At 41.7% G+C, this 72,089-nt stretch overlaps 1 long non-coding RNA gene across 1 annotated transcript; it reads left to right on the top strand.

Annotated features, from left to right (window-relative positions):
• Window positions 1-52,181: 52,181 nt before the first annotated feature.
• Window positions 52,182-55,969, top strand: LOC129641685 (uncharacterized). The gene is made up of 3 exons (XR_008709403.1): window positions 52,182-52,580; window positions 53,984-54,042; window positions 54,387-55,969. It is a non-coding gene; the product is annotated as an uncharacterized LOC129641685 (long non-coding RNA).
• Window positions 55,970-72,089: the final 16,120 nt, after the last annotated feature.

Genomic DNA, 72,089 nt, shown 5'->3' with positions numbered 1-72,089 from the left:
TGACTGTGTGGATCACAATAAACTGTGGAAAATTCTGAAAGAGATGGGAATACCAGACCACCTGATCTGCCTCTTGAGAAATTTGTATGCAGGTCAGGAAGCAACAGTTAGAACTGGACATGGAACAACAGACTGGTTCCAAATAGGAAAAGGAGTACGTCAAGGCTGTATATTGTCACCCTGTTTATTTAACTTATATGCAGAGTACATCATGAGAAATGCTGGACTGGAAGAAACACAAGCTGGAATCAAGATTGCTGGGAGAAATATCAATAACCTAAGATATGCAGATGACACCACCCTTATGGCAGAAAGTGAAGAGGAACTAAAACGGCTCTTGATGAAAGTGAAAGTGGAGAGTGAAAAAGTTGGCTTCATGCTCAACATTCAGAAAACGAAGATCATGGCATCTGGTCCCATCACTTCATGGAAAATAGAAGATGGGGAAACAGTGTCAGACTTTATTTTTCTGGGCTCCAAAATCACTGCAGATGGTGACTGCAGCCATGAAATTAAAAGACGCTTACTCCTTGGAAGGAAAGTTATGACAACCTAGATAGCATATTCAAAAGCAGAGACATTACTTTGCCAACAAAGGTTTGTCTAGTCAAGGCTATGGTTTTTCCTGTGGTCATGTATGGATGTGAGAGTTGGACTGTGAAGAAGGCTGAGCGCCAAAGAATTAATGCTTTTGAACTGTGGTGTTGGAGAAGACTCTTGAGAGTCCCTTGGACTGCAAGGAGATCCAACCAGTCCATTCTGAAGGAGATCAGCCCTGGGATTTCTTTGGAAGGACTGATGCTAAAGCTGAAACTCCAGTACTTTGGCCACCTCATGTGAAGAGTTGACTCATTGGAAAAGACTCTGATGCTGGGAAGGATTGGGGGCAGGAGGAGAAGGGGACGACAGAGGATGAGGTGGCTGGATGGCATCACTGACTCGATGGTCTTGAGTCTGAGTGAACTCCGGGAGTTGGTGATGGACAGGGAGGCCTGGCATGCTGCGATTCATGAGGTCGCAAAGAGTCGGACACAACTGAGCGACTGATCTGATCTGATAAAACGGAAATAGACCCATAGACATAGACAACATGCACATAGAAAAGAAACTTGTGGTTATCAAGGGAAAAGTGGGGGTAGGGATAAATTAGGACATTGGGGTTAATATACACACACTACTATGTATACAATAGATAACCAGCAAGGACCTACTGTACAGCATAGGGAACTGTACTCAATGTTTTGTAATAACCTAGCAGGGAAAAGACTCTGAAAAAGAGTGTTTATGTATACATAAAACTGAATCACTTTTCTGTACACCTGTAACTAATACAACAATGTAAATCAACTAGATTTCAATTAAAAAAAGAAAAAATAAAATAAAAATAAAGGCTAAGTGCCCATCTTCCAGGGATGCAATCTGGTCTTCCTTTGATGAAAGGACTCCTTCCCAGCTGCCATGGCCACATTGATCCACTGTTTATGTGCTGGTCTGATTTTTTGAAACCTTAAAGTAAAGTATCCCTGATTTGTTCGATATTCTTTGTTCTGACAAGATATGAAACCATGCTGATAACTGTGCTTCTCTGGAGCAATTCCTCAGCGTTATCTGAGAGGCTGCCTTCCGGGCTGTAGTCCTCAGTTTGACCCAGATAAAACCCTTTTCTATTTCTACTATAGACTGTTTATTGATTATTTTCACCGACAGCCTGTTGTATAAAAAAGCTATTTGGCTCTGTCCTCAAGTTGAATGCTGCTTTCATTAATTTCCTTCTAGGCCCTCATTTGAATGCAGGATGTGTGCCCAAAGACTAGAGGGGGCTCAGGCTGCTCTGAGGATGCTCCTCTAGCCCACATGTCTTCTTTGTCCACTGACTTAAAGTTCTGTCACCAGCCATGATCCCCAGAAGGGCACTGGTGTAATATTACATGGGCGGTATTGTGTTCCAGGGACTTAATCCCTTCCTTGGAGAGAGTGGCCCTGGCTGCAGGCTCCTCAGACTCCTTCCTACCAGGCTCCCAGGCTCCACCCCTGTGGCCTTAGGGTTCTCCTTTGACCACATATCCTTATTTCTCCTCCCTCCCCCTCACTCCCTGCTCAGGTATATTTCCTCCACAGATCTTTTACTGTTGAGTCTGCTGACCTTATAGCTCTCTGAGAAAAATACATATGTTTTTCTCTTTGTAAAATATATTTTATATATTAATTTCTTCCTCTTGCCTTGTAAAATTCCGTGGCACATGAAATTTGTGGAAAAGTACAAGATTTTTGATCTCCTTCTGTCCCAGGGAATTAAGGTTCCACAAGATTGCAGGCTTCTTTCCCAAGCTGTCTTTGCTTTGGCAAAAACATGCGAGCAAACAAAACATAAAAAGAACTCTTCTCAACTACTTGTGTGATATATTAGCAATTCTCCCTGAACATGAGACACAAAATTTTTTCCCCTTTCTTGCAAATATGATAAGGTCCCTTTGAAACTATTGTTCTCTTCTCTTTCTTCAGGTAAAATTAGAATAAGTGTCTTAAAATATATTTGTACTTTTCCGATTATTGATATATAAGGAGTTTATGTATATACCCATAAGACCCAGTACGTGTATATCTAATACATTTAATTTGTCCCTTTGTCCTTTCCCTGGGGATTCCTGTTATTCATTCATCCACTCAATCATTCTCTCATTCATTCATTCAATTATTTGAATGCCTCCTTTATATCAGACATATGCAAAGCCTACTATGGGGATGGTATAGAATACATATGGCCATAGGCTAAAATACTACATTTTTTAGCCATCTGAGTAGCTGAATATTACAGGCTGAGTTGTCTAGAAGTAGACTCTGTAGTTTGGTGTATATAGAGGTTTTAAGGTACAGATTCCCCTTCCTGGCTGAGGTCCAGGGTTTCCTGCACTTCTCTGAGCTTCAGGAGACTGAATTCTAATATTAGCTCTGCCCCTAACAAGCTGTGTGATCTTGAATAGGTTGCTTCACCTCTCTGGATTTAATTTTCTAATAGCAAAACCTAAGAGAGAGGTTATATGTTCTATAAGCTTCTGTCTCATCTTACAGTTTTAAGTGTGTGTGTGTGCTAAGTCGCTTCAGTCATGTCCAACTCTTTGGGATCCTATGGACTGGAGCCCTCCAGGCTCCTCTGTCCATGGGATTCTCCAGGCAAAAATACTGGAGTAGCTTGCCATGCCCTCCTCAGAGTTTTAAGTAGTACCTGCCATTTCATTGGAGGGTATAGTAATAATGATGTTACTGTTTACACTTGTATGAATACTTCATTACTTGCAGAAATAGAAAAATCTGTCTTCATGACATCCTTATGCAGTAGGTTGGCAAGGAGATGTTATTCCAGTTTTAAAAATAATAAAATAGATTTAGAGAGCATCTTAAGAAACTCACAAAGATGGTCAATTTTGCCTCAGTAAAATCAGCAGACCAGGAATGTCAAATAGCTCCTGAGTTCATGCTGATATCCAGTGGTTTTAGAGATATAATTTTTACTTGGAAGGAAGGAGATAAATATTTATTGAGTATTTTCTCTGAAGCATAAGTGGTAGGTTGCTTTACCTGTATTCTTTCATTGTGTGTGACTATGTTTCTGTGTTGTTATGTATTATCCCATTTTACAGATAAGAGAATTGAGGTTTACTTATGTGGCTTGCCCTAGTAAGAAATGGAGATCGATTTAATCTTTGTCTTCTCTTACTCCAAAGCATAGAATTGCCAGAGAGCATGGAGTACAACCCTCAACTAGACTTTTCCAGTGGGGCCAACAAAACGGCTTCCCTGAAGCAAGGGTAGTCTTGACTGGAGTGGTTGTGCTGTTCCAGCCTGATTGTCCCAGTATCCAGCAACCTTCCTTCACGGACTGTCTTTATGCAGATTCAAGGAGACTCTGTGCTAATGTTACTGTTGAAGATTTACCATCTCTTCTCCAAGCTATATTTCTTAAAGTGGTAGTCAAGTCATTTAATTAAAGGTGTTTAAGGGGGTTTGTTTATTATTTATGCTCCATCTGACTGATAAACACAACCTATTAGGCTGGCTTGATCTAAAATTTATTTATTACAGAAATAGTACTGAAATTTAATTAATTTTCTGGTTTCTTGGGTTTACATGAAGTCTCATGGTGTTGATGTATTATCCACTTAAATATTTAAATGTTTGCTGCTGCTGCTAAGTCACTTCAGTTGTGTCCGACTCTGTGAGACCCCATAGACGGCAGCCCACCAGGCTCCCCCGTCCCTGGGATTCTCCAGGCAAGAACACTGGAGTGGGTTGCCATTTCCTTCTCCAATTCATGAAAGTGAAAAGTGAAAGTGAAGTCGCTCAGTCGTGTCCAACCCTCAGCAACCCCATGGACTGCAGCCTTCTAGGCTCCTCCGTCTATGGGATTTTCCAGGCAAGAGTACTGGAGTGGGTTGCCATTGCCTTCTCCGATTTAAATGTTTAATTAGGTTCAAAATAAATCATTTTGTCCCCCTTCCTAACTCTTACTTTGTCATTAAGTTTGTTTGGCTTACTGGCTGCTTAGGTCTCCCCAACAGCGAATCCTTTTGTAACTCCATGCTTTTCCCCAAAGTTATAGTTATGCATGGACCAGGAGGCTGTGGGGAAAGCAATTTACAGTTCTTTGTAATTTTGGGCAAACCACAAACAGCATCAGAGAACTGAGAAAAGTGCAATCTCATGGGCAATAAGCATAGTTGTTTATTGAAAAATCAACATTGAATGTAACAGTCCAATAGATTTTTTTCTTCAATACTCACTGAATTCTTTTTCTTCAAAATTTTGAAGTGTTTGATTCACCAAAGAAATATCATATTTGGGAAGTTGCAGCTGAATCAGGTTTTCAAATGAACACTTAGAAGGACTCTATTTCCTCTTTAGAAATGTTGAGCTTAGGAAGAAGTTACGAGGAAATTTGATTCCATCCTCTTGGTCCAAAAGATGAAGTAACTTGCCTAAGGGAACACAGGTGGCTGGGGCACAGGAGGAATAAGACAGGGGCTCTTGACTTTCTGACAGGGCTGTTCTTGCTCCAAATGCTGCAAGCTCCCCTGTGTGAGAAACAGGATATTCACATGTTGGTTAACAGAAAGTTATCGTGCACTGGTGGTAGCCTACACATGGGTGACCAGTTATTTTTATAGTGCCCCATGCTTATAAAAAATTCAAACCCCAATATGAAGTGTATAAAAGGACATAAAAGTGAAAGCCTACTTCCGGGCCTCCTTCAACATTCCCCAGAGCTCACCACCAATGGCTTGGTCTATAGCCATCTGGATTTTTCTAGGCATATTTGAAACTCCTCTCTCCCCACAAACACACACAATTTACTTAAAAAAAAAAAAAAATATATATATATATATATATATAAAATTCTGTAATTTGCTTTTATAGCAAAAAATAGGTCATGGGCTTCTTCCCATGTCAGTGTATATAAGAGTACCTCCTCCCTTGTGTGGTGCTCCAATGGGTAGAACAGAATACCTTTAATCAGTTTCCTACTGATATAAAACTTGGCCAGTTTTTAAGAACTACAAATCATGACCATGGACATTAGTGGGTCACAGCACCATCCAGTCTGCCCTTCTTCTCCCCTAGCAGTTATAGGAGTCCCTTCTACCTATGTCTGATCGTCATTCAATCTTTGATCCAATAGTTCCAGGGGATATCATAGTCAGTACCAGCATATGCCAGGGACAATGCAGTGGGCAGCTCTAAAATCCCAGTGAACATAATTTGTGCTTCTGTAGTGATTCAGAACTTTGCAGAGCTGCAGGCTCATTGTTAAATGACCATTATTTTGTAGAAATCAGGTAGTGCTGGTTATTACAAGTGTGGACTGAGAGCACATCAAAATCAATCATCGGCATCAGTACACCTGAAAAACACTGCTGCTGTTTCACTCTTCCTTCCTTCCTTCCTTTCTTTCTCTTTTTCTCTCTTTCCCTCCCATTCTTTCCTTTATTTGTTCTATCTTTTTTAAATTAGGGTAAAGGAACTTAGTATCGGAGATGAATAAACTTTAAAAAATCCTGCATATTATCCCTTGTGTCATTCATAACTCAACAGTCTTGGGTGCCTGCTTCACACTGGGTTCTGATCAGACCCCAGGCTTCCATGCACATCACCACTGGCTTCTACCCTAGGTGCCCGCAGCGCGGCACAGACACCCACACTTGAAGACAGTGTGTTCTTTGGTGAGTATTGAATGCTTTGCTAACATTGAAAAAAGGAAGGGAAAAACAAAGATGGATTTGGAGAAAGAGGAGGAGAAAGAAGAGGAAGAGGAGGGGGAGGAGGAGAGCTCCCTTCTGCACCTGTATTAAAAAGGACTCAAGAAGAAAATGTAGATGCAACAAGCTTTATTTAACAGGCTTTATGCAGCTGGTGGTCTCTATTTCCAAGGGTCTAGAGAACTAGGAAATGGGGTGGAAGTCAGGAAACTTTTATAGGATAAAGAATAAGGAAGAGAAAAAGAGTAAGGAACAAGGAAATAATATAGAGTCCAGAGCTGGCTTGTTGTGTGGGGACTGGCTGACTAGACAGACAGTGCTTCTGGCCAAGTGGAGCCTTTACAAGGACATGCCAGCTGAGTTGTGGTTTGCTGACATGGCACCAGGGCAGGAACTGTTCCATCCCGTATCCCCAGAGCAGTGGTTTCAGGCTGTAATGGCGATCAGAAAGGCGGGGGTCCTTGTACGCGAGCTTCAGTACCTCTTGCCTGATATATTAGGAAGGAAGAAAGGAAGGAAGGAAGAAAAGGTCTCGAACAATCAGTCATAGCAATCTCCTCTGTCCCCTTTTCCCCACCCCTAGCCCCCCCACCCTGTCACTCCCCATGTCTCTCAAGGGCTCCACAGCTGGGTCTGGAACACCCCCTTCCCCCTGCCCCAGTGAGGGGCCACATCTGCAGAAATGTAGTCTCCCTTCTTCTTCTAGTCCGTTTATGGACTTCACATGTAACATTTCATTTTATCAGGAGTCCCACTGCCCAAGAGCAGAGCAACGCAGACGGCGTCTGGCAGTCACTGGCCTGGAAGCTGGAGTCGGGCCCCTAGCCTGGCTTCTGTGATGGGGGCCCTCTGTTATCAAACCTCCTGCCCCCATCCTGCTTTTTCTGTGATGAGCGCGTCTGGTCCCTGAGCCCTTCACTCAAGTCCTCACCCGCAGTCCACTTGCACCCACGGTGGGAGGCCTGAGGAGGGCAGGGCTGGAGCCTGCCTTCTGAGGATGCAGTGGGTCCCTCCTGGGGGCGTCGAAACAAAAACAAAACCAGGCCGTGTGGCCTGAGGACCAGGGGCCTGGACTCTGAATTCAAAGCACCTGGGCCCACCTTGTGGTTTGTGACCTTGAGTAAAGTCAGGGGCTTTGTGAGCCTGTGTTTCCTCACCTGTAATTACCCCCATTTCAGAGGGTTACTGTGAGGATTAAAAGGGACAGTGTTTGCCGAGCGTTTAGAACCGCGCTTCGTGCACTGTAAGCACTCACTGAATGTCAGTTGGCATGATGATTTTCATTATAAAGTTCTTAGGATACCATCTCCTCTCATGTCTTTAAGGACGTCATTCTAGCAGTTCTACCCCCACAACCTTCCTCATCAATCTGACCCTGTATGATCTATATGATCACTTCCTCTTGTAAACACGTTGTTGCTACTCCCTTCTTAAAATACAAATCAAATAAATTAAAAGGTGCCACCTCCTTCTCCCATTCGCAGCAGGGCTCCCCAAGGTGTTCTCTGTACTCCCTGTTCAATTCTCCTCCTTTACTTCTTTCCTGAACTTGCTTGGATCTGGCTTTTGCTCTCCCTGCTTCACTGAACCTGCTGTCGCTGCCAAGACCACCACGCCCTCCACACTGTCAATGCGGTAGCCACTGAGAAGTGTCGCCTGGCTGAGGCACACACAGCTCTCCCCTCCTCTGTGAACCACTTTCTAGCTTGGATTCTGGGCACCACACTCGCCCTATTTTGCTCTTTCCTCATTTCAGTCTCCTTTGCCGGCTTCTTTGTCTCTGGCCCCCAGGCAGTGGGATGCCCTGGGACTCAGCCTTGGCCCTTCAGTTGCCGTTTCGATCTTCACTGACTTGTGATCTCATTTGTCTTGTGGCTTTGGGATCAGTGACCTGCCAACACTCCTAAATTTACATCTCCAGCCCGCAGATTCATATATTATCTGCCCAGCTGGCACCTCCCCTTGGATTCCAGCAGGCATCGTAAACTTAACCTGTCCAGAACTGAACTCCTGATCCTGCCCCAGCTTCCAGCCTGCTCTCCCCACCATCTTCCCCATTAGGTAAGGACAACTCCATCCTTCCAGGTCAAGCTAAAAAACTTTGGGGTCATGCTTGACTGTTCTTTCATCATGAACCTGATTATTTGTTATTAAAAAACAAACAAACATGCAGAACCTGACCACATCTCACTTCAACCACTGATCTCATTCTGGTCCAAGTCACCATCATCTTTCCTACAGGAACCAGATTAGCCTTTTCCTAACGGGTGCTGAAGCTGAAGCACCAATATTTTGACCACCTGATGCAAAGACCTGACTCATTGGAAAAGACTTTGAGGCTGGGAAAGATTGAAGGCAAAGGAGAAGGGGGTGGAAGAGGATGACAATGGTTAGATAGCATCACTGACTCAATAGATATGAATTTGAGCAAACTCCGAAGGATAGTGAAGGACAGAGGGGCCTGGCATGATGCAGTCTATGTCGGACATGACTGACTGAACAACAACAACAAATGGGGGCCATGGCTCTGGATCCTCCAAGTTCATGTGTGTGTGCTAAGTCGCTTCAGTTGTGTCTGACTCTGGGATCACAGGAACTATAGCCTGCCAGCCTCCTCTGTCCATGGGATTCTCCAGGCAAGAATACTGGAGTGGGTTGCCATGCCCTCCTCTACAGGATCTTCCAGGCCCAGGGATCAAGCCGGTACCTCTTATGTCTCCTGCATTAGCAGGCAGGTTCTTTACCACTAGCACCACCTGGGAAGCCCAGATGCTCCATAGTTCAGTTCAGTTCAGTTGCTAAGTCATGTCTGACTCTGTGACCACATGAATCGCAGCACGCCAGGCCTCCCTGTCCATCACCAACTTCCAGAGTTTACCCAAACTCATGTCCATCGAGTCGGTGATGCCATCCAGCCATCTCATCCTCTGTCGTCCGCTTTTCCTCCTGCCCCCAATCCCTCCCAGCATCAGAATCTTTTCCAATGAGTCAACTCTTCACATAAAGTGGCCAAAGTACTGGAGTTTCTGCCTCAGCATCAGTCCTTCCAATGAACACCAAGGACTGATCTCCTTTAGGATGGACTGGTTGGATCTCCTTGCAGTCCAAGGGACTCTAGAGTCTTCTCCAACACCACAGTTCAAAAGCATCAATTCTTTGGTGCTCAACCTTCTTCACAGTCCAACTCTCACATCCATACATGACCACGGGAAAAACCATAGCCTTCACTAGATACACCTTTGTTGGCAAAGTCTCTCCTTTTTAATATGCTGTCTAGGCTGGTCATAACTTTCCTTCCAAGGAGTAAGCATCTTTTAATTTCATGGCTGCAGTCACCATCTGCAGTGCTTTTGGAGCCCCCCAAAATAAAGTCTGACACTGTTTCCACTGTTCCCCCATCTATTTGCCATGAAGTGATGGGACAAGACGCCATGATCTTAGTTTTCTGAATGTTGAGCTTTAAGCCAACTTTTCCACTCTCCTCTTTCACTTTCATCAAGAGGCTTTTTAGTTCCTCTTCACTTTCTGCCATAAGGGTGGTGTCATCTGCATATCTGAGGTTATTGATATTTCTCCTGGCAATCTTGATTCCAGTTTGTGCTTCTTCCAGCCCAGCATCTCTCATGATGTACTCTGCATATAAGTTAAATAAGCAGGGTGACAATATACAGCCTTTTCCTATTTGGAACCAGTCTGTTGTTCCATGTCCAGCTCTAACTGTTGTTTCCTGACCAGCATATAGGTTTCTCGAGAGGCAGGTCAGGTGATCTGGTATTCCCATCTCTTTCAGAATTTTCCACAGTTTATTGTGATCCACACAGTCAAAGCCTTTGGCATAGTCAATAAAGCAGAAATAGATGTTTTTTCTGGAACTCTCTTGCTTTTTCGATGATCCAGCAGATGCTGGCAATTTGATCTCTGGTTCCTCTACCTTTTCTAAAACCAGCTTGAACATCTGCAAGTTCACGGTTCACATATTGCTGAATCCTGGATTGGAGAATTTTGAGCATTACTTTACTAGCACGTGAGATGAGTGCAATTGTGTGGTAGTTTGAGCATTCTTTGGCATTGCCTTTCTTTGGGATTGGAATGACCTTTTCCAGTCCTGTGGCCACTGCTGAGTTTTCCAAATTTGCTTGCATATTGACTGCAGCACTTTCACAGCATCATCTTTCAGAATTTGAAATAGCTCAACTGGAATTCCATCACCTCCACTAGCTTTGTTCGCAGAGATCCTTCCTAAGGCCCACTTGACTTCATATTCCAGGATGTCTGACTCTAGGTCAGTGATCACACCATCGTGATTATCTTGGTCATGAAGATCTTCTTTGCACAGTTCTTCTGTGTATTCTTGCCATTTCTTCATAATATCTTCTGCTTCTGTGAGGTCCATACCATTTCTGTCCTTTATCAAGCCCATCTTTGTATGAAATGTTCCCTTGGTATCTCTAATTTTCTTGAAGAGATCTCTAGTCGTTCCCATTCTGTTGTTTTCCTCTATTTCTTTGCATTGATCGCTGAAGAAGGCTTTCTTATCTCTTCTTGCTATTCTTTGGAACTCTGCATTCAGATGCTTATATCTTTCCTTTTCTCCTTTGCTTTTTGCTTCTCTTCTTTTCACAGCTATTTGTAAGGCCTTATCATTTTGCTTTTTTGCATTTCTTTTCCATGGGGATGGTCTTGATCCCTGTCTCTTGTACAATGTCATGAACCTCCGTCCATAGTTCATCAGGCACTGTATCAGATCTAGTCCCTTAAATCTATTTCTCAGTTCCACTGTATAATCATAAGAGATTTGATTTAGGTCATACTTGAATGGTCTAGTGGTTTTCCCTACTTTCTTCAATTTAAGTCTGAATTTGGCAATAAGGAGTTCATGACCTGAGCCACAGTCAGCTCCCAGTCTTATTTTTGCTGACTGTATAGAGCTTCTCCATCTTTGGCTACAAAGAATATAATCAATCTGATTTCGGTGTTGTCCATCTGGTGATGTTCATGTGTAGTCTTCTCTTGTGTTATTGGAAGAGGGTGTTTGTTATGACCAGTGCGTTTTCTTGCCAAAACTTTATTAACCTTTGCCCTGCTTCATTCTGTACTCCAAGGCCAAATTTGCCTTTTACTCCAGGTGTTTTTCCTACTTTTGCATTTCAGTCCCCTATGATGAAAAGCACATCTTTTTTGGGTGGTAGTTCTAAAAGGTCTTGTAGGTCTTCATAGAACCGTTCAGCTTCTTCAGGGTTACTGGTTGGGGCATAGGCTTGGATTACCGTGATATTGAATCGTTTGCCTTGGAAACAAACAGAGATCATTCTGTCGTTTTTGAGATTGCATCCAAGTACTGCATTTTGGACTCTTTTGTTGACCATGATGGCTAGTCCATTTCTTCTAAGGGATTCCTGCCCACAGTAGTAGATATAATGGTCATCTGAGTTAAACTCACCCATTCCAGTCCATTTCAGTTCGCTGATTCCTAGAATGTCGACGTTCACTCTTGCCATCTCTTGTTTGACCACTTCCAATTTGCCTTGATTCATGGACCTAACGTTCCAGGTTCCTATGCTATATTGCTCTTTACAGCATCGGACCTTACTTCTATCACCAGTCACATCCACAGCTGGGTATTCTTTTTGCTTTGGCTCCATCCCTTCATTCTTTCTGGAGTTATTTCTCTACTGATCTCCAGCAGCATATTGGGCACCTACCAACCTGGGAAGTTCCTCTTTCAGTATCCTATCAGTTTGCCTTTTCATACTGTTCATGGGTTCTCAAGGTAAGAATACTGAAGTGGTTTGCCATTCCGTTCTCCAGTGGACCACATTCTGTCAGACCTCTCCACCATGACCCTCCCGTCTTGGGTGGCCCCACACAGCATGGGTTAGTTTCATTTAGTTAGACAAGGCTGTGGTCCATGTGATCAGATTGGCTAGTTTTCTGTGAGTATGGTTTCAGTGTGTTTGCCCTCTGATGCCCTCTTGCAACACCTACAGTCTTACTTGGGTTTCTCTTACCTTGGACATGGAGTATCTCTTCACGGCTGCTACAGCAAAGCACAGCTGCTGCTCCTTACCTTGGACAGGTCGCCCCTCCTAACCTTGAACTTGGAGTAGCTACTCTCGGCTCTCCTGCACCTGGGCAGCCACCGCTCCTTGGACATGGGGTTGCTCTTCTTGGCTGCTCCCCCTGACCTCAGATGTGGGGTATACAATGTGGTCTCCTCTAAACAGACTTCACATATGTACCACCTGGCCCTTTTTTAACTGTGGATGCTCCACAGTTACATGTAAAATGTTAATTCAGATTGCATCACTCCTTTGTTTTAATCCCTTTAGAAGCTTCCCATCTCATCCTGAGTAAAAGCTGAAATAGATAAGAGAGGCCCTGCACAACCTGCCCCTCCTCCACCCCATTCCCTTTGGAGTTCCCGGCCTGATTCCTTGTGAGCGCTTCCTTAATCATGTCACGTATGCTCCCACCTCAGGGCTTTACCCTGGCCATGCCCTTCCCCTGGAATTCTCTCTGCTCAAATATCACCTTGCTCTTTCACACCTTCCTCAAGAATTTGCTCACATGTGTGATCCTCAGTGAGGCCTTCCTAAGCCACTTTATGCGAAATGCTGCCCCTCCCCCAACTGACACTCTCTTTCCCTGCTGTACGTTCCCCTCCTCCATCGCGCTTACAGTACATATCACCTTCTAACTCTGTATCTACCTATTGTAGTTTTTGTCAGTGTCTGAATTGTCATCTCTTTTGTTCTCTCTGGTGCCCAGAACACTGCCTGGCACACAGTGGCACTCAGTAGAATGACAAGTGAATGAACAAACAAGAGAGAAAGTGGGGAAAGTGGGCAGATTATTTTGAGGGATGTGATCTTTTGATAATTCGAGCCTCAGTTTGCTGGTGAAGAAGCTTTGTACACAGGAGAAAGATCAGATTTGGAGGAACGAGCCACAAGAACTAAACTAACAGGGAGCAAGTCTGTCCGAGTCATTTGTTTACAATGAGCCATATCTACCTGGGATCCAGCTTCAGTCTGTGGAGGAAGGAGCCCCCTTACTGCCACTTACATCTGTTCAGGAGCCCAAAGACTCCTAAGGATACTTCTGGATGTATAAAGAACTAGAGCAAACAGAGCTGGTTATTCTCAAAAGATACTTCTCTCTGGTGATCATCTGTACTTACAGTTGTTGCTGTTCAGTCACTCAGTCATGTCCAACTTTTTGTGACCCCTTGGACTGCAGCATGCCAGTCTTCCCTGTCCTTCAACATCTCCTGGAGCTTGATCAAACTCATGTCCATTGAGGCAGTGATGCCATCCAACTGTTTCATCCTCCGTTGTCCCCCTCTCCTCCTACCTTCAATCTTTCCCAGCATCAGGTTCTTCTCTAATGAGCCTGCTCTTCTCATCAGGTGGCCAGAGTATTGGAGCTCCAGTTTCAGCATAATTTAGACCAAAGTACTTATGGGTACTTTGGTCTAAAGAATAAGAAAATATAAGAAACGCTTTTATTTGGGTGATTCTGAAAAACTACCACAATCTCTTACTTTCTGACTCTGCACATTTTGTGTTTGTGGAGGGTGGGGAGTGGTGGGCATCGCCTCTGCTTGCATTTGCCGTGAGAGCTCCCTTCCTTTCAAGTTACACGCCTTAAAGGTTACAGACTATCATTCACTGGTTCTATTTCAGTTGGTCTTCCCTAAGAGACTTATCTCTCAAAGTCCTGGAGAAAGTGTTTCAAATGTAATAGACAGTCAGGAACTTTTCAGCTGAGATCTGGTAACATCACTCTTGTTCAAATTCAACAATGGCAGATGAATACCTTTTGCCTTTGGAAATAGTCTCAGATTTTTCATATTGGTAAGCACTAATCCTTATCTACCTGAAAGCTTTAATGACTAGATGTCTTATTCCTTTCAGGCTGCTATGACAAAAATCCCATAGACTATGTGGCTTATAATCAACATAAATGTATTTTTTACAGATATGGAGGCTGGGAAGTCCAAGAACAAGGTGCTCGCATGGCTGTGCTCTGGGGAGGACCCTCTTCCTGCTTCATAACCAGCTCTTTCTCCCTGTATCCTCATATGATGGAATGAGTGAGGGATGAGATGGGGATCCCATCTGGGTAGACCCAGAGAACATCTTAAAAAATGAGAACCATTTCATGGACCACAGGCCTTTCACCTCAATGTTACAGCTCACTTCTCTCTATCCTGCAGTTCTGTGTTTCCAGGCCCAACATTTTATACGAGGAGCCAGTGAACTTCATTTTGGCCTGTTCATTCATGGCCACTGTGCACTCTCCAATTTGCTTGAGCTTTTACTGACCTTTCCTCAAAATGTGGCACTATGACAGAGGCCAGCTTTGGGTCAGGCTGAATGAGTTCCATATGGATTCACAGTTTTTGATATCCACGATTGTTATTTTAGCGAGGTAGCACCTCTATCGGACTTCTCTGGTGGCTCAGATGGTAAAGAGTCTGCCTACGATGCGGGACACCTGGGTTTAATGCCTGGGTCAGAAAGATCTCCTGGAGAAGGAAATGGCAACCCACTCCAGTATTCTTGTCTGGAAAATCCCATGGACAGAGGAGCCTGGTAGGCTACAGTCCATGGGGTCGCAAAGAGTCGGACCTTTGTGACCTCTATCAGGGGCTTCCCTCGCAGCTCAGATGGTAAAGAACCTGCCTGAAATGTAAGAGACCTGGGTTTTATCCCTGGGTCTGGAAGATCATGGCATCTGGTCCCATCACTTCATGGGAAATAGATGGGGAAACAGTAGAAACAGTGTCAGACTTTATTTTTTTGGGCTCCAAAATCACTGGAGATGGTGACTGCAGCCATGAAATTAAAAGACGCTTACTCCTTGGAAGGAAAGTTATGACCAACCTAGATAGCATATTCAAAAGCAGAGACATTACTTTGCCAACAAAGGTTTGTCTAGTCAAGGCTATGGTTTTTCCTGTGGTCATGTATGGATGTGAGAGTTGGACTGTGAAGAAGGCTGAGCACCGAAGAATTGATGCTTTTGAACTGTGGTGTTGGAGAAGACTCTTGAGAGTCCCTTGGACTGCAAAGAGATCCAACCAGTCCATTCTGAAGGAGATCAGCCCTGGGATTTCTTTGGAAGGAATGATGCTAAAGCTGAAACTCCAGTACTTTGGCCACCTCATGCGAAGAGTTGAATCATTGGAGAAGACTCTGATGCTGGGAGGGATTGGGGGCAGGAGGAGAAGGGGACGACAGAGGATGAGATGGCTGGATGGCATCACTGACTCGATGGACGTGAGTTTGAATGAAGTCCGGGAGTTGGTAATGAACAGGGAGGCCTGGCGTGCTGCAATTCATGGGGTCACAAAGAGTTGGACACGACTGAGTGAGTGATCTGACCTGGAAGATCCCCTGGAGAAGGGAATGGCTGCCCACTCCAGTATTTTTGCCTGGAGAATTCCATGAACAGAAAAGCCTGGCAGGCTATCACATATTTATCATTGTTTTTTTTTGTGTGTGTGGTGGGAATAATTAAGATCTAGTCTGTTAGCAAGTTTGATGCTTTTGTGTCAGCGTTTTTGTCTATAATCACTACACTGTGCACTAGATCTCTGGGACCTATTCATTCACTAGTTACACATTTGTACTATTAAACACCTTTTCTCCTATTCCCCCATCCCCCAATCCCTAATAACCACCATGCTACTCTCTGTTTATGTGAGTTCTAATTTTTTAAAGATTCTGCATATAAGTGATATTGTGTGCTATTTGTCTTTCTCTGTCTGACTTATCTTACTTAGCATGATGCCTTTAAGCTCTTTCCACGTTGTCGCAAACGGCAGGATTTCCTTCTTTCTCATGGCTAAATATTATTATATGTATTATATAACATTTTCTTTACCATTCATCTATTGATGGATGCTTAGGTTGTTTCTGGCTTAAGTTTTGATGATTAACTAACAATGTCCAATGGTATAAAGTAGGATTGTGTTCTGCAACTCTCTTTTGTATGAGTTAAATAAAAATGACTTGAAGCTGACTTTGGTTAATTTAGATGCTCATCCATTGACCATAGGAAATAGTTGAAGGAGCTTCTCCCTCTGCACTGACATCAGCGTCACAGCCTGGAAGTGGCCTCTGGGTGACATATCTTGCAATCAGACCACGAACAGAAAGACTGGTCTTCCACCAACCATTTTACAATTAAAATAATTATTACGTGGGCATTCTCCAAAAGGAGTGCTTTTAAGTTTAATAATTCCATTCAGGTAATTTTTTAAAGCTATTTTAAGTAGTGGTATCCTGTTTTAATTACATACCTCATTAGTGAAAATATGTGTCAGCGTGCTCTCCCAATGTGTGTGATTTATTTATAAGTTCCATACACATGCTATTATATTACTATGGTATCTGTGTTATAAAGCATACAGAAAATAACAATTTAAAAGGATGGGATGAAGATGAAATGTGATTTTTTAAATTTTATTTACTAACAGAACAATATCTCTCAATTATAATGATGAATGTTCTGGCTGCTTCCTTTTAAAGATGTCTTGCTAATCCTGATGGTTTCATATTTCCATTAGATAATATCAAAGGCACAATAAAAACTCAAGGCAAGATGCCTCATTAACAAGAGTGCAGGTAAACCTGTACTTTAAGTGGTCTTTTTATTAATTTTAAATTTGGAGATTGACTTTTTGTCAGATGTGATCAGATCCTTATTTTGACCCATAGGCAGCTCATAAAAAGCTTGTCTATTCTAAGAATCAGAGAATTGCAGGCTCTGCCATTTCATTTTTATTGCTGTGTTTATTACTGACATTTCTTTAATCCTCTCCATTTTATGAAAGGTAGTTTAGTTGAAACTAGATTCTACATTCCATACAGCTGCTTAATTAGTCACATCTGAACTCCAACATGTGGCCATTTGGTGACACTGAACAAAAATGTGTCAACTCTCTACCTAGGGAACTTCCTTTATCCCAAAGACACCCTGAGAACCACAGGGGGCAACCGAGCAGGTGGTAGCTAGCAAGCTGACCAAGCAGGTGACATGCTTGTCTCAGTTGGAATCTTTAAGTGCTATTAAAGCTTGATTCCTTTCATATTATTACATCTAAATGCATTTCTAATATTTTCTTCCTGCATGCCAGTCTTACACAGCCCCTATAGTGTGCAGACTCTTCCAAGAGATATTTGCTACTAATCCATCCTGGGAACTTCACTGGGAACCGGTGTGTTAGTCTCTCAGTTGTGTCCAACTCTTTGCGACACCACGGATGGTAGCCCGGCCAGGCTTCTTTTCCATGGAATTCTCCAGGCAAGAATACTGGAGTGAATTGCCATTACCTTCTGCAGAGGAACTTCCCAATCCAGGGATGGAACCATGGTCTCCTGCTTCACAGGCATATTCTTTACCATTTGAGCTACAGGGAAGTCTGGCTGGGAATCAGGGCTGCTCATAAATGGATTTTTGAGAGCTGCTTCCCAAACACCAGCTGGTGATCACATCAGACCCTCACCAGTTTGCCTGACCGCTACATCATCTGTATTGTTAGTTAGTTAACATTGATGCCTCTGTTAACTTACTTTTCTTTTTTAACTATTTACTTTTTAATTGGAGTATAGTTACTTTACAATGTTGTGTTAGTTTCTGCTGTACAACAGCATGAATCAGCTATATGTATACAAATGTCCCCTCACTCTCGAGCCTCCTTCCCACCCTAGCTCCTATCCTACCCTTTCAGGTTATCACCGAGTGCCAAGCTGAGCTCCCTATGCCATATACAGCTGCTTTCTGCTAGCTAGCTATTTCACACAAGGTAGTGTATATATGTCAATCCTACTCTCCCAATTTGTCTCACCCTCCCCTTCCCCCAACCTATGTCCACATGTCCATTTTCTATGTCTGTGACTCTATTCCTGCCCTGCAAACAGTCTCATCTATACCATCTTTCTAGATTCCATTCATATACCTTAATACTTATTAACTTACATGTAAACTTGTTTATTTAAAAGAAAATGTGTCAGTGGCATGAAGGGAAGAATCCCTATCATTTGTCCTTCATCCTATCTCACAAATTTCAGTTCTTTTCACCATGGCCTGACATAGCCCCTGCTGCTGCCTTTGGTGAGCTCCCCATGTCCCACAGCTGAGAGCCCAGAGGGTTCTTTGCTCCCCTTCCTACAATACTGAGCAATCAGTGGGGTGAGGGGAGACCTGGACAGGAAGTGCTTCACATTGCCGCCCATTGAAAGACTCCTCAGCAACTGGTCCACAGAGGGTGCGGAGGGTGGGTGAGCCTTCGGGTCAGCAATTTTGTACAACTGCAGATCAACTTGGGTACTATACTCGGGGAAGGGCTTCTCTGATGGCTCAGATGGTATAAAAATCTGCCTGGAATGCAGGAGACCTGAGTTTGATCTCTGGATCAGGAAGATCCCTGGGAGAAGGGAATGGCTACCCACTCCAGTATTCTTGCCTGGAAAATACTATGGTCAGAGGAGCCTGGTGGGCTACAGTCCATGGGGTCACAAAGAGTCAGACATGACTGAGCACTCACACATACACTTATACTTGGGGAAACACATCTCTTTCTGCTTTACTTCCAGGAACTACAGAACCAAGTATAACTCATATATGGTCATGGCATTGTCCTTAGGCTTGCATATTTGGGGTGGTGTATCTTACCACTTCTAACTCTGGGTCTTGACTTTCTACTATCAATTATATTTTTCCTAGTCATGATTAAGTTCAGTTCAGTTCAGTTCTGTCGATCAGTCGTGTTCGACTCTTTGTGACTCCATGGACTGCAGCACGCCAGGCCTCCCTGTCCATCAGCAACTCCCAGAGTTTCTCAAACTCATGTCCATTGAGTCGGTGATGCCATCCAGCCATCTCATCCTCTGTTGTCCCCTTCTCCTCTCGCCTTCAATCTTTCCCAGCATCAGGGTCTTTTCAAATGTGTCAGTTCTTCGCATCAGGTGGCCAAAGTATTGGAGTTTCAGCTCCAACATCAGTACTTCCAATGAACACCCAGGACTGATCTCCTTTAGGGTGGACTGGTTGGATCTCCTTAAAGTCCAAGGGACTCGAAAGAGTCTTCTCCAACACCACAGATCAAAAGCATCAGTTGGCGCTCAGCTTTCTTCATAGTCCAACACTCATGTCCATACACGACTACTGGAAAAACCATAGCTTTGACTAGATGGACCTTTGTTACAAAGTAATGTCTCTGCTTTTGAATATGCTGTCTAGGTTGGTCATAACTTTTCTTCCAAGGAGCAAGTGTCTTTTAATTTCCTGGCTACAGTCACCATCTGCAGTGATTTTGGAGCACAAAAAAATAAAGTCTGCTACTGTTTTCACTGTTTTATTTGCCATGAAGTGATGGGACCAGGTGCCATGATCTTAGTTTTCTTCATGTTGAGCTTTAAGCCAACTTTTTCACTCTCCTCTTTCACTTTCATCAAGAGGCTCTTTAGTTCTTCTTTTGTTTCTGCGATAAGGGTGGTGTCGTCTGCATATCTGAGGTTATTGATATTTCTCCCAGCAATCTTGATTCCAGCTTGTACTTCATCCAACCCAACATCTCTCATGATGTACTCTGCATATAAGTTAAATAAGCAGGGTGACAATATACAGCCTTAACGTACTCCGTTCCCAATATGGAACCAGTCTGTTATTCCATATCCAGTTCTAACCGTTGGTTCCTGACCTGCATACAGATTTCTCAAGAGACAGGTCAGGTGGTCTGGTATTCCCATCTCTTTCAGAATTTTCCACAGTTTGCTTGATCCACACAGTCACAGGCTTTGGCAAAATCAATAAAGCAGAAGTAGATGTTTCTCTGGAACTCTCTTGCTTTTTCAATGATCCAACAGATGTTGGCAATTTGATCTCTGGTTCCTCTGCCTTTTCTAAATCCAGCTTTAACATCTGGAAGTTCATGGTTCATGTATTGCTGAAGCCTGACTTGAAGAATTTTGAGCATTACTTTACTAGCGCGTGTGTGAGCATTCTTTGGCATTACCTTGCTTTGGGATTGATATGAAAACTGACCTTTTCCACTCCTGTGGTCCCTTTTGAGTTTTCCAAATTTGCTGGCATGTTGACTGCAACACTTTCACAGCATCATCTTTCAGGATTTGAAATAGCTCAACTGGAATTCCATCATCTCCACTAGCTTTGTCAATAGTGATGCTTCCTAAGGCCCACTTGACTTCATATTCCAGGATGTCTGGCTCTAGGTGAGTGATAGTACCATCATGATTATCTGGGTTGTGAAGATCTTTTTTGTACAGTTCTGTGTATTATTGCCAGTTCTTCTTAATATCTTCTGCTTCTGTGAGGTCCATACCATTTCTGTCCTTTATTGTACCCATCTTTGCATGAAATATTCCCTTGGTAACTTAATTTTCTTGAAGAGATCTCTAGTCTTTCCCATTCTGTTGTTTTCCTCTATTTCTTTGCATTGATCACTGAGGAAGGCTTTCTCATCTCTCCTTACTATTCTTTGGAATTCTGCATTCAAATGGGTATATCTTTCCTTTTTTCCTTTGCTTTTCACTTCGTTTCTTTTCTCAGCTATTTGTAAGGCCTCCTCAGATAGCCATTTTGCTTTTTTGCATTTCTTTTTTTGGGAATGGTCTTGATCCCTGTCTCCTGTACAATATCACGAACCTCCATCCATAGTTCTTCAGGCACTCTATCAGATCTAATCCCTTGAATCTCTTTGTCACTTCCACTGTGTAATTGTAAGGGATTTGATTTAGGTCATACCTGAATGGTCTAGTGGTTTTCCTTACTTTCCTCAAATTAAATCTGAATTTGGGAATAAGGAGTTCATGATCTGAGCCACAGTCAGCTCCTGGTCTTGATTTTGCTGACTGTATAGAGCTTCTCCATCTTTGGCTGCAAAGAATATAATCAATCTGATTTCGGTGTTGACCATCTGTCAATGTCCATGTGTAGAGTCTTCTCTTGTGTTGTTGTAAGAGAGTGTTTGCTATGACCAGTGCATTCTCTTGGCAGAACTCTATGAGCCTTTGCCCTGCTTTATTCTGTACTCCAAGGCCAAATTTGCCTGTTACTCCAGGTGTTTCTTGACTTCCTACTTTTGCATTCCAGTCCCCTATAATGAAGGTCTTCTAGGCCTTCATAGAACCATTCAACTTCAGCTTCTTCAGCATTACTGGTTGGGGCATAGACTTGGATTACCATGATATTGAATGGTTTGCCTTGGAGACGAACAGAGATCTTTCTTTCGTTTTTGAGACTGCATCCAAGTACTGCATTTCAGACTCTTTTGTTGACTATGATGGCTACTCCATTTCTTCTAAGGGATTCTTGCCCACAGTAGTATATATAATGGTCATCTGAGTTAAATTCACCCATCCCAGTCCTTTTAAGTTCACTGATTCCTAAAATGTCGGCCTTCATTCTTGCCATCTCCTGTTTCACCAATTTGCCTTGATTCATGGACCAAACATTCCAGGTTCCTATGCAGTATTGCTCTTTACAGCATCAGACTTTGCTTCCATGACCAGTCACATCAGCAACTGGGTATTGTTTTTGCTTTGGGTCTGTCTCTTCATTCTTTCTGGAGTTATTTCTCTACTAATCTCCAGTAGCATATTGGGCATCTACCGACCTGGGGAGTTCATCTTTCAGTGTCCTGTCTTTTTGCCTTTTCATACTGTTCATGGGGTTCTCAAGGCAAGAATACTGAAGTGTTTTGCCATTCCCTTCTCCAGTGGACCACATTTTGTCAGAACTCTCCACCATGACCCATCCGTCTTGGGTGGCCCTACACAGCATGGCTCATAGTTTCATTGAGTTAGACAAGCTGTGGTCCATGTGATCAGATTGGTTAATTTCCTGTGATTGTGGTTTTCAGTCTCTTTGTCCTGTGATGGAGAAGGATTAGAGGCTTACAGAAGCTCCCTGATGGGATGAGTGGGGCCCTGCTCAGTAAATCTTTAATCCAATTTTCTGTTGATGGTTGGAGCTGTGTTCCCTCCCTATTATTTACCTGGGACCAAACTATGGTGGAGGTAATGAAGATAATGGCGACCTCCTTCAAAATGTCCCATGCATGTACTGCTACACTCAGTGCCCCAACCTTGCAACAGGCCACCACCGACCCACCCTTCCACTGGAGACTCCTGGACACTCCTGGGCAAGTCTGGGTCAGTCTCTTGTGGGGTCGGTAACTGCTCCTTCTCCTGGGTCCTTGTGTGCACAAGCTTCTACAAACAGAAACAGAACAGTCTTGATTCTTTGTTCTTATTTATGGTATGCTGGTATTTTTGCATATGCATTTCTGTAGCAAGCTACCTCAAAGCTTGTGGAACTAGGACATAAATACATAAAATATCTCACATGACATTCCCTGCCTCCAGTATCATCTCTGGCTTTATCTCTAATGAGGGTATAAGTCTGTGTATCTTATGAAGGACAACACTCAGACAGGATGTGCCAGTGATGTCTTATTACATTACATCTGCTTTACGACACTTGATGACTTATGAAGTCCACACAAGATCATCTCATTTAGTTCTCAAGACAAGTGTGGAAAGGGCAGACCAAGAGAATGTGGGCGATGAACCAGAGGGTCAGTTCCAACCCTGGATCTCAAGACTCAAGATGCCATGTTCTTTCTTTCTCTCTCCCTGCCCCAGCCCCTCCCTTCCTCACTCTTTCTCTTACTTCTGCTCGTTCTGCCTCCCTGCTCCTCCCCTCCTCTTTTCCTCTATTTCTCCCCTGCCCACCCCCGAGTCCCCCTGTCATAACAATCCTGAGCTAACCTGCTGAAGGACCTGATAGACTACATGACACTGAACCAATCTGTCACAGCAGATGCCATCCTGGAACCAGAAGTCCCCAGGAGATCCACCAGTTGACCCCAGAGAGAGGAGCACAGCCCACCTGAGCTCCGTGGAGCCTGTCCAAGATCAGCATTGATTTGCAAGAAATCAGAAGTGGCTTCTTTCCTTAGCTGCTAAGTTTTGAGGTGTGGTTTGTTGCCACGTGGCAATTAGCTAACTGAGATAGAGACATATAGATTCAGGTTATATGACAGACGCTATTGGTGGCAGACCTAGGAGCACCAATCAAGCTGCTTCTTATTCCCAGTCTAGGAATTTTCTACCATATAGGACTAGTGAATCCATCTACCCACCCCCCGACTTGATGAGGTGATCCTCTATCTTCTGAGGAGTAACCTCTGGTACAGTCTGCACCTTCAGGGAGTCAACAATGGTCACAAGGATACATGGATAATGTTCTTCTGCAAAGGAGATCGATTTAGACTTTGTAAAATGAGCCTCTGTTTTTGAAGACATACTAAATAAGCTTTGGTTGTTGTGTAACTATCCAGCATCTCCATATGCCTGCTTTTTTATCTAAAATTTTCATAAACCAAATCAAATTAGCTCTATTTGATTTTCCATCTTAATACGTGGCAGTAAAATGAAACACTATGCACTGTCATCTAGAGGGGTCATGAGACACATCAGAGTGATTTCCTGACATTGTTTTGACTCTGGGAATCCTCCAGGGAATATTTTGAGAGGGATCTTCTCTCCTCACCCCCCAACTCCATGACTTGATGCTTCACTTCTGACTGTTGTACAAAATGTCAACTTGCAGCTTATACTAGGCTTGATTTCTAAGACTGTTCTTGTTCACGAGCTTTGTAAAATCTCATAACAATATAGTAAGGAAGGTCACTTAACAATGAGACAATTAACATGTTCCTCCCCATGAATGAAGTTTGGTGTAAAAAGAAGCAAAAATAGTGCCAGAAATAAATTACCCCTTGTAAACATGTTTATTAAATGCATCATACTTGGAGCACCAGATGTGAGAAAGACAAAGGCTAAATGCCACCAGCATGGTTGCTAAGTAAATTATTTGGCTTGTTGTTGGTAATGAGAGACTGCGCTTGGTAGGAGTTGCCATGAAATTGCATGTTTCTGCTCTTTTGTTCTTCAATGAACCGTGATCAACTCTAGGAATTGTTTGGATAAATTTTCCCCTTGGTGCTGATAGAAAAGATAATTCTCTGTAAAAGAAAACCTTTAGAAGCCCCAATATTTTTGTGAATTCACAATTCTTATGTCTTCATTTTTGATTATTACATAGTAACAAATAAATGAAATTGATTTAATAAATGTACAAAATAGAATTTATGTTTACTTCTAAGTCTCCCCTTTCCTCATAATTTGCAAAAATATACCGTTGACCTGAGTTATGCTCAAGGCTTAGACTGAGAAGAAAGAAGAACCTAGAAAGACTATTCTGTTTTGTTAGTATTTCCAAATCATATTTCTACTGCAGAAATGGGCAAATCTTACAACAAAGCTGCTGATTTGATTAGGAAGACTACTAATTACATACTGTAGCAACACCCTCATGCACAATCTTCTCTTCATAGATCTGGCATTCTTCCCATTTCTTGTTTATAAAAATATTTTCTGGCTTAGTTGAGGAGAATAAGTCATCAGAACTCCAGTAAACAACTCTGTGTGGGGTGTCCATTTGAGCAAGCAGCTGTCCTTCGAAAATTGCCTTTATTGTTTGAGGCTCCCAATTTCGCAGTCAGGAGGTTGTATAAAATCAATTAAGTAAGAGGATCGCTAGGTAATCAACTCTGAAAACTGTTGCCCCAGCTGCGGTTATTTGCCGACTGTGGCAGCTTACTCCTTTATTCCTGTGTCACTTGCGCCCACGCGTTAGCCTTCACCTCCTGGCAGCAGTATGGTCCTGCCCGCCCCCCTCAGCTTCTTTTCCTCAAGCTAGTTCAGCCCAGGCTGCCATCTCCCTGAGTCTTATGCTGGCTCCCACTCTCAAGAGATGCCAGAAGAATGTCCTGCTGGGTTAAGAGGTTGTAGCTTTCAGGTCCTCCTCACTGGCAGGTAGGGCGCTGGAAGGAACTACCACAAATTGCTGCTGTTGCTATGGCAACCAGTGCTGCTCCTCAGAAAAGCTGTTAAAGACAAAAGGCTCCTCTGGTCTTTTGATCTATCTTTCTGTATCTTTTCCTTTCTTCGCCCCTTATTAGGCACCCCATGCAATCATCTCTCCTAACATCCCTATGTACCTCCCCCTAAGGATATCATTCTCACTGAGGCTTAAGCAACCAAAGGGCTTTAATCCTCTAGTAAGGCAGAAGTTCTTAAGCCAAAAGCTCATATTATAATACCTGGTATTACAATTTTATGCACCATTTGGCTGGGTAGGGGAAATATCTTAAAGTGTAGGGTAGAGAATTCATTCATTCATTCACTGATCAAGAACTTAGTAAGTACTCACCAATAAGTACTGAAAAATGCTAAATACCAGAGACTCAGAGATGAATAAGATACAGCTTCTACCTCGCAATCTGGTGGAGAAGCAGATATGAAAATAAATACTCATAATAAAGTATAGTTGTTTGAGTAAAGCCTCTCTGGGGCATAAGAGAGGGGCAAGTTGTTCTACTGGGAAGGAATGAAAGGGATTAGGAGACACTCATAAAGGAGGTGAGCTGTGAGAGAGAGAGCTGTGCAATGAGCATATATATTACTTTGGAGGCCTTTTATATGCTCACCTGAGCTCGTTGTCTTGGCTTGATTTATTGGCTGGTGGGTTGAGAAGCCCAGGGAGCCTTTGTGAAATTTAGCATAAATATAATTCAAAGAAATCCAGGGGTGTCTCCCTTGTGAGTGCTTGGAAGGAAGGTGGAGGTGGTAGTGATGGAAGCAGGGGTGGTGAAGGTTGGGAATGGAGGGGAGGAACCACTTAGGGACCCCCATGGAAGATGGGAAAAGATCCCTATAGCTATAATTTTTAATTTTATTTATTTTAATTGAAGTATAATTGCTTTACAGAATTCTGTTATTTTCTGCCAAAGTCCTATGGTTATTATTAAAAGCAGCAGTGTAGTATCATGGTTAAAAGCTGGGCTTTGGACTTCAACAGATCTGGGTTTGTTTTGGCTCTGCTGCTACCACCTGGAGATTTGAACAAGTAGCAATGGTTCTGGGCCTATTTTGTTAGCTGTAAAATGGGGAATATAAACCTGTTATCATGGGGTCACAAAGAGTCGGACACGACTGAGCGACTGAACTAAACTGAACTGAACTGAAACCTGTTATTGGTTGATTTGTATCTTCCTCCAAAATCTATCTGTTAAATCCTAAACCCTAATACTGAATTTGGAAATAGGGTATCCAGAATGTGGTCATATTTAGAGACAGTATCTTTAAAGAGATGATTAAGTTAGAATAGGACTATTAGGATGGGCCCTAGTGCAATGTGACTAGTGCCTTTAGAAGAGGAGGAAATTTGGACGCAGACACATACAGAGAGAAGATGACATGAAGATATAGGGAGAAGGTGGCCATCTACAAGCCAAGAGGCCTGGGACAGCTCCTTCCTTCACAGTCCTCAGAAGAGAGCAACCCTGCAAACACTTAATCTTGGAATTCTAGACTCCAGAACTGTGAGAAAATAAATCTCTGTTGTTTAAGCCAGCGGTCCCCCACCACTGGGCCACTGACTGCTACTGGTCTCTGGCCTGTTGGAACCAGGCTGCACAGCAGGAGATGAATGGCAGGCAGGTGTGTGAAGCTTCATCTGTATTTACAGCTGCTCCCCATTGCTCGCATCACCTCCTGAGCTCTGCTTCCTTCAGATCAGCGTTGGGGTGGCCTAGTAAATGTAGTGTGCTTGAATCATCTGGAAACCATCCCCACACCCCACAGTCTGTGGAAAAATTGTTTTCCATGAAACTGGTCCCTGGTGCGAAAACTGTTGGGGACCACTGGTTTAAGCCACTCAAAATGTGGTATTTTGTTAAGGCAGCCCAAGGAGACTAATCCATAGAGTTATTGTGAGAATTAAATAATTTACTTAATACACTAAAGCATGTGATAATATTTGATATATCATAGTTATTATTATTAATAAAAACAAAATTAACTCTAAATAAAAACAGATACCAGCTCACTGGCATTATTGGATTGTTCAGGCTATCAATAGATTTCTCTGGTTAATTGAGTGCCAAAGGACACTTTGTTTCCATTCTGATGCTGAAATTTTTAAAATATTCCTCATCTGTCCTTGTGTTGATTAAATTTGAACCTTTTTTATTTTTTGATTTACAGGCCTGAGTGCGTCTCTCTAATTGCAAGAGATTAAAATTGAATGTATACTGCTTCTAGAACAAAGTTTTGTTCGCTTCAGTGAATCAATTGTTAATGTTTTCTAATGATTTACTTCTTTTTTTTCCACAATGAAGTGCCAAAAACTCCAGTCAACTTTAATGTTTTAGTGAAAAAAGAAAGTGAAAATATTGGTTGCTTAGTCGTGTCCTACTCTTTGTGACCCCATGGACTGCTACTGCCAGACTCCTCTGTCATGGGATTTTCCAGGCAAGAATACCAGAGTGGGTTGCCATTCCCTTCTCCAGGGAATTTTCCCAACTCGGGTAGGCAATTGGACAAATCCAGTGTGTTCACATTCTTTACTTTCCATGAGCATGTTCTGCAAAACATGGTCTTGCATAACTCTTCTACATTGTAAAGGTTCAAACTTGTTTCTGGAACTTTAATTATAATTTTTAAAAAACCATATGCAAATTACTATCATTGTCTGCATTTATTTTGGACCAGCTGCTTCTAAACAATTAACAAATAGACCATGTAAATGCAATTAGTTAGGAGGAATACCAGACTTCAAACAAAAAACAAAAGAAACTGAATTCTATTTACAATCTTTGCAATTGTGTTTATGAGAGCTGATACCAAACAATAAGTTGTACTTTATCATTGCTCCGATATGACATTTCTACTTATCTTCTGAGAGTAAAATTTATTTAGTTTCTTTCTTTTCTTGGGTAGAAGTTTATAAATCCAGAACAGATGATCTTGATAGGTTCTTATCTTCCCAAGAAAATGCAGTGCCTGAAGTTTCAAGGAAAGAAGAGTGAGGAAGGAAGGCTATGTGAAGATGTCAGATTCTCAGGAGGAGGGAATAAAGGAACTTTAGTGAGTGTGATGGATTAAAATGTCACTCCTTCCATCAGAAGGTGGAACCTAGCTAAACTTGTATTCCTTCAGAGAGAAGGACACGGGCTGCTGATTCCAGGCAGCATCTAGCAGAGAAGGCAAGACAGAGAGGGATATGAAATTCAGAGGGCTGAGTTTCTGCAGTTACCTTCTGTAATAGTCATTGTAAGACAGTCCCAGAACTCCAAGAGGGAATGCTTCAGTGAATGGTTAGGCAATAGGTTCAATGAGGCCTATAGAGTCCTTTTGTTCATGATTGGCCAGGAAGAAGCAGAAGGATGCTCTAAAGCCGGGTGCAGAAGTTTCAGGAGGTCAGCTGGGCCTAGAAGGACTGTGAAAGCATGAATGACAGCAGTGACCCGTGAGGACAGTTGACATTGAGGACATCAGCCCTCCCTCCCCATGCATGACTGTAACTCCCCGTTACAATCTCCCTGAACTTTCAACCTTGAGGAATGGGTCAGAGAGTTCTGACTTAACAAAGATCAAACTTTCATCTTTTAAGAATGAAGCTCGGAATAGGACTTGTTACAGGAAAATGAGGAAGGGTTATGTTTCTCTGACCCCTGTACTGATGGAGTGATATTCAAATGCAATGGTAGGCAGATGCCCCCAAAGATTACTGTCTCCTGATACTCATGCCCTTGTAAAATCTCTTCTTCTTGCATGTGAGCTGGACCTAGGGACTTGCTTTTAATGCATATGGCAACAGTAATGGGATGCCACTTGTGAGACTGTCATTCAAGACTGTGACTTCTGTTTGGCTAGCACTCTCATATTGATAAAGCCAAATGCCATGTCGTGAGCTGCCCTATGAAGAGACCTACATGACAAAGAATTGATGAGCAGCTCCAACCAGCAGCAAGCAGCAAGGAAGCAAAGTTTTCAGTTCAACAACTGATAAAGAACTAAATCCTGCCAACAGCCACATGAGTGAGGAGGAACATGAGCCACATGAGGAGGAACATGAGGAGCCACATGAGCCACATGAGGAACCATATTCTTTCCCAGTCAAACCTTGAGATGACCATAGCCTAGGCTGATCTTAATTGCAGGCACATAGGAGATATTGAAGCAAAGGGCCTAGCTAATCTTTTCTTAGACTCCTGACTTGCAGACGCTGTGGGATAATAAACATGGCTGTTTTGAGTCAGTACATTTTAGAGTGGCTTATCATGATTGAATAATTAACTAATAGAGATACACTCCACATATAAAAAGTCATTTTTTTGAAGAGACAATACCGTTTCTCTACAGAGAATATGGCAGAGAAACTATAGAAATCCCCATCCATGGAAGTCAAGATCTTTCTTTCCATGACCCTGGGAAAATTAAAGGCCAATATCACTTATAAAAATAGATGTAAAAATCCTCAACAAAATATTAGTAAATGGGATTCAATCATGCATTCCAGTCAAGAGGCACATATCATGATTAAGTGAAATTTATCCCAGGGATACAAAGATGTTTGATTTCCACAAATTAATCAATTTGATAAATTGCCTTGACAAACTGAAGAATAAAAACCATATGATCATCTCAACTAATGCAGGCAAAGTTTTGACAAAATTCAACATGTTTATAATTAAAATTTTTTCAACAAAGTGGGTATATAAGGAACATATCTCAGCCTAATAAAGGTCATCTATGACAAGTTCATAGCGAACATCATACTCAATGATGAAAAACTAAAAATTTCCTCTAAGATCAGGAACAAGACAAGGATGCCTGTTCTTGACACTGTTTTCAGCATAGTTGTGGAAGTCCTAGCCACTGCAATCAAACAAGAAAAAGAAAAGAAACCAAGTTGGAAAGGAAGAAGTGATACTGTCATTATTTGCAGATGACATGATATCATACATAAAAAATCCTAAAGATGCTACCAGAAAACTTCTGTTGTAATTGTTTAGTCATCAAGTTGTGTCTGACTCTGCTGTGATCCCGTGGACTGTAGCCCACCAGGCGCCTCTGTCCATAGGATTTCCCAGGCAAGACTACTGGAGTGGGTTGCGATTCCCTTCTCCAGGGTATCTTCCTGACCCAAGAATCACACCCATGCCTCCTGATTGGCAGGCGGGTTCTTTACCACTGAGCTACCTGAAAAGAAGTAAACTACTAGAGCTGATTATGAATTTGGTAAAGTTGCAGGATACAAAATTAATACATAGAAGTCTGTTGTATGTCTATACACTAACAACAAATTATCAGAAAAAGAAATTAATTTAAAAAATCTTGTTTACAGCAACATCAAAAGAATAAAATACCTAAGAATAAATCTAACTAAGAAGGAAAAGACCTGTATTTAGAAAACTATAAGACACTGATGAAAAAAATTGAAGACAACATGAACACATGGAAATATATACTTTTTCATGTACTAAAGAAATTAATATTGTTAAAATGACCATACTACCCAAGGCAATCTACAGATTCAATTCAATCTCTATCAAAATATGATTGATATTTTCCACAGTACTAAAACAAATCATTTTTTAAAATTTAATTATTTTTTAATTGAATGGTAATTGCTTTATAGAATTTTGTAGAACAAATTATTTTAAAAATTGTATGAAAACACAAGACCCCAAATAGCCAAACAATCTTAAAACCCACTCTCTGATTTCAAACTAAACTACAAAGCTACAGTAATCAAAACAGTTTGGTACTGGCATAAAAACAGACACATATATCAATGGGACAGAACAGAGCTCAGAAATAAATCTACACTTACATGGACAATTAATCTATGACAAAAGAGACAAGAATATATAATGGGGGAAAGATAGCATCTTCAATAAATGGTGTTGGGAAAACTGGACAGCTACATGCAAAAGAATCAAACTAGACAAAGCTCCCACACTATGCACAAAATAAATTTGAAATGGACTAAAGATATAAACGTATACCTGAAACCATAAAATGTCACAGAAGAAAACAGAGGCAGTAAGCTCTATGACATTAGTCTTAGCAATGCTTTTTTGGATTTGTTACCTCAGGCAAAGGACACAAAAGCAAAAATAAATAAATGGGACCTAATCAAACTAAAAACCTTTTGCACAGTGAAAGAAACTGTCAACAAAACAAAATGGCCACTCTCCTGAGTGGGAGAAGATATTTGCAAATGATATATTTCATAAGAGGTTAATATTCAAAATATGCAAAGAATTCATACAACTCAACATGAAAAAATGAGCAAACAACATGATTAAAAAATAGAGGATATAAATACACAATTTTCTAAAGAAGACATACAGATGATCAACAGACCCATGAAAAGATGCTCAACATCTCTAACCATCAGGGAAATGCAAATCAAGACCATAATGAAATATCTCTTCATACCTGTCAGAACAGCTGTTATCAAAAAGACAACAAGTAACAAGTGTTCATGAGAATGTGGAGAAGAGAGAACTCTTGTGCACTGTTGGTGGGAGTGTAAACTGGGGCAGCCACTATGGAAAACAGTATAGAATTTCCTCAAAAATATTAAAAATAGAGCTATCATATTATCTAGCAATTCCACTCTGGAGTATTTATCTGAAGTAATTAGAAAAGATATATGCACCCCTATGTTCAAATTAGCATTATTTGCAATAGCCAAGATATGAAAAGTAACCTAGTGCATGTTAATAGGTGAATAAAGGAGATGTAGTATGTATTTTCTTTACACACACACAATGGAGTATTGTTCAGCTATAAAAAAGAATGAAATCTTGCCATTTGTGACCATGTGGATGGACCTAGAGGGTATTATGGTAAGTAAAGTAAGTCAGACAGAAAGACAAATGTATGATTTCCTTATATGAAGAATCTAAAACACAAAACAAATGAACAAACACAGCAAAACAGAAACAGACTGGTGGATAAAGAGAACAAGCAGATGGGTATCAGAGGAGAGGGGGACGAAGGAGAAAATAAACAGATGAGGGAGATCAAGAGGTACAAACTTCTAGTTGCAAAGTAAATAGGTCACGGGTATGAAATGTACAATGTCAGGAAGGTAGTCAATAACAATGTAATATCTTTGTATGACTACAGTAACTATGTAATATCTATGTAATATGGAATATAGTCAATAACTATGTCGTATCTTTATCCATTTTTCTGATCATGACTATTTCTTGAATCTCAATACTTTTGGATTTTTTTTTCTTTTTATTAAAGCAAATCCTTTAGTAGTTGTTCAGCAAATGTCAGAATGGAGAACTATTTTTTATCTTTGTATATCTTAAAACGTCTTTATCCCTTAATCTTGGATAACTAGCTTGTTTGGGTATAGAATCTCGGTTGACAGTTATTTTCTCTCAACACTTCAAAACACTCTCTAGTCTTCTGACATGTGTCACTGCTAATGAGAAATCTGATAGTCTAATAGGGTTGGTTTTGTTTTGGTTTTGTAGTTAATTTGGCTTTTCCCTCTGGCAGGTTTTAAAGTTTTCTTTTTCACTCTTGATGTACTATAGTTTTACTGTGATGTACTGAAGTATCAGTTTATTTTTATTTATGCTGCTCAGCACTCGATGTGAACTTTCAGTGAGAGGATTCACGTTTTTCCTTAGTTGTGGAGACTTCTTGGTCACTATCTCCTTGAATATTCTTTCTCTCTTTTCCGGTTTTCTGTTCTTCTGGAAATCCTGTTAGACTTGAATATGAGCATCACATTTTTTAAATGCTCATTTTTATTTTTCCTCTCTATCAGTCAATGCCACATTCTGGGAATTTTTTCAGAATTTTTAATTGGTTTTTTAAACACCCATCAGTTCTCATTTTATTTTACCCTCTTTTCTTCATGAAGTATCGTTCTTTAAAAAAATAAGTTTTATTTCTTGATTTCCGTCAGTATCCAGATATCCTTATTATATATTTTTTTCCTTTCCTCAGCACGAACTTACCTGCTGGTTGATTTGTTGGCAGTCTTTCTTAACATTTGTCATCTCTATTTGCTTCTTTATTGCATTTGCTGCCTCCTCTTGTGGAGAGGTTATTTTTCCTGTCTTTCTCTGTGCCCACCATCCTCCTTTACTGTCCACATCTAGCAGTTTATTTTGTCAGCTCAGGCCTCTCTTCCCATGAAATCACTGGCAGTATTGTAGGTCCATGCAGTTCTTGGGATAACAAGTAGATCCTGCATAGAGTAGAGTGAATCTTGAGCCAGGTCCTGGCTGCTTTCACTAAGTGTACAGTTTTATGTAACCTCTAGTCCCCAGGAACTCTCCGGTGGTAGCTTTTATTTTCAGCATTCTTTTACTGTTAGAACAGCTCTACTCCAAACCCTGAGTTTTAAGAATCAAGTCTGGCCCTGAATCCCTATCTTGCCTGAGGCACTGTTAGTCTCTCTGATTCTGTGGGACCTAAAATCTCTAGCTGGTTGGCTTACTCTGTGAACAGAGCCTGGCAGCCTTGTGATTTTATTCCTGTGTACCACTCGATGCCCACAGAGGTGTTTATCTTGGTTTGGAATCTGACAAAGTCTTTTTAACGTTCTTTTATATTTTCATAAGTATTTGAAGATAAAGGGGAGAGGCAAGGGAACCTGCAAAGCTTGAACTTATAATGCTCTTTTCATTATACACCTTAGTCAGGATTTGATGTACTAGGTATGAAGGGCCAGTAAGCTACAACAAGCTGGACAGCTAGAATTACTGAAATAGGTGGCAACATAATCAATGATCTGAAAGAAAGAGCATCAATTTTATGAGTTTGCTTTCTGATGCAACAGTTTCATGGTCAAATACATTTGGGAGATGCAACATCATTAGTATATTCTATTCACAGAAATTCAGTGAATATTAGCATATTGAAGGCTCCAAAAAATCCTGTAGTAAATAAACATCTTTGTCTTTATTTAATCTGGTACTTTCAAATTTTCTTGACCATACCGTATTTTTTTTTCCCAAAAAAACACATGGATAGTTCATGAACACTTTGGGATATACTGGCCCAGAAAATCTCTCTTTGTTAACATATAACCACAATACTTATGGAGCTCGTTTCTATAAGACATAGGAAGAAGTAAATGCTATATGAGTTAGAATGAAATTTAAAGACTCTGGTCCTTTTCTGTTCACTCTGAAAAGATCCTCTTCAGTCGCTCAGCATTAGGACATGGTTTATTCTGGAACACGTCTTTCTCTGTCAGAAGCCTTCCAGGGGACCATTGCATGGCAAGCCTGTCCTATTTCAACTGCCACATGCCTAAACTTTTCAGACAGCTGACCTCCTCTTCTGGTCTCTTTTGGTGCCTGATTTTCATGGTGAACCACTATGAGGGGAGCAAGAATTTCTCTTCCAGTTCCCTAATGGCTTCCAGACAGTAGTGAACTCTTCCAGAAGATAGTGGCTGTTAAAGCCCTCCAGCTCCTCAAGGCATATCTGTCATTTGCCCAACTCCAGACTGGGCGCTATCCAAGCACAATGAGAACACGGGGTCCACTTTCTAGTTCTCGGCTGCTGGTCTATCTCCTTCCTAGTTTCTGTTTGTAAACTGACACTGAAGTGTCTTTAATAATCTTTTGGGAGCTAAGACAAAAGTCACTTACCTCAGCTTACCATTTTCTCAGAAATTGCTTTCTCTTTTAATGTTTGTCTTCCCTACCGGACAAAGGAATATGGATAGAGGTTGAACCTCACTTCACTTTTCATTCTCTAAAACAGGCACAGATGGTAATCCATAGTACAATATAATAGCTGCTCAATAAATAAATGTAATATGAATAAATGCTTTTCATTGGGATTAAAGTGATTTTTTAATAGCTTCAAACTTAAAAAAAAAAAAATAACATGAGCCAGATATAGTGACTATCACCAAAGGTTTGAAATAGTATTTTCTCCCCAAACAGTAAGATGACAGGCAGAGATTCTTACCTTGGGTCCATTTCTCCTCAGTCCTTTCTCTTCTGTCTCCCCACTTCTACCTTTTTATTTTGGGGAAAAAAAAAGAAACAAAAAAATTTCAAAATAAAAAATTTTAAAGTTCTTTGAAAAAGAAAAGTTGAAAGAATAATACAGTGAACACCTAGAATACCTTCACCCAGATTCCTCCCCCAAATTTTTATTATTAATTCAAAAAAATCAACAGTGATACATAATATTATTTGAGGCACAGCCCTTATTCTGATTTCCCCAATTGCCCTCTCTGCCCTTTAAAACTACTTTTCTTTTTCACTCAAGAGTCTATCAGGGATCTTGCATTGCATCTGATGATGAAAGCCCTGCCATACGGAGCCACAGAGCAGGGAATGTCAGCTCCTCACTACTTGGCTGGGTCAGCAGACTACTCAGGACTCTATTTATAATCCAATGTATTTTGCCAGGTCCCTCTCCCCAGCTTGTGTTGCCCATTGTTAAATAAATTCTAACCAGGTCTTTCTGTGCTTTTAATATCTAAAAGATATGAAATGGCTATTTGACATGCTGACATTTCTAAGATGAATGATTCTGCCTAGCCAAAATAACAGTGGCTTAGCCACTTAAGATTTTATTTTTTGTGTGTACAAGAAGTCTAAAAATTATAAATTTCTTACCAGCCCTCTCTTCTGTCATCCCTGCTGCTGCTGCTGCTGCTAAGTCACTTCAGTTGTGTCCGACTCCTAGCGACCCCATGGACTGCAGCCTACCAGGCTCCTCCATCCATGGGATTTTCCAGGCAAGAGTACCGGAGTGGGAGGTTTTAGCAATTGTTCTCATGGTTGAAAATGGCTGCCAGAGCTTCAGCCATCACATCTGAGTTCCAGGTAGTAGGACTGAGGAAAAGAAAGAGAAGATCTGGTCCTTTTCTTAAAAAGGAGACTCCTTGGAAATAACATGTAATGCTTCTTACATCTCATTTACCAAAAACTAGTTACATAACCAAAGAAGACTAAGAAATGTAATCTAAGCTAGGTGGTAATATGCCCTGCAAAAATTAGGGTTCTGTTACTAAAGAATACCGAGTGACGACTAACAGTCTCTGCCGTATCCTTCTAACCGCGAGGGGCCACCAGTCTTCAGTTGAGTTTAAAGGAAGATTATCAATTAGTGCCACATAGGACTCATATTGTCTTGAATTACTGCTGGTTCCTTGGATAAGATGCACTAATATTTGTTGGGAGGGGTTATGTTTTCTGTTTTGTTTAACAATATAAGGTCTAGGAGGAGTAAATATTTATTAATCAATTTAGAATGAAAATTCTAAATCATTTTATTAAAACCATAATAATTTATTGAATCATGGTTGAAACAGTGTAGGCTTGGGTCAGATAGGCTTGAGTTTGCCACATTCTTGCTGTGAGGATCAGATGGGACATGTTAAAGGGTTCAATAAGTAGCCAACACACAGTAAAAGCTCACCTGCCATCCTCTCTTCCTCTTCCTCCCTTCCTTCCATCAAGATGCTGTGTGCTGGCAGAGAGACCTAATTGGCATGCGCTGCTTCACAACTACTTTTTAAAGCCAGTTGTGTCTAAAAAGTCAGCTGATGGCCTTATAGAAGTTCCCTTGTATGTTATTTGTTGCTTTTCCTTTGCTGCTTTTAATATTCCCTCTTTAATTTTTGTCATTTTGATTACAATGTGTCTTGGTGTATGGCTAAATTTAAAGCAATATTTAGCCATGTCCAGGGGGTCATTTGCTGACTTGTGCTCATCTCTGGTTGAGGTTGCCTAGGTCTGGACTTTTAAGTAGGGCAGTTTTTATGTGAAGGTGGAAGTTCAGTAGCAGCTTAGAATAAATACACCTCATTTCTGCTTTTGGACCTACGGGGGCTGTCTTTTATTTGTTTATGTTCAACATAGCCAGCTTCCAAATATGGGGATGCAGGAATGAGTTCAATGGGTTCTTTGAGCTTTCTGTGTCTCTGACTTGATAAAAGGGGCGCACTGTTTCAGAGGGAGAAGCCCACGAGGCCCAGAAACTTCCTCTTCAGTTGTGGGCAATTCCCATCTCAGTTGTTTCTTTGGAAACTGCTGCCCAAATCATGTAAACCACTGATAACAGTGAGCAAAAGGGGAAGCATTTTTTTTGTAAAACATCTGTAGAGCGTCCACTTCAAGCAGTACTGGGGGTGCTGGGGAAAATTAATGGTTGTTTTGACAGCCTGAGTCTTTAAGCCGAGGCACTAAAAAGTACTTTTCACATCGTTAAATGCAACTTCTCTCCTCCCTCAAAGTTGAGCTGTAATAATGGTTGATTACCATGTACAGGCTACTCTATCTTTATTTCTCAGTAGTTCACATAGTGAATAGTGAAGTCGCTCAGTCGTGTCCAACTTTTTGCAACCCCATGGACTGTAGCCCAGCAAGCTCCTCTGTCCATGGGATTTTCCAGGCAAGAATACTGGAGTGGGTTGCCGTTTCATTCTCCAGGAGATCTTCCCGACCCAGGGTTTGAACCCAGGTCTCCGGCACTGTAGGCAGACACTTTACTGTCTGAGCCACCGTAGTTCACATGGGAGGATATAAATGACAAAAGTCATCTGAGACTTGAATAGAATGTGTGTTTGGTCTACTTAATAGGATTAACAATTAATTGGTCAAAGTACATGCCTACTAAAATGTTGACAGCTTCATCACATGTTGGGGATATTTATTACCTCTAGAGATAACAAACATATAAGCAATTGGGAGAATTATATCTTTACTTAGATGCCTTTTATGTGGAGGGGTTGATTCTTGATTCCCTGAATGGTAAATGTGCAGAACCAGAGTAATGTAGTGGAAAGAATGTTGGGTTTAGATCTGACCACTTGGTTAAGCCCTGCCTTGGGAATCAAAGTAACCTTGATTAAGCATGAAGAGTGAACTTGATAAGGATCACTATGGGATTCATGATAAACAGCTTTGAGTGTCAGGCATTGACTCAACTGTTTCAGCTATGCTCTATTATTTAATTCTCATACTGATTCTAGGAGGTGTTATAACCTCAGAAAGGTTTGCTTAACCTCACATGGTTAGATCTGCCTGGCATGTTCCCCTGTTCTGCATGTCTTTACATGGGGCAGTTTATGTTTTGTAAATTCTAAAAAGGCTGTGTAAACCTAAGAAATTACTCTTCTTTTAATTCGACCAAAATGAATCACACACAGTCCAGGCTGCTTTCTTGAGATTCACAGGTTTGGAGACTGTTAGGATTTCTGCAACAAGTGAGAGAAAGCATTCTTATGTTTAGAAAATTAACAGTTTAGAAAATTAAGTCCCATGTAAAAAGAAAGGGAGTTTGTTTTAATCTGAGCAAAACTTCAGTTTTCAAATGTCCAAATTGCTGATGATTATGGCAGACATTGTGGGCTGACTCAACTCCATTTCCAACCATGTTTTCCTTGTCTGTTTCTGTCTTAGAGGCTGCAAAACTTAGAACCTTGTTTTCCAGCCACTCTTACAGCGGGGGTGGCCACGGAACACAGTTCCAGGCTTTAGGGAGGAGCTAAGCAGTGTCCTATAAAACAGAACTTGGCTGGCTTTTGTCCTTGGTTCTTGGGGGAGCCTTTTAATCCTTGGGATTTCCTACAAGGTAGAAGGATCTGTTTTTCATGGTAAACCTTTTAAAGCACACCTGAGTTTATACTAATGAAGTGACTCAGGGTCTTCCCCTAAATGATTTCAGGATGGGAGCTGGCCGCGCTAGAAAGACCAACCTCGTGATTGAAGGGTTGGAGCTTTGAGCCACAGGAGGTCCCCTCCTACAGGGAGAGGAGGGGCATTGAATGAAGTCCAGTTAGATGGTCAAATGATTCAATCAATCATGCTCTTTAATAAAAATCCAATAAAAACTCTGGCTCTCCAAAGTTGGGGCGGGTTCTCTGGCTGGTGATACACATTGAAGTGCCAGAGGATGAGGCATGGGATGCTCTCAGACCTTGCCTTATGGGTCTCTTCTTTTGACTGGTTTTTATTTGTATCCTTTTGCTCTAATACTACTATAATGATAAGTACAGTTCTTTCCTTGGTTTATGACTCATTCTAGCAAATTACTGAACCCAAGAGGATAGTGGGAACCTCTGAATTTATATTCAGGTATTTGGAAGCACAGGTGGCCTGGGACCCTCCAAGCTTGTGGCCGATGTGTGACATGAAGGGAGTCTGAGGAGGACGATGCCCTTAACCTATGAATCTGACCTCACTCCAGGTAGTTAGCATCAGGATTGCCCTGCAGGGAGGAATATCTTTTCCAAACAAAAAGGCAAAAGCACATTAAGAGAAAAACTTCTGCCTTTAAACCTTTCCCCTTCACACTTCTTCCTACTTAGAATGTGGATACTATGCTTGGTGGTGCAGCAACTTTATTTTGTGACCACAAAGACTAAAGCCACAAACAAAAGATGGCAGAGAAGAAAGTTAGAAGGAGCTTAGGTCCGTGATGACACCATACTACAGTTATCCCAACCTTGGACTGCAGAACCCTGGAGTCCTTGTAACACGAGAAAAAACACATCCCTGTGTATATAAGCTTCTCTTTGTTGGATTTTCTGTTATCTGTGCCTAAATGTATTTCTAACTGATACTCGCTATGTGTTGTGTGTTGTGATAACTCAAAAGGGGGTGGAAATTAGGCAAACTTTTATGTAATGAAGTTGAATGTAAAGAATTGTGTGTTTGTTTTTCTCTTTCTCTTTTCTGACATATGCTTAGTTTTGTATGACAAGATGAATTATGTTTGGAAAGCAAAACTTCTTTTTCTTTGCTCTAAAACTGATGGTTTCTTCAATTCTAAAGTTTTTCCTGCTTTTCACAATTTGGTGAAAATTAAAGATTATATCTTCCTTGGAGATTAGCAGCCTTTTGCTCCATTTATCACATAAAGCACTTTATAATTAAAATGATAAAATTTGTTTTATCTGACATAACTGTATTTGGCAAACAATTTGTGAACAAATCAAATTGTCCCTATTTATGGTCCTAAACTAACAAAGCTACCTACAGTTTTAAAAGTTATTAAATTTTAAGAAAATCATTTAAATTATCCCTAGTGCTGGAGCGGCGAGCAGCTGAGAGGAGATACCCCACGTCCAAGGTCAGAGAAATACCAGTAAAGATGGTAGGCACTGAGAGAGGGCATCGGGGGGCAGACAGACAGAAACCACAGTCACAGAAAAGTAACCAATCTGATCACATGGACCACAGCCTTGTCTACTCATGAAATTATGAGCCATGCTGTGTAAGGCCACCCAAGACAGACGGGTCATGGTGGAGAGTTCTGACAGAATGTGGTCCACTGGAGAAGGGAATGACAAACCACTTCAGTGTTCTTGCCTTGAGAACCCCATGAACAGTATGAAAAGGCAAAAAGACAGGACACTGAAGAGGAACTCCCCAGGTCAGTAGGTGCCCAGTATGCTGCTGGAGATCAGTGGAGAAACAACTCCAGAAAGAATGAAGAGACGGAGCCAAAGCAAAAACAACACCCAGTTGTGGATGTGACTGGTCATGGAAGCAAGGTCTGATGCTGTAAAGAGCAATATTGCATAGGAACCTGGAATGTTTGGTCCATGGATCAAGGCAAATTGGAAGTGGTGAAACAGGAGATGAGTGAACGCTGACATTTTCAGAATCAGTGAACTTAAAAGGACTGGAATGGGTGAATTTAACTCAGATGACCATTATATCTACTACTGTGGGCAGGAATCCCTTAGAAGAAATGGAGTAGCCATCATAGTCAACAAAAGAGTCCGAAATGCAGTACTTGGTGCAATCTCAAAAACGACAGAAAGATCTCTGTTTGTCTCCAAGGCAAACCATTCAATATCATGGTAATCTAAGTATATGCCCCAACCAGTAATGCTGAAGAAGCTGAAGTTGAACGGTTCTATAAAGACCTACAAGACCTTCTAGAATTAACACCCCCAAAAGATATGTTTTTCATTATAGGGGACTGGAATGCAAAAGTAGGAAGTCAAGAACCTTGTCTCCAAGGCCTTGGAGTACAGAATGAAGCAGGGCAAAGGCTCATAGAGTTCTGCCAAGAGAATGCACTGGTCATAGCAAACACCCTCTTCCAACAACACAAGAGAAGACTCTACACATGGACATTGACAGATGATCAACACCCAAATCATATTAATTATATTCTTTGCAGCCAAAGATGGAGAAGCTCTATACAGTCAGCAAAAACAAGACCAGGAGCTGACTGTGGCTCAGATCATTAACTCCTTATTGCCAAATTCAGATTTAATTTGAGGAAAGTAGGGAAAACCACTACACCATTCAGGTATGACCTAAATCAAATCACTTACAATTATACAGTGGAAGTGACAAAGAGATTTAAGGGACTAGATCTGATAGACAGAATGCCTGATGAACTATGGAGGTTCATGACACTGTACAGGAGACAGGGATCAAGACCATCCCCAAGAAAAAGAAATGCAAAAAAGCAAAATGGATGTCTGAGGAGGCCTTACAAATAGCTGTGAAAAGAAGAGAAGTGGAAAGCAAAAGAGAAAAGGAAAGATAAACCCATTTGAATGCAGAGTTCCAAAGAACAGCAAGGAGAGATGAGAAAGCCTTCCCCAGTGATCAGTGCAAAGAAATAGAGGAAAACAACAGAATGGGAAAGACTAGAGATTTCTTCAAGAATATTAGAGATACGAGGGGAACATTTCATGCAAGTTCAGTTCAGTTCAGTCGCTTAGTCATGTCCTACTCTTTGCAACCCCATGAATTGCAGCACACCAGGCCTCCCTGTCCATGCAAAGTTGGGCTCAATAAAGGATAGACAAGGACCTAACAGAAGCAGAAGATATTCAGAAGAGGTGGTAAGAATATAGAGAAGAACTGTACAAAAAAATCTTCAAGACCCAGATAGCCACGATGGTGTGATCACTCACCTAGAGCCAGACATCCTGGAATGCAAAGTCAAGTGGGCCTTAGGAAGTATCACTATGAACAAAGCTAGTGGAGGTGATGGAATTCCAGTTGAGCTATTTCAAATCCAAAAAGATGATGCTGTGAAAGTGCTGCACTCAATATGCCAGCAAATTTGGAAAATTCAAAAGGGGCCACAGGACTAGAAAAGGTCAGTTTTCATTCCAATCCCAAAAAAAGGCAATGCCAAAGAATGCTCAAACTACTGCATAATTGCACTCATCTCACACGCTAGTAAAGTAATGCCCCAAATTCTCCAGTCCAGGTTTCAATAATACATGAACTGTGAACTTCATGTTCAAGCTGGTTTTAGAAAAGGCAGAGGAACCAGAGATCAATTTGCCAACATCTGTTCGATCATCAAAAAAGCAAGAGAGTTCCAGAAAAACATCTACTTCTGCATTATTGACTATGCCAAAGCCTTTGACTGTGTGGATCAAGCAAACTGTGGAAAATTCTTCAAGAGATGGGAATACCAGGCCACCTGTCCTGTCTCTTGAGAAATCTGTATGCAAGTTAGGAAACAATAGTTAGAACTGGACATGGAACAACAGACTGGCTCCATATTGGGAACGGAGTACGTCAAGGCTGTATATTGTTACCCTGCTTATTTAACTTATATGCAGGGTTCAGTTCAATTCAGTCACATAGTCGTGTCTGACTCTTTGTGACTCCATGAACCGCAGCATGCCAGGCCTCCTTGACTTCACATTCCAGGATGTATGCAGGGTACATCATGATAAATGCTGAGCAGGATGAAGCACAAGCTGGAATCAAGATTGTCAGGAGAAATATCAATAACCTCAGATATGCAGATGACACCACCCTTATGGCAGAAAGTGAAGAACTGAACAGCCTCTTGATGAAAGTCAAAGAGGTGAGTGAAAAAGTTGGCTTAAAGCTCAACATTCAGAAAACAAAGATCATAACATCTGGTCCCGTCACTTCACGGCAAATAGATGGGGAAACAGTGGGAACAGTAGCAGACCTTATTTTTTTGTGGTCCCAAATCACTGCAGATGGTGATTGCAGCCATGAAATTAAAAGATGCTTTCTCCCTGGAAGAAAAGCTATGACCAACCTAGACAGCATATTGAAAAGCAGAGACATTACTTTGCCAACAAAGGTCTATCTCATCAAGGCTATGGTTTTTCCAGTAGTCATGTATGGATGTGAGAGTTGGACTATAAAGAAAGCTGAGCTCAGAAGAATTGATGCTTTTGAACTGTGGTGTTGGAGAAGACTCTTGAGAGTCCCTTGGACTGCAAGAAGATCCATCCAGTCCTAAAGGAGATCAGTCCTGGGTGTTCATTGGAAGGACTGATGCTGAAGCTGAAACTCCAGTACTTCGGCCACCTGATGTGAAGAACTGACTCATTTGAAAAGACCCTGATGCTGGGAAAGATTGAAGGTGGGAGGAGAAGGGGACAACAGAGGATGAGATGGTTGGATGGCATCACTGAGTCAATGGACATGAGTTTGGGTAAAGTCGGGGAGTTGTTAATGGACAGGGAGGGCTGGCGTGCTGCAGTCCATGGGGTCGCTAAGCGACTGAGCCGACACGACTGCTAGATTGAACTGCACTGAGAAATCTATAATTTAATCTATAGATTAAAATAGACTTTATATAAGTGTCAGCTAGTTGCAATTTATGCATCTTGTTTGGATACTGATTTTAAGGCAGGAGGAAGGAGGCAGGGCACAGCTTTTGAAAGAATGGCATAGCCATTGAGTATATGAGAAAAACTGGTCAGAACTAATTAGGTCCAAGATGGTGGAAGATATGACTTCCAGGAGACCTTGTGCTTTATTATATGCTCATTGTAATACATCCACATGCTAAACGATATAGCCCCTGGTACCAGGATGGTTTCAAGGCCGAGCATAAAAGGCCGACAAGTGGGTGATGATGGCCCAATTCTTGGAAATCTCTGCTCCTTCCCCCAAATTTTGGAATAATCCTCCTACTCATTAACCTATGAAATTACCTGGCCCATAAAAACTAACCACCCGGTATTTTGGCACCCCTGTTGCCTTTTGAGATGACTGTATTCTGCCTGTGAACTGTGTCTCTTTCTCAATAAACCTTCTTTCACTTTATTATGGTTTGGTTTTAAATTCTTTCCTGAACAAAGCCAAGAGTCCTACTTGATAGACAAGCTCAGGAACTCACCCAAGACCTGGGACTGATCATCCTCTCGTGTCCCATTTTCCTGCAATGTCTCTACAAAGGAAGAGAAGAAGGTGGTTTTCTCTCCCTCTCCACTTTTTCTTTAATTATAAAAATGTAACCCACTTAGTTCTCAGGACAAGGCCCTCTTCCCTGTCCACATGTATCCTTCACAACTGTCCTATATTAGTAAATTCACTTCTTACCTATCATTTTGACTCTTACTGACTTCCTTCAGTAATGTTTTGAGACATAAAGAACTTGAGCTTCATTAAGTCCTGAGATGAGTTGTGCAGTATCAGTTGGAAGGTTGTGGATTCAAGTCCCATTTGAGGTGCGGTTTCATTTTTACATGGCTTGATAGATAACTCATTTCCTTTTGACACTAAATGATATTTCATTGTTGGATGTATCACAGTTTACTTAGCCATTCACATTTAGAGGTCTCCCCCTGCTCAAAGTTCTTACAGAAGCTGCCTCACCCAATTTCTCTCCTTCTTCCCATCTTCTTTATCATCTCCAAGCAGTGCTACCAATCCTCCCTGGCTAAAACCTTTTTTCCCCCAAATGATGCAATCTCTAGGTTGAACTTCCTTAAAAGAGAGAAGAGGGTAAATGGTAAGCTATACATTTATAATTTAATTTTTTATTCTATGACAACTCAGACATGGAGAGTATCAAATAAAATATTAGCATCTATCCCTGTCCTTTTTTCTGGAGTTAAGTAAATCACCCATAAAAGGTGGCTTTGGAGTCTTAAACTCTCTTCTGTTCAAATGTAATTGTTGCTTTCTAGATCTGTATATAGTTTTAGCAGAAACAGAAAAAAAAAATGGATCTTTCAAAAGCTGTCAGCTGTATGTGCCTCTTATTCTAGGAAAAGGCTGATCTTTTGTTTGGAAAAACGACATACTTTCAAGGGCTTTTTGAAAATACAGAGACAAAGTCCAGAGCCCAATCCAGAGAGGTTGAGACTAAGAAGCACTAGGCTGCTTTGCATGATAAAATAAAAGGATGTCCTCACCAGGTAGGGAATGGTATGACCTTGGATTTCTTAAGCATCTTTGGAAATAGTGGGAGTCACTAGGATTGGGGGTCTACTATCCCAGAGGATGAAGGCTTGGATCTTTCTATTTGGATATCACAGGAAAGAATTGAAATTGAGCAGGACCCTGGGGGGCTCTCCTGAGTATGAAAGCCTTCTGTGTCCCCCATTTCTTGTTTTCAGGAAAAAGGTGCTAGCCTCCAAGAACTTTCCTAGGTTTCAGAGGGCAGATTCAAGCCATTACTAATTAGGGAAGTGAGGGAATGCAGAAACAAAGAAAATGCAGTCAAGAAACAATAGTACAGGGATAGGGTCCTGGGATGGCACAGGGTCCTGGATGAGTTCTTCAATAGGAGCTAAAGTCCCCCACCAGCCTGATGGTAACTTCAGGCTGAGCACAAACAGTGGATCCCAGACTGGTTGGAACCAGAAGGCTGATGACTGAAATTCCTGGAACACCACCCTGTTATCTCCCCACCAAGCAATCAGAGGAAGGCCACACACCTTGCAGACCTCCCTTCAGATTTTGTCTACAAAAACTGTATCCTGAAACCCATCAAGGGTTCCAGTCTTTTAAGCACAAGCCACCCATTCTCCTTGCATGAAAGTGAAAGTTGCTCAGTTGTGTCTGTTCTTTGGAACCCCAAGAACTATACAGTCCATGGAATCCTTGCAGAGTCCTGCAGGAAACACTTCTCTGCTTCAGGCTCCAATGTTTTGGTTTCTTTGGCCTCACCATGCATTGGGCACATGAGCTGGGCTTGACTACAGGAGGACCCCAGAGGGCTGCAGACCTGGGGGCCAGTTGAATCACCTGGATGGGATTGTGTTACACATATTCTTCAGCATCTTAGTGTTTTCCCTTGGTGTTCTGTCTTAGATGTCCTTCCCATCAGGGCTTAGAATGAGTTCATCACAACTTTCTGATGATGGTGAGTGAAGTGCCAGTCCAGAATTTAAGGATATAACTCATTATAGATGAAAAGAAATGGATATCACCAGGCAAAGAAGTAAATTAACTTTGCTTCAAATGTAAATTTTCCTGCAAGGAGCTGGAAGTGCATTTTAATGACCTTCCTGTGGCCAAATACAAAACATATCAACAGACCAGAGCTTGTCTTCTTTCCTATACTTTAATTTCCTCTTTGAACAAAAGGACAATGGGGCATCTGATTCAGAACAAAATGTGTTGCAAGGCTGTCAAATTAAATGTGAGGCTTTAAAATTATGTGCTCAATTTTTCCATCCACAGGAGGCCTCTGCAAAATAATCACCTGACTCAAAAAGGGCTCTATTGCTGGATCATCAAATGCCCTAAACCCTTGGGAAAAGAAAAGACTTGAGGTTAACTGTGGCCTGTTTGTTGCTGGGACTTAGCCTGACATCTTTGATTGCCCTCAAGACTCTCTCCTTGCCTCAATTTCCCATCTTTTTTTTTTTTTCCTTTTGTCTTCCTCTTGAGTCTTGTCCTCCGCACAACAAGATTCTCCAGAAACACTCACTGGTTCTCCTAATTTCTGAGACTCCAATTTGTCATGAACAGAAGGTTCAGTTTGGTATTGAGGACCTGGGTTGGAGCCTTGACCCTGACATTTAAACTGCTTTATCTTCTGTTTTTCCAACTGGGAAGTGGATTAAAAGTAGGTCCTTACAATCCTAAAATCACGATGAGTGATAATGTCTATGGATGTGCTTTCTAAGCTTTTGAGACCCATAAAAGTGCAAGGCATCTGGCATTAAGAGAAGTACTAAGATTTACACTCCTTGTCACTGAGGTGGTGACTTCATAAATTCTGTCTCTGAGCCAGAGATAGATATATACATTTTTTTTTTTTTTTTTTTTTTTTAGGGATTAAGAAAACATTTAAACACATAGGATGTTGAAGCTGACAGGATCCTTGGAGATCAAGGTTCTAGCCCAATTATTCCATTATACAGATGGGAAAACTGAGGGTGGTGATTGTCCCAGGGCAAAGTGTCAACAAGGCAGAGCCAGAACTGTATCCCAGGTCCTTGATGCTTGGTCATGGGTTCTTCCCTCCATCTGTGATGTTGACTCCACCCTGTGGTAGGCTGAACCTCAGAGGGAGGTGAATAGCCCAACTGAACTCTCTTGATAGGATCATGCTGTGTGCTAAGTCTCTTCAGTTATCTGACTCTTTGCCGCCCACCAGGCTCCCCTGTCCAAGGGATTCTCTAGGCAAGAATACTGGAGTGGGTTGCCATTTCCTTCTCCAGGGGATCTTCCTGACCCAGGGATTGAACCCAGGTCTCTTTTTGCCTACCTGCATTGGCAGATGGTTTGGTTTTTTTTCCCACACTAGTGCTATCTGGGAAGCCCCCTGATAGGATTATCTCAGGGCAACGCAAGTGCTGCCTTGGTTGCCCAGCATTTAGAAGATGAGTTATTTTTCAAACGTTTCTAATAGGAGAAATTGTTTATTGGCAGGAGGGAGCGGAGTATTAGTATAAAGACTGTGTTTCTCCCTTCCTATTAACTCTGGAGACTATGATTAGGGGATAATAAAAGACAGGTCTAGGACACAATAAGGGTGTGTCCTAGGTGGTGCTAGTGGTAAAGAAGCTGCCTGCCCATGCAGGAGACGTAAGAGACCTCGGTTCCATCCCTGGGCCGGGAAGATCCCCTGGAGGAGGAGATGGCATCCCACTCCAGTGTTCTTGCCTGGAGAATCCCATGGACAGAGGAGCCTGGTGGGCTCCAATCCATACTGTCACACAGAGTTGGACATGAGTGAAGCGACTTGGCGAGCACACAGGACACAGGAAGGACACATTCATCTTTGGGGTATCAGCCTAAGTATTTTGGTCTCTCTTTGTTTCGCTGCGTTTTCTTCCTTTATCCATCCCCAACTCCAATCAGTGTTATTCTGGCATCTTGAGGCAACTTTTGAGAAATTCCTATGATTCAAACCTTTCCTGGCTCCCTTTCTTTGCCCAACAATTAGTCCCTGTCATTCATTTCTACAGGACTCTGCTCTGGAAGACAGTGTCCTGAACTCTGAGAATTTAAAGGAGATTAATTACCTAATGTCTTTTTTGTTCCACATGGGAACTGCATCTCTGTCTTGAATTTTATATATTGTAAAACAGTATAATGATAACAGTAAATGAAAGAAAATCCACCCACAGTTCCACCCTGTAACACGCCAACTGTTTTCAGTTTTGCTTTCCCTGCTAGGCTTTGCCCATATGCTACGTGTTTTCTGGAGTAGTGACTGCCATTACTAGCATATCTACCACTCGGCTCTCTGCTTTTATCAGTAACATGATACTAGTTTGCCCTATTGTTACATGGATTTTGGAATCACCATATTTAATAATCAGATGATATTTCCTACCCTGGCTATATCATGATTTTTCTAACCATTCTCTCTTTTTTGGATGTGTGGGTTATTTCTGATTTTTCTCCGTGATCTTGCTTTGAAAAACAGATACCTTCAATTCTTTTCTCCTTTTGAAGGATTTCCACAAGATAAATTCCAAAGTGTTGAACGAAGGAGTCAAAGGCTAGAAACAGTTTGGGGGATGTGCAATTTATTGAAGGAAAAAAAAAGCTCTCTTACTGAGAATCTGCTGTGCTGTGTCCTGAATCATCGCAAAGGAGAGTGATGGATAGAGACTGCACTCAAGTGAATTCAGCATCTAGTGGCAACACTAAACATCTATTATAACAATAACCTCATTTGTGAAGTTTCTGTTCAGCGCCAGGCACTACGCTACAAGGTGCTACATATATCACTTTAATTCCTCCATATCATAGAGGTAGCACTATTACATTTCTATTCTGCAGATGATAAAAATGAGGCTCAGAAAAGTTAAGTAACTTGCTCAAGGTCACACAGCTATTTAGAGGCCAAGCTGGGGTTCAAACTGAGGTCTACCTGACTTCAAAGCTCATGGGTTCCCATTAGGCTCCCCAGTTCCTCTTTATATACAGGTATTTGCTAAACTGTTTCCCCCAAAGATTGTACAATGTTGTAGTTTGTCAACAGTGTGAGTCTTTGTATTTCATCTCTATTCTGATAGCATAAATAGGAATTTCACAGTGAATTTTGTAGATTTTTCAAATGTAAAAGTATAAACATTACTATGCTTTTAAAGAGCGGATTTTACGGACTTAAAGTGTTGATAAAAGGGTTGACTGCTAAAATGCTGCAGAGGGCATGGAAATGTTCACCCTTAAATACTACTCTGGAAGCTGCTGCTTATTCTGAGGGCTTTGCTTTGGTAACTAACCAGGGCAGAACTCACTCACAGGGTTTCCATAATTGTTCCAGATAATGTCATCATCCTTACCATAAGGGGATTTGTGGGATGTCCTCAGTCATTATCGGATTTCAGAGGCTGTGAATCTCTTTGGCTTATTGGGATATTCCAGGGCATGTGAGCTGCAACATAATACATTTGATTTTGAATAACTTATATTACACTTGGGATTCATATTCATTGTAGGGAAATAATGTAATCAAACAAACCAAAATATGTTAAAAAGCAGCCATAATCCCACTTCTCAGATATATTATCACTGTATCTATTTTATAGTATAGCTTTCATATTTATGATCTTACCATACTTAATTTGCTGTGAATTCTCCATGAATTGGTTTCTGCATTCACAGTATAGCATACACATCTCCCCAAGTGGTTAGAGACAGTTTGATAATGTTTCTGTAATGGCCACACGGTGTTTCATTGCGGCACAATGTACCCAATAAATCCTCTGTTATTGGATATTTAGGTGGGTTTCATCTTTTTGCTGCAGCGCTGCAATGAACTCTCTTGTAGTTAAATCTCTTATTCACATTTCTAATCTCTCCCTCAGAAAAATCCCTATAAATGTAATTACTGGGTCAGAGGCATGAGGTTTTCAAAAGGCTTTTATCAATATTGATAAATTATCTGACACAAAGACCGTATCGGTTACACTCTCCAAACCTTTGGACTACTCTGCATACAATACTTAATTTCCCTTGCCATCTTAATTGGCCTATATTGTATCTCATTTTAAAGTGTATTTCTCTGGTTAAAATGATGTTGAATATTTTCCCATGTATATTGGCAAAAAACACTTGTTTTAAATACAGATTTGACCAAATGCTTATTTCCAACTAAACCACATTTGGTCGGACTAGCTTCAGTGTACTGTGAAGCCTGAGATTCTTCCGTTCTAGAGATGTTTATGAACATGACCACGATGAGCATGCTGGGGAGGAAAAAATTGCAGAAAGAGAATTCTCTGGAAATAGGGTTTTGATGTGCTGCTGTGGTTCCAATCAAATTATTGTTGAATGAAAAAATGGTGAGAGTCATAAAGCATCTTTGTTTTATGTTTTTGAGTTTTTGAGTCCAGTGTGGGTACCAATTATTACTAAAGTGAGGAGTGGGTGCTGCAGACTTATTTGAATACCATGTCTATTTGTTGGAGCTTAAATGTGGCAATAATCTGTTGCCAAATGTTACCTTCCCCTCAGGAGAGTTACACATTTTAATTAGGCCAGGAGGGAGTGAGGTGTTCTATTGCTTGCCAGATGACACTTCTTGGCTAGAAAAGGAAATCGGTAAAAACGTTAAGACTGTTTAAAATTGACTCGCCCCTGTTTCCTAAAATGAAATCTCTCAAGGAATTCTTAGCAGGACAGGGCTGTAAGAAAGACTTCCTATTTTTCTTGGGCTTATTTCAGTAAACTCCTTTAGAATTGTGAATCAGAGGCAGATGATATTAGAGTTTACAGCTAGCTCTGACCGAATAATATCAGCACAAATTAGTGTCTTTAATATGCAAAACTGAAAAAGAATACTTAAGGCAAGGCTCGCTGTGAAAGCCAAATTTAACAGCTGATCTGCTTAAATCTTCTTGCTTCTCAACAGCGATTATTTTCAAGATGTGCAACTTTCATATTTACTCTTTCACTTACTTATGTATTTATTTGAAAGAAGTTTTAGCATCTGGTTTACACCAGAGTTGAAAGGAAGGCTGAAGATAGTGTGATGGTGTTGCGCTGCAACAGGAGATTGTATCTGGAGAAGACAGTCAGGGAGACAAATAGCCACAGTAATATAAAATGTGAAGCAGATGCAGAGAAAAAGAGACACAAAACAAAAAGTGTGTCTAAAAGGGGAAAATTTTTGCTGCATGGAAAAGTCAAATTTATGCCTCATTTCCTCTATTACGAGTTTGTGAGATTCAAACAAGTTGAAACAGAGAATTGAAATTGTGCTGTTAAAGGTGGCTCCCTCAGCAGAGTGGGCTTGATAAGCAGGTACTTTCTTGTCCTGTACTACAAAGCAGATCCTGGCCCTGAGCCCCAGTCTGTATCTACTGATGTTTCTAGACCCACTGGGTGCTGAATGCTCATGGAATGGGGGGCAATTAGCATTAAGAGATATTGTTTCCAAGTTTAGTACCTTAGGATCATAGGGAATTTTTCAGTTTCCTGTTTTGACTTACTCAGTTACATCCTAATAATGTCTATTTGGATTGAAAAATGCAGCTTTACTGACTATACAATTAAAGCCCCTTACTTTGGCTTCAGAGGCATTTCTTAGGGTAGATGAGGACCAGTTTGCATTCAGGAGACATGTGAGCTGCTGAATGCCAGGAGGGGTGAGTCATCAGACTGTCTCCGACAGTTGTATATGTGGTTTGTCTTACACAAAGGTCATTCTCAGACCATTGCTGACTCCTAATTTACCATAGTGACTATCTTGTGGCTCATTTAAATAAATCTATCTTGTGTTTTTATTTGCATTAGAAATTAAAGGTTATAAGCATTGAGTATTGCATGTATAATTCATATGTTGGCTAAATGAAGTCACTGTTTACTATTCATCTCAGTGGTAATTATATTTTCAAGGTAATCTCTATGAAAAGTGTCCATAGCTTTCAGCAGATTATAAAAGGGGTCAGTAATTCCCAAAAGGCTGAGTTGAATTTCAGCTCTCTGGGCATAGGTAGGGGAGCCTTTTAGAGGTGCAGGAGTGAGGGCCAGAGAAAGGCAACACCGGTAATTAAGGGCTAGAACATCACTCCTCTGAATAAAAGGCTAAAGGGCTTGACATTTGTTAGCCTGGAAAAGAGAAGGGTTGGAAGTGATTTAATAGCTGTCTTATATCTAAGGCATTGCTAAGATCCCTGCTGTGGCTCTTAATCCTAAAAGAGGGCTAGGGGAAAATTGACTTCAGCTGCAGGAAGGAATGCTTCTTGATCATTATGGTAAGTATAGAAGGTGCTATGTGATATTTAAAATAATTTTTTCCCCAGTACTGTGTAGAAGCCTGGCATCATCTTTGCAAGATATCATCTCCATTTCATCCTTTATCTCTAACCAGAAGGAATAAGTGTCGAATAATGACTCTCTGGGAGTTAGGATAAGGCTGGTGGGAAAGAGTTTGGGAGGCTATTGTCTTAATTTGAGTGATACTTGAGCTAAGGTCAGTCCTGGCTATGGTAAAAATCACATAAGCTGAGTCTTTTCCCACCTATCAAATAGAAGGTGAATCAGGAAAAATCCCATCAGAATATTAAAAAATAATTTATTGAGACAAAATCCATGTAATATAAAGTTAACCACTTTAAAGTGAACAGTTCAGTGGGTTTAGTACATTCACTATATTGTGTGATCACCTCTATCTAGGTTCAAAACATGACCATCGATTCAAAGGAAAACCCCTTACCCATTTAGCAGTTTCTCCCTGTTCTCCCCTCCACGCCACTCCTCCACTGGCAACCACCAGCGTACATTCTGTATAGATTTATATATTCTGGATACTTTGTATAAATGGAATCATGCAATGTATGATTTTTGTGTCTGGTGTCTTTCATTTGGCAAGGTGTTTTCAAGGTTCACCAACCTTGTAACTTGTATGAGTACTCCATTTTTTTTAATGGCTCAGTAATATTCTGTTGTAAGTATATACCACTTTTTGTTTATCCATTCATCAGCTGATGGGCGTTTGGGCTGTTTCTACCTTTTGGCTGTTGCGAACAGTGCAGCTGTGAACAATGTGTGTACACATACATACTTGTCTGAATACCTGTTTTCAGTTCTCTGGTTCCCTTCATACAAGTTAAATTGTGGGGTCATATGGTAATTCTAAGTTGAACTTTTTGAGGAACTGCCAAACTATTTTCCACAATTATAGTCACAGCGGTAAGTACTAGGGTTCCAATTTCTCTTCATGCTTGTCTACAATGGTTATGTATCATCTGACTTTTTGATTCTAGCCATCCTAGTGGGTATGTGGTAGTATCTCATTATGGTTTTGAGTTACATTTCCTTGATGACTAACGATGTTGAGCATCTTTTTATGTTTTTGTTGGCCATTTGTGTCTTCTTTGGAGAATTGTCTTTTCAAGTCCTTTATCCATTTTCAAGTTGAGTTGCTTGTCTCTCTGCTGTTGAACCATCACAATTGTTTAATTTATATTAATTTATATAATGGTCTACTTATCATCCAGCTCTGTTAGAGGATGTTATTAACACTATGCCTTCTTTGTCCTGGGCTGAATAATTCTGTTCTATAGTGTGTTGCAAAATCTAGCATGCACAAGAAAGAATTACTTAGAGAATTTGCACTAAAACAGATTCATGGTCTCCCTTATCTCTCTTTCTCTAGATCCTGACTCAGAAGTTCTAGAGTGAGACCAAGAATTTGCATTTCTAACCAACTCTCAGGTGATGCCAATATTGTTGACACAAAGACCACACTTTGAATAGTACTGCTGATACAGGCAGCTTATTGAGTGTCTGCGAGCATGTGTGTTAAGTCACTTCAGTCGTGTCCAACGTTTTGTGACCCTATGAACTGTAGCCTGCCAGGCTCCTCTGTCCATGGAATCCTCCAAGAATACTGGAGTGGATTGCCATTCCCTTTTCCAGGGGATCTTCCCGACCTAGGGATTGAACCTGTGGCTCCTGCATTGCAGGTGGATTCTTTACCACTGGACCACTGGGGAAGCCCATTGAGTGTCTGCTCCACCCCTCAGCTCCTATTATGAGACCCTCCTCTTCTTTTCCAGAATACTAGGATCCTGTGACCATGTGTGGATGCCACGATTGCTTCCCTCAGCCACCGGCTATTGGACCGTAGGAGGGTGCCTGACCTAAACTGGACCAACCAGATTTTTCCTCTTGTGAATTTGTGACTGAGACTTGGAGATGCTAGTTCATTTTCTGCTGGTTTCATGAATTGAATTGTGTAGGTGCCAAGCTGCAGTGTGACCATCCTCCACCATGTGCTTGAAAAACAGAGAAAGCCAGTCTGTAGGAGGGTGAGTGAGAAGAAATAGATTTGTCAAGAGAACAGGGGATGTGAGAGAATAATAGTATTAATAATAATAACTAATGCTCATTGAACACTTATTCAACATCAGGTACTGGTTTTTCTATTTTTGAAAGTGAACGTGAAAGTCACTCAGTCTTTTCTGACTCTTGTGACCCCCTGGACTATACAGTCCATGGAATTCTCCAGGCCAGAATACTGGAGTGGGTAGCCTTTCCCTTCTCCAGGGGTCTTCCCAACCCAGGGATCGAACCCAGGTCTCCTGCATTGCAGGTGGATTCTTTACCAGCTGAGCCACAAGGGAAGCCCAAGAATACTGGAGGGGGTAGCCTATCCCTTCTCCAGGGGATCTTCCTGACCCAGGAATTGAACTGGGGTATCCTGCATTACAGGCAGATTCTTTACCAACTAAGCTATGAGGGAAGCCCTTTTTCTATTTTTAGTATCATTTTATAAATAAACTTTTGATCCTGAAACAATTTTAGACTTAACATAAAAGTTACAAATGTAGTTCAGAGAGTTCCTGTTTATGTCTCATCCAGTTTCTCCTAATATTAGCATCTTAAATAACTATAGTACACTTGTCAAAACCAAGAAGCACTGGTACATTACTATTAACTAAATTTCAGACTTTATTTGGATCTCACCAGTTTTACACTAAATTCCTCTCTTTTTTCTTAGGTAATTTTTATGTATGTGCTACCAATGTGTTGATTTCTTTAGTTAGAGGATGATTATGCTTCTTGGGTGGAAATTGGTAACCTTTTACTACGCTTTTTTTGTTTGTTTATTTTATTTTATGATTGGGTATTTTTTCTTCCCCCCCCCCCCCCACTACTCAATGCCAAAATCTCATTGAGTTTAGTCATGGTGTCTCCTTAGTTTTCTTGAATCTGTGAAAATTTCTCAGATTTCCTTTGTTTTTCATGACTTTGACAATTTTGAAAAGTAAAGGTCAGCTATTTTGTGGAATGACCCCAATTTGAATTTGTCTGATGTTTTCCCTATGGATAAACTAGTTCATGGCTTCTGGGAAGAATTCCGCAAAAATGAGGTGTCCTCCTCATCGCATCATATTGTGTGTGGGGGGCGGTGCATGACAGCACCGTGACTTACACACAGGTGGTGTTGATCTTGATCATTTGGTCTGAAGGTTTCTCTGATATAAAGTTACTGTGTACATTTTCACTCTCTATTCTTTGGAAGTGAGTCACTAAGTCCAGTCCACACTCATGGAGTTGTTTCTTTAAAAGTAGTCCAGGTTTGATGCATGATACTGGATGCTTGGGGCTGGTGCACTGGGACGACCCAGAGGGAGGGTATGGGGAGGGAGGAGGGAGGAGGGTTCAGGATGGGGAACACATGTATACCTGTGGCGGATTCATGTTGATATACAGCAAACCCAATACAATATTGTAAAGTTAAAAAATAAAATTAAAAAAAAAAGAAAAAAAGGTTTCATTGTATTAAAAACTAAAAAAAAAAAAAAGTAAATAATTTACTGTTTTTTGTGACAGGAGGGAGAAAGAGTATTAAAATGATTTCTAGTGAAGTCACATATTGAAATAACAAACGAAAAATGTGTTGTGTAGATATGAAGTAAGCCAACTAATGATTAAAAACTGAAGATTTAGCCCGTCTTCTAATACTGAATTCCCTGTATCCTGTCACCAAAGGCACATCCCAGTGAGGTAGGTTAGTGTGGGCTTAGAGGTCCCCACCTGTTGCTCTGTGGAGTGAGACAATCATGAATTCAGTTCCCTGTGGCAGCTGAGAAAATAAGGTTATCCCTGTCACTATCACTTTCCCCCATACAGCAAAAGTGTGTAACTTATCCTGGAAGGAATTATGTATATTAATATGAATCAGTTCAGTTCAGTTCAGTCACTCAGTTGTGTCTGACTCTTTGCGACCCCATGGACTGCAGCACACCAGCTCTCCCTGTCCATCAACAACTCCCGGAGTTTACCCAAACTCATGTCCATTGAGTGGGTGATGCCATCCAACCATCTCATCCTCTGTCGTCCCCTTCTCCTCCTGCCCTCAATCTTTCCCAGCATCAGGGTCTTTTCAAATGAGTCAGCTCTTCACATCAGGTGGCCAAAATATTGAAGTTTCGGCTTCAACATCAGTCCTTCCAATGAACACCCAGAACTGATCTCATTTAGGATGGACTGGTTGGATCTCCTTGCAGACCAAGGGACTCTCAAGAGTCTTCTCCAACACCACAGTTCAAAAGCATCAATTCTTTTGCACTCAGCTTTCTTTATTGTCTAATTCTCACATCCATACATGACTACTGGAAAAACCATAGCCTTGACTAGACGGACCTTTGTTGGAAAAGTAATGTCTCTGCTTTTTAATAAGCTGTCTAGTTTGGTCATAGCTTTTCTTCCAAGGAGTAAGCGTCTTTTAATTTCATGGCTGCAGTCACCATCTGCAGTGATTTTGGAGCCCCCCCCAAAATAAAATAATATGAATAAAGATAGTAATAATAGTAATAGCTAACATTTAAGCATTTACTATGTGGCAGATAATGTTCTAAGCACTTTACTGCCTCAATTCTCATAAACCTATGTAGAAGGTAAACAAATAATACACCCAACTTACAGAGGAAGAAACTGATGTATAAGGACATTAAGTAACCTGTCCACTTTGTGCAGCTAGTAGGTGGCAAGGATAAGCATTTCATCCTTGGCCATCATAATCACAACCTGCCATACTGCCTCTCCGATGGCTCTGATACATGTTGACATGTGAGTTTCCCGGGTAATTATGACATAGAATGGAATATTATCTTTGTAGACATATTTCTTCCTCTCCCTGTACTTCTGAAAACCTTTGAAGTGTGGAAGAGGTGGAGAACAACAAACGTAACAGCTGTAACTCTTACCCCAAGATGATTAGAAATGCAATGTGATAGAGAAATCTCTATCCCCATCATGAGCAGTTTGCGGATCCCTTTATGAAGACACCCTTGTTTGTTGAGAAGACAATGTGATAAGCTTGCCTCGGTGGGGACTCTAAGCCTCCTGAGCGTTTATCCGCTCCGTAGTTTTAGAGAAGCAGCCTGTGCAGTGAGGGAGGGGGTGCCATGGGTGGATGGCGGCTGTTGTGTGTGAAATGAGGAAAGGTGTTCTCTTTGAAGAGAGGAGGGAGGCAGAGGCAAAGTGGGAGTGGAGAGCCCAAGTAGCATCACGAAAGGGAATGTTCTGGAGATAAAAAGGCAAGAGAGGGATTTCTAAAGTGAACCGACATGTAGCTTGGTGGTGTGATCCCCCTTGTGGCCTCTGGTGCCCCCATCTTCAATGACTTTGTGAAACCTGGTGTAGTGCCATGGTGACTGGTGCTGGGTCAGGACCGAACCAGACAGTGTGGGCACCGGGATGCCAAAGTCTGGTCTGGAAGGATGTAAGTCTGAAAAATATAGGCATCAAATTTCAAATTTTCTCTGATGCACACACATACATTACAGATACAATAATGCGAAGGTTAATTAAAAAGAAAAAAGGCATATAATGAAGGAATGTGGATTCAGGAGTTGATCGATAAGATTCCAGTCTTTGCCTGGCCTCCACTGCTGTCCTGGTGTTAATACTGTGAGTCCTTCCTGGGCCCACTCCCATCACCTGGATTCTTTCATGAAGGTCAGAACTAAAGTCCTTTTGTCTGCACCACCACCCTTCCCCTGCATGATGACTCAGCTCTCCCTAAAGAGCCTCTTCTCATTCAGGAATCTCTCTCTCTGTCATCAAGCTGGAGATATGCTTCTTGGTGGTACCCACTGGCTGGCTATGCCTACATCCACCCTCTGGTGACAGGGCCATGGCTAAAACTATAAGCAGGCCAGCTGTTTCAGGCCTCCTGACAGGTTGTGCTGCAATTACAAGGCAAGAGCTCAGGGCGCCTCTGTCCCAGCTGGCAGCTCTGCCCCTCATGCCCAGCCTGGGCCTTTCCGCTGGGGAAGTGTCAATCGGCTCCCTAAGCCCCTCACCGGAGGTAGAGAGTAAGTCCTGTCCGGCTAGAGTGGGGCCCGCATACTGCCCACTTTCTCAGATCTCCCCACACCAAGCTGGTTCTTCTTGGAAGTAGAAATAGAAAAAAATGCTTTCACTTCCTTGTAAAGGGAGGTGTTTAAAATTATATGTATTTCTAGATCTGCAAATTTATAACCTGATGAATAAGCTGAACATGTGAAAAACAAAATTAATATACTGAAAACAGTATAATTACAAAAATAGGCAGTTTCCAAGATAATCACCCACTCTCCAAGCTGACACGGGCAGCAGCAGCACCGAAAGAGACAAGAAGCCTAGACAGTGTTAGAGACCCTTTTCACTCCAGACCCACACAGACTGTGCCCTCAGTCCTTCCAGGCTCATCAGAAGTCTCGGTGGTCCTTTCAACAAGCGGAAGTGCAGGACTAGAACGTACCCAGCCTCCTCCCCTGGAACCTGAATCCCTCCACTTATATGGACCATTCCCTGAGGAATATTAAGGAAATGGCATGACCAGGCAGAAAGACACCAGGACTGGTAATGTGGCTATTGCTTCCGTGATCGGTGAAGAGCAGAACCTGTAATAATAGCACAGCCTTTTAAAACACTGACAAAGTGGAGGAGGGCTTTGAGAAAAATGACCCAGCTGAGTCAGGGCTACGAGTTGCTCTTGGGTAACTTGGCTCAGGTGGGGAAATCTACCTCCTTTCCCTCTCTGTCCTCTTATGCCTTTCCCCTGCATTCCTCGTTTTTGTTTTTACCCCCTCATCTTCAGGTGGTTCTCCCAGCTTTATCTTCCTGTGGATAGCACTCAGGGCATGGAAGCAGAACGGTTGTCATAACAACAGTGTGTATGGTGCTTACGGAGAGCCTGCGAGGAGGGATGAGAGAGGAGGTGAACAGTCAAGGCAGTTGGGAATAAAGAAAAGCAGTGGAAGCATCACGCTGTGTTCTAGGTATGCTTGCAGAAAAAACAATGCCGGATCCCTGAAAAGACAGAGAGTACCAGGGCAATGCACAGGTGAAGCCTTCAGGAGGACGATGCGTCACGGCACAGATTTTGATCAAGGTCGCTTGTGTACCAATTTGAGCTTTCAGTACAAAAGGAAACTGAGTGACTTCATGAAGTTAGTGGCCAGATATGCTCTTCTGGTTTCAGAGAACACCAGCTCTGCATTCTTTCTTCTCACCTGTTGGAGGTAAATCTTTCCCCTGCAGAGAGGGCTGCGCCCTTGGGAGCTGAGCCCTGAAGAAGCCAGGCCAACTCTTTCAGTCTCACTCTGTGCCAGCAGCTAAGGAGACATGTTCCAAGCACGGATTTTCTGGCAGCCAAATCACTAAAAGCTCAGAGGTTGTCCTGAAAACGCGATAAAGGACAGCAGTCATGTCAACCGTCTGTGCTGGTGAGGCTGTGCTGGGAGAGCACACACTCACTTGTGCTACCTCAAGTTGTGGGCACTCTGCACATAGACTCTAGGGAGGATTTGGGGCACTTAGATATGATAAAACAACCAGTCTACAGTAATGCATGTGACAACTCCAGGGACAGAGCGACTCTAGGGACTCCAGTTTTGGGATTCTCTGGTCTTCGCTGGAATGTTCTCCAAGTGCTGGGACCCAGTGCCTCCCCTTTCTTCTGTGCTCCTCTCTGTGCATCATCTGCTTCTCCTTTCCTTAGCCCCTGCTGCATTCTCTCTACAGCATGGTAGCCTGCTTTCCCCAGAGCCAGAGAGCTGAGAGAAAGGGAGGGAACTCTGAAAACAGAGAGGCAGTTTTCTCATAACCTAATCTCAGTGACATCTGCCATATTATATCGGCCAGAGGGACCGACCCTGGTAAAATGCAGGTTGGTCTACACAGGGGTATAAACACTCAGAAGTTGAGATCACTGAAGGCCAATTTGGAGGCTGGTTACCACATCCTCTCCAGTGGTATTGGATATTTTCTCTTCAGTATACTTGCCATTTGGCAACTATTTCCACTGCCCTCTATACTTCTTCTTGTGAGGAACTACATTTCCCAGAATTCCTTCCCAGCAGGGTTTCTGGATATAATTTAGATTCAGCCAGTGCACTGATCAAAAATGACATCACTGTGAATTAGTGTGTGAACAATCCAACGCTTGGTGAATTCTGCTTCACAATGATAGGAAGAGCTGACATCGAAGGATCAGAAGTTGAAATTTGGGAGGCAGAACGAAGTGGAAATTGTTCACTCTCCAGCCTTGTGGTGGCTGACACATGGGCTTCATGGAAAAGAATGTTCAGTGTCTAGCCAGACTCTGCATCCCTCTACCTGTCCCTGGCTTTGGGGCTGGAAGGCAATGTTGATTTCAACAGTGACTCAGAAGCTTTCTGATCCCTCATTGAAAGCAACAGCTTCTTAAACTCTGGGTCTTAGCTTGTGGCCATACACCAAAGGACTTCCTAAGTGGTGCTAGTGGTAAAGAGCCTGCCTGCCCATGTAGGAGATGTAAGAGACAACACCAAGCCTCTCGCACAGCACATGGAGGACAAGTGGCCTGCCGGAGGTCATAGCCAGTTAACCCAAACTCCTCACCCCTATCCTGGCACATTGTCTTCTTTTACAGAGGTGGCTGGGCTAAAAAGTAGGTAAATCTCTCAAGTTTGTGAGCCTCCAGTTACTGGTTTATTTGGTAAAGGGGCAAAAGGAAGGTTGCAATTTTCTCTTAATTTTTAAAAATTTTACTTTATATTTTATTTTTAATTGAAGTATAGTTGACTTAATAATATTGTATTAGTGTACAATGTAATGATTTGGCATTTCTATAAATTATACACCACACAAAGTTGTTATAAAATAATGACTGTATTCCCCTGTGTTCTAACTGCATCCCTGTGACTTACTTATTTTATAACTGTAGTATGTTCCTTTTAATCTCCTTCACTTATTTCACTCCTCCCCCGGTCACTGTCCCCGCTGGCAACCACTAGTTTTTTCTCTATATCTGTGAGTCTGTTTCTGTTTTGCTATATTTGTTTGTTGTTTAGATTCTTCATATAAGTGAAGTCATATGGTATTTGTCTTTCTCTGACTTATTTCACTAAGCATAATACCTTCCAGGTCCATCCATGTTGTCACAAATGGTAAGATTTCATTATGACTAACAGTTCATTGAATATGTATAGCACTTCTTCATCCATTCATCTGTGGATGGGCACTTACTTTGCTTTCATATCTTGGCTATTATAAATAATGCTGCAATGAACATAGGAGTGCATGTATCTTTTCAAAGTAGTGTTCTCATTTTCTTTGGATGGAATTCTCAGCAGTGGAATTGCTGAATCGTATGGTAGTTCTATTTTTAACTTTTTGCGGGCCCTCCATGCTGTGTCCCATGGTGGCTTCAACAGTTCACATTCCCCACCCCCAGCGGTACGCAAGTGCTCCCTTTTCTTCACATGCTCTCCAACACTTGTAATTTGCTGTCTTTTGGACAATAGCCATTCTGTCAAGTGTGAAGTGATATCTCACTGTGGTTTTGATCTTTACTTCCTTATTGATTAGTGACGTTGAGCCACTTTTCATGTATCTGTTGGCCTTCTGTATGTGTTTTTTTGGAAAGATGTCAATTAATGTTCTCTGCCCACTTTTTCATTGGATTTTTTTTTTTTGATATTGAGTTGTATAAGTTCTTTGTGTATTTTGAATATTAACCTCATGGGATGTATCATTTGCAAATGTCTCTTCCATTCAGCAGGTTTCTTTTTATTTTGTTGTTGGTTTCCTTTTCTGGACAAAATCTTTTGAGTTTGATTGGGTCCCATTTGTTTATTTTCGCATATGTTGCCCTTGCCTGAGGAGACAGATCCAAAAAAATATTGCTGAAACTGATGTTGAAGAGCTTACTAACTTTCCCCTGTTTTTAAAATTTTTATTTTTATTTATTTATTTGGCTGTGTTGGGTCTTAGTTGCAGTACGTGGGATATTTTAGTTGTGGCATATGGGATCTAGTTCCCTGAGCAGAGATCACACTTGAACCTACTGCATAGGAAGCAGAGTTTTAGCCACTGGACCATCAGGGAAGTCCCTCCCTTAAGTTTTGGGATTTATGTTGTATTAGAGCATGAGAAAGCAAGAAAGGCAACAAAAAGCATTCAAGATTTTGTTATTTGCATTTTATAGAGAGAACTATCAATTTTCAGACAAAGGAGATATAATTGTTATAACGAAAGGCAACAGAAGTTCTACATCTGGGCTGTGAATACCCTTTGGGGCTCTGAAGTTATGTGTGAAACTTTGTCCTTATGTGAGAATAAAGTCTTACAGCTTTCAATATATTCACAAGGGAACTCATGACCCAAAAACCTGTAAGAAGAGCTGCTGTTGAGTTTCACATTCCTGCAGCACTGGCTGGGCTAGTTTCTTCATTCATTAAACAGGCATTTATCGCACTTCCTTGCCACTTCAGAGGTATTTAAAGTTCAACACATCCGAAACCCGAGTCAGGATCTTCCCATGCAAACCTCTCTCTGTGTTCCTTCTGATGTTCTCTGCGTCCATAAGTACTGATCCTGTGTCAGTAGGTGGCACCACCACTTGGCAGTTCTGAAAGTTGGAAGCCTGGGACTCATCCTCGACCCCTCCCACTCCCCAGCCCTGAATCCAGTCCATCTGTAAACCTCATCTAATCCCATTCTACCTCCTAACTCTCTCTCACACATCCCACTATATCTCACAAATAATATATTAATGTCTCATATTTTAGTAAAAGTGTGTGTGTGGGCTTAGTTGCATCTGACTTTTCCTGATCCCATGGACTGTAGCCCACCAGGCTCCTCTGTTCATTGAATTTTCCAGTAAGGCATACTGGAGCAGGTTGCCATTTCCTACTCCAGGGCATCATCCTGACCGAGGGATTGAACCCACATCTCTTGTGCCTCCTCCATTGGCAGGTCAAATCTTTACCACTGTGCCACTTCGGAAGCCTTTTAGTAAAAGTAACAATGCTTATTTGAGCTTCCTTAAAAAAATTGGAGTATAATTTGCTTTCAATGTTGTAGTTAGTTTCTGCCATATAACAACGTGAATTAGCTATAAGTAGTCAAAAGCAGAGACATTATTTTGCCAACAAAGGTCCGTCTAGTCAAGGCTATGGTTTTTCCTGTGGTCATGTATGGATGTGAGAGTTGGACTGTGAAGAGGGCTGAGCGGCAAAGAACTGATGCTTTTGAAGTGTGGTGTTGGAGAAGACTCTTGAGAGTCTCTTGGACTGCAAGGAGATCCAACCAGTCCATTCTGAAGGAGATCAGCCCTGGGATTTCTTTGGAAGGAATGATGCTAAAGCTGAAACTCCAGTACTTTGGCCACCTCATGCGAAGAGTTGACTCATTGGAAAAGACTCTGATGCTGGGAAGGATTGGGGGCAGGAGGAGAAGGGGACGACAGAGGATGAGATGGCTGGATGGCATCACTGACTCGATGGACGTGAGTCTCAGTGAACTCTGGGAGTTGGTGATGGACAGGGAGGCCTGGCGTGCTGTGATTCATGGGGTCGCAAAGAGTCAGACACAACTGAGCGACTGAACTGAACTGAGTGTAAACCTGAAGCTTCCCAGGTGGTGCAAGAGTTAAAGACCAGTTCAGGAGACTTAAGTGACTAAGGTTTGACCCCTGGGTTGGGAAGATGCCCTGGAGGAGGGCATGGCAACCCACTCCAGTATTCTTACCTGGAGAATCCCATGGACAGAGGAGCCTGGTGGGCTACAGTCCATAGGGTCGCACAGAGTCGGACACAACTGAAGCGACATAGCACACACCCATGCACAGTGTAAACGTATATCACCTCCCTCTTGAGCCTCCCATTCATCCCCCGCATCCTACCCCTCTAGGTCATCACAGAGCACCAAGCTCCCTGTACAATATAGCAGCTTCCCACCAGCTCTCTATTTTACATGTGGTAGTGTATGCATGTCAATGTTATTCTCTTAATTCATCCCATCTTCTCTATGTAAGCTTTTTATGAGGGAAAACTCTAACCATATACTAATGTAGTACCCTACACTTGCATACCAGCCTTAACAATGAACAACTCATGGCCAATCCTGTTTCATCTATAGCCCCACTTTCCCCTCTCCTTCCTCAATGGACTCTTCTGAAACAAATTTCAGACATGCCATGAAATCAGTAAATAGCAGTGTTTAAAAATCAAAATTATTATAAATGAGTCTAACAAACACCCTAAGTATCACCTAGTATACAGGCAGTATACATATTTTCCCAATTTTCCCAATATTTATTGTAGTTTGTTTGAATCATGATGGAAACAAGGTCCATACTCTGCAATTGATTGGTATGTCTCTCAAGTCTTTTTGTATCTTAACTTTCCATTCCTCTTCTCTCTACTTTATTTACAATGTATTTCCTGGGGAAATGTTATTTGTAGGTCATTCCCATAATTTGCTGAAAGGTTTTGATATCCTTCCACAAATGGCATCAGGTAATTTGGGAAATGAAAGGAGGGAAATCAAAATGTTCTATACCTGTTTAATTCTTAATTCTAGTCCCTTCAGTTTTTAAAGAAACATGTTTTAAAATATCTTAATGTATTTTTTGAGTTGGAAGAAATGTTGGAGGCTGCCCAACCTTCCTGTTTTCGCATGTGGGAAATGACACCTCTGAGTGACAGGCATGCGGCCATCCAGCAAGCTACACGCGTGACCCCTGTGCTCCTGTCTGGGTCCAATCACTTTCCATAACTGCCCTTACTATTCTGTTCAGCATCCATCAGATGGGAATCTATTAGTTGGCATTTTCATATTTCACTTGTTCTAGGATAGCTGATATCTCTGCGTGCGTGCGTGCATGCTCAGTCGCTTCAGCCATGTCTGAATCTTTGCGACCCTATGGACTGTAGCCTGCCAGGCTCCTCTGTCCATGGGATTCTCCAGGCAAGAATACTGGAGTGGACTGCCATTTCCTCCTCTGGGGATCTTCCTGATCCAGGGATCGAACTCGAGTCTCCTGTGTCTCCTATGTTGCAGGTGGGTTCTTTAACTACTGAGCCACTTGGGGAGCCCAGATGATGTCTCTAGTGATGACCCAAGAGACCAACAGGTAAAACCATGTTGAGCATTAGATTATTCCATCACGTTCTAATTTCTGAACACTGGCAATTCCTATAAAGTACATGGGCAAGCCTTCCTAACCACACAGCCTCGTTGCAGTCTGCGCAGGAAGCACCTTGGGAGGATTCCTCACACCTTCCTTCCTGCTGACCATTACCCTTTTTTTCTCAGTGGAACTCACAGTACCTCTTCTGTTGGGCAGGAAGGAAATCCTCTGTTCCCCCACACTGCAAGTGCTTCATTAGAATTTTTTAGACGTTTATGAGGAAGTGTGGTCAGGGTGCAGGCAGCTGCCGGAGTATGGATAGAGCCAAGAATCACACCTAGGCTCTCGGGTCCCTCGGCTCTGCTCACCAGCAGGACCACACCTCACCTTCCGGCTGCCCCCACCTCTGTCAACCAATCCTCCAACCCTCCTCAGTTCCCCTTTGGAATTCTCCAAGACAGGTTCTGATTTATAAAATTGCTTAACGTTAAAAAAAAAAGTTAGAGAATAAAACTAACTCTGGCTCCTTTATTATGATGTTGTCTTTTTTTTTTCCCTTTTCAGGCTACCGACTCAGACCCATCCTTCCTTCTAATCTCTCATGGGTCTTGCCCCTTTCAGGAAAAAAAATCAACACAGATTGCTTTGAAACTGTATTCTGTACAGAAGTGACCTCAGACATGTTTCTAAGATTACCTTATTCTTTACCAGAATAGATTAGAGAGAGAATGTCAATTGATCACTTGCTACTACAAACATAATATTTTCCTAGCATTGTGCTCAAAACCGTAGTTTCACAGCAAGTATGAAGTATGATCACTGCACCCATGTTACAGAAAGGAACATGATTTAGGATCTAAGTTCAAAATCAGTTACTATTTAAACCTGGTTTGCTTTATCTCTCCAAGCCTTAGTTTCCTTGTCAGTTTCTGGCAATAATAGTCTTTCTGTTTCAAGGAATTTTATTAAGGATTCATTGAAAGAGTGAAAAAAAAGAGTATAGTGTCAGATAGAGGGTAAATACTTAACAATTTTCCCTAACATGACTATAGTTATTTAGAGAAGTAGAAAAATATACTTGGGGTACACTATGAAAGCTGCAATGAGGGATTTAGATGTAATGGGGTTTGGAAAATTTCTTCTTGTTTAGTCGTTCAGTCATGTCTGACTCTTTGTGACCCCATGGCTGTAGCCCACCAGGCTCCTCTGTCCATGGGATTCTCCAGGCAAGAATACTGGAGTGGGTTGCCATTTCCTACTCCAGGAGATCTTCCTGACTCAGAGATTGAACCCATGTCTCCTGCATTGGCAAGTGGATTCTTTATTGCTGAGCCACCAGGGAAGTCTTTGGAACATTAAGTAAGTCATTTAATGTGCTTGAATGGGTGATATTATGGCAGTGGTGTTTTAGAAATCCTAGTCTAGTTCGGGTAAGACCTCAGCCAGGTAGACGTGAGAAGCAGAGAAGCCAGCTAGAGGTGGTGCGAGGAAGAGGGTCTCAAGCTGTGTCTGAAGGAAAGAGAGTAAAGGGGCTCTCTGAGTAGCATTTCCTCAGACGAAACAAAGAGTCTTGGTATCCATTTTGATTTAGGGAGTGAGGATGAGAAGCTAGTCAACACTGTTATCTCACATTCACTGACCTGGGATGTGGGAAAAGAACTGTCCATGGTAGCAATCTGGTATTTAGATAAATGCATCTATTTGTGTGGGCTTCCCCAGTGGCTCATCAGTAAACAATTCACCTGCAATGTAGAAGATACAGGTTTGATTCCTGGGTCAGGAAGATCCCCTGGAGATCTTGGAGAAGGAAATGGCAACCTACTCCAATATGGTTGCCTGGGAAATCCCATGGACAGAGGAGCCTGGTGGGCTACAATCCATGGGGTTGAAAAGAGTCAGACACTGCTTAGCGACCAAAGAACAGCAATATCTATTTGTGGAGTAGGTATGATGAGTTTTCTTTGAAGCTATTGAGTCTAAATTAAAGTGCCCTACTTAACTACCTATTTGCTCTTTACAGCATCAAATCTTGCTTCTATCACCAGTCCCATCTGCAACTGGGTGTTGTTTTTGCTTTGGCTCCATCCCTTCATTCTTTCTGGAGTTATTTCTCCACTGATCTCCAGTAACATATTCGGCACCTACCGACCTGGGGAGTTCATCTTTCAGTGTCCTATATTTTTGCCTTTTCATATGGTTCATGGGGTTCTCAAGGCAAGAATACTGAAGTGGTTTGCCATTCCCTTCTCCAGTGGACCACATTCTGTCAGGCCTCTCCACCATGCCCCGTCTGTCTTGGGTGGCCCCACACCACATGGCTTGGTTTCACTGAGTTAGACAAGGCTGTGGTCCATGTGATCAGATTGGCGAGTTGTCTGTGATTGTGAACATCGGCATTCTAGGAATCAGCAAACTAAGATGGACTGGAATGGGTGAATTTAACTCAGATGACCATTATATCCACTACTGTGGGCAGGAATCCCTTAGAAGAAATAGAGTAGGTATCATAGTCAACAAAAGAGTCAAAAATGCAGTACTTGGATGCAATCTCAAAAGTGACAGGATGATCTCTGTTCGTTTCCAAGGCAATCCATTCAATAAATGGTAATCCAAGTCTATGCCCTGACCAGTAACGCTGAAGTTGAACTGTTCTATGAAGACCTACAAGACCTTCTACAACTAACACCCAAAAAGATGTCCTTTCCATTATAGGGGACTGGAATGCAAAAGTAGGAAGTCAAGAAACACCTGGAGTAACAGACAAATTTGGCCTTCCTCTCTGGCAGAGGAACCAGAGATCAAACTGTCAACATCCGCTGGATCAAGGAAAAAAGCAAGAGAGTTCTAGAAAAACATCTGTTTCTGCTTTATTGACTATGCCAAAGCCTTTGACTGTGTGGATCACAATAAACTGTGGAAAATTCTGAAAGAGATGGGAATACCAGACCACCTGATCTACCTCTTGGAAAACCTGTATACAGATCGGGAAGCAACAGTTAGAACTGGACATGGAACAACAGACTGGTTCCAAAGAGGAAAAGGAGTACGTCAAGGCTGTATATTGTCAGTGTGCTTATCACAGTACATCATGAGAAATGCTGGGCTGGAGGAAGCACAAGCTGGAGTTAAGATTGCCAGGAGAAATATCAATAACCTCAGATATGCAGATGACACCACCCTTGTGGCAGAAAGTGAAGAAGAACTAAAGATCCTCTTAATGAAAGTGAAAGAGGAGAGTGGAAAAAGTTGGCTTAAAGCTCAACATTCAGAAAATGAAGATCATGACATCTGGTCCAATCACTTCATGGCAAATAGATGGGGAAACAGTGGAAACAGTGGCTGACTTTATTTTTGGGGGCTCCAAAATCACTGCAGATGGTGATTTCAGCCATGAAATTAAAAGACGCTTACTCCTTGGAAGGAAAGTTATGACCAACCTAGACAGCATATTAAAAAGCAGAGACATTACTTTGCCAACAAAGGTCCATCTAGTCAAGGCTATGATTTTTCCAGTAGTCATGTATGGTTGTGAGAGTTGGACTATAAAGAAAGCTGAACACCGAAGAATTGATGCTTTTGAAGTGTGGTGTTGGAGAAGACTCTTGAGAGTCCCTTGGACTGCAAGGAGATCCAACTAGTCCATCCTAAAGGAGATCAGCCCTGGGTGTTCATTGGAGGGCCTGATGTTGAAGCTGAAACTCCAATACTTTGGCCACCTAATGTGAAGAGCTGACTCATTTGAAAAGACCCTGATGCTGGGAAAGATTGACAGCAGGAGGAGAAGGGGATGACAGAGGATGAGATGGTTGGATGACTTTGCTGACTCAATGGACAAGGGTTTGCATGGACTCTGGGAGATGGTGATGGACAGGGAAGCTTGGCGTGATGCGGTTCATGAGTACACAAAGAGTTGGACACGACTGAGTGACTGAACTGAACTACCTACCTATTTAAAACTTTCCCTGATTGGCTGTTAGTGCCAGGAGGACAGGAGACTTTTTTGTCATTAACCTCAGCATCTTCAGCACCCAGCACAAAGCCAGGTGCTTAGTGAATACTCTGTGACTCTTCATTGAATCAAACTGAGTAGAGTTTAAGGTGGTGGCTGGAAATTTGAGTGAAGCTATGGGCATCAGGAAATATGGCTTCGTTGGGGAGGCATTCCTTTAAAAATGGTACTTAAAAGCCATGAAAGGATGATCACACTTGAGAGTAAATATAGAGAAAGAATAAAAAAGAATAAAAGGACAACACTTTGGGGCCATTTGTAGTTTGTGAGTAAAAGGAGATAAAAGAATTGTATCAGACCAGGTTATTCTGTAATAAAAACAAATGTAGAAACTCAGCAGTGCAGCATCACGAGTTTATTTCCTACTCACAACACTTGCCTGCACAATAATCAGTGGGATGGACACTCGTTCAATCTGGCCACTCGGACACCTCTCTTGACACAAATCTGCTGCTTCCTCATATCCTTACTATCAGCACTATCCATCTGTGATTTTTCTATTTTTTCTTACAGCATCAACTACTAGCTCTCTCACTATGGAATCATTTTCAAACTTTTGAAGAGAGAAAATCTAATTGGTCCAAGAAGTCAACATCCATCCCTTTGCACCCTGTCTAGCCTGTTGTTTGTCTGATTGTGGATCAAAGGCCACCATTTTATCTAATTCTCTGTGACCAAGAGGGATCACATTAGAGGAAGTAACAGCCCAAAGATTTTACCTGAGTTGCCTTCTCAATGTTTCAGGTCCAGTCCAAAGATGTTTGTTCAGAAGCAGCCTTACTTATAGGCTGTTTCCAAAGAGAGACCAAGGGGCCAGTGATAGAGTGATAAATCAATGATTTTTTGGAGAGGAGAGGGAGATTTATCTCTATTTGCAATTACAATCCCAATAAATTTGTATTTATAGACCTATTCTTATTCTCCTCTTTCTCTTTAATTTATGAATTCATCTTAAAACAAAAATGTAAGATTTGAGGTCCGTTGAAGTGGAGAAAAAAAGAGACAAGAAATACTTTCATTTGATGTCTTTGTTTTTTCTGTATTATGAGCACAATTCAGGGAAAACATATAAACTGGGCTGTCACTACTAGAAGAAATGCTATAATATCAAGTGTCCTACTTACGAATGTAAAAAGGGGGAAAAGTACAAGAAATTGGAAATCAGATCACAAATGCTTTTCCCTCAAAGATCAGCATCTTGAGCTCAGAGACTTGGTAAATTAAATGGTTGACCAGCACTGGTCCTACAAGCTTTGCCCCCAGAAGAAAAACATCTGACCTTCCTGTAAAATTTGACAGCTAACACGTTGCTCTTACTTCTCATCTCACTGGAGTATCTCCAATCCTTAAAGTTGTAAATAGATGCTGCTATCCAAATTTTCAGAAGAGGAAATCAAGGCCAGAGAAATTGAAATCTAGCCAAGATTTTAAAAGAAATATGGGCAGATGCAAAGATTAGAATTCAGATTTTCTAATTCCAAGTGTTGTATTTCTTTGGGTTGTAGAAAGCTTTTCCCTCTTTCACCTCCTGCAGTTGACTAGGATGCAGTGAAACGGCACAATTTCAGGCACAGATGACCCAAAACGGTGACAGTTAGTGCACTAACTGTGTGACCTTGGACAAATAACTTGGCTCTCTACTTTTCATCTTCTTCAAGTAGAAAACTGAGAAAATTATAACCTAACTCCAGGGCTTCATGTGATTTAAATAATGTCTTTAAAGTACTTAGCGTATGTTAAGCACTACTAGATGGGGAAACAATGGAAACAATGACAGACTTTATTTTCTTTGGCTCCAAAATTACTGCAGATGGTGACTGTAGCCATGAAATTAAAAGACACTTGTTCCTTGGAAGAAAAGCTATGACCAACCTAGACAGCATATTAAAAAGCAGAGACATTACTTTGCTGACAAAGGTCCATCTAGTCAAAGCTATGGTTTTTCCAGTGGTCATGTATGGATGTGAGAGTTGGAAGAAAGCTGAGCGCCGAAGAATTGATGCTTTTGAACTGTGGTTTTGGAGAAGACTCTTGAGAGTCCCTTGGACTGCAAGGAGATCAAACCGGTCAATCCTAAAGGAAATCAATCCTGAATATTCATTGGAAGGACTGATGCTGAAGCTGAAGCTCCAATACTTTGGCCACCTGATGTGAAGAGCCTACTCATTGGAAAAACCCTGATGCTGGGAAAGACTGAAGGCAGGAGGAGAAAGTGATGACAGAGGATGAAATGACTGGAAGGTATCACCGACTCAATGATCAAGCTCTGGAAGATAGTGAAAGATAGGGAAGCCTGGCATGCTGCACTCCATGGGGTCGCCGAATTGGACACAACTGAGCAACTGAACTACATTATTA

This window comes from Bubalus kerabau, chromosome 1 (assembly GCF_029407905.1).
Source record: "Bubalus kerabau isolate K-KA32 ecotype Philippines breed swamp buffalo chromosome 1, PCC_UOA_SB_1v2, whole genome shotgun sequence".
NCBI classification, from domain to species: domain Eukaryota; kingdom Metazoa; phylum Chordata; class Mammalia; order Artiodactyla; family Bovidae; genus Bubalus; species Bubalus kerabau.
This window is presented reverse-complemented; position numbering and strand designations above follow the sequence as displayed.